The following is a 72,089-nucleotide window of genomic DNA, read 5'->3' on the forward strand; positions in this document are numbered from 1 at the left end:
AACTTCTTGACATCCTTCCCTTTATTCCAGGTGAAATTAGGGGTACCTTAATTTTACCTAAAAGCTCTAATCTACCATGACTGAGTAAATATTAAAACCATATATCACTCTGTTCTAAAACCTCAACTTAAAACATATTATATCAGACAGTCCTTAGGTAGACAAAGTCTATTTCCAAATTTATTATCCTTAATAGTATACCCCAAAACTTTAAAATCAAATACAGAAAGGAACAAATGGTTAGAGCAAACACATTCTATTCCACACAAAAAGTAAAACCATATACAAAAGAGAACCAACAATTAGTTCTATGTACTTTAACCCATGATATATATCTGAATTCACATAAGCCCTCCAAAAAATACTAATAGCTTCTTTAAAGCTCCTATGGTGGCTTATGGGACCCTGTGATCTCTAAGAGGCATTTCATTTATGTTTTCTTCAGCCTAACATCATCCTGTTCGAGGAAGAATTTACACAAGCCCACAGGCCAAGACTCTGTGCCACCCCTTGAAACCAGAAACACACTTGGGTCAGCACAGATTTCTTTCCCCAGATGACAAGAGGTATTACTTGGGAGGGGATCAGTCAGCAGGGCACCCCCTCCATTTGTCTCCTGGTTGGGCACCTCAGTCTTACCAGGTAGGCTGGTCAGATCTTTTCCCAGTTTTCCCAACCCCACACACAGTTGTTTAATACTCAAAGCTGGGTCAGGTTCCAGCATTCTCAAATCTCCTGGTTGCTGGCAAGCAGAAGACTTATCAAATGGTTGCTCCTTCGCTTCTGTTTCTGCTGAAACTATTCCAGGGGCAGGTACAGTTGCTACCTCCCCGGGGTGAAATTTCCTAAACAAGGGCTCATTATCAAGAAACAGGCGAAGGCATCTTTCTACAAAGCTCTCAGATTCACTGTCTGTTAGGTCGGCACCAGTCTGCTGCATTTTTATGGACCCAGCAGGATCATTTACCATTCCCAGGGGCGGCTTTGTTCCCCCTCCCCCATCAAGCACAACGTTTGCATCCACAAGGCAGGCTGCCATCTGTGACTCAAGTTTTACTGACAGCATTGAAATGAAATCTCCCCCCACCTTCTCCTGCTCCAAAGTTGGCTTAGCTGCTATATCCTGCTCTAAACATTGGGTGTCACAGCAGCAAGTTTGGCAACAATCAATCACAGCCATTTGCACAGCCCTGTGCCCCCCCTCTGTTGAGACAGGCTCAGTTTCACGCAGCTCTTCTCTTGAGTAGTCTGGCTGCTCTTGCCGGTTCGCTCTCAATTGCTCTGCATGCTTAGCAGCGCTTGCTAAAGTCAAAGGGTTCCCATCTCTCACCAAAGCTCCAAGTTCCCCTGGCAGCAGATGGAAAAACTGTTCCAGTAACAAAATATCCTTCAGATCCTGAAAAGTCTGCACCCCTTCTGCGGCCAGCCAACTGTCAAAGTTCCTAGATAACTGGGCTGCTGTTGCCGGGTAACTCTTACTTTCAGAGCAGTCCACCTTCCAAAATGCTCTGCTGTAGGACTCAGCTGACAAGCTGAAATGCTGTTTAGCCAACTGTTTAAACTCTACATAGTCCCTCATTTTACTTGGGGGCAAATTGCCCATAAGGTCCAGTAACCGTCCAGATATCTGGGCTCTCAGCACCCACATCCAGTACTTGGTAGGGATTGAAAAGTCCAAACAAGCCCTCTCAAAAAGCACAAAGTAGGCCACAATATCCATACCATCCTCATATGAGGGCAACAGATCTTTGTTAGCTCTCCAAGTGGCAAGGGAGTCCCTCTGGCTTCTGGCTCTGTATAGGGAGAAATCTTCCTCACCTTCATACACCAGGTCATTTCTCCATTGGACCCTCCTCGGCCTCAAATGTCTCATGGAATTATAATCCTCCCTGTCTGCCCACTCATCTCTCCGTCCAGCCCTGCTCCGCTCTGCTCGGGCCCAGGCATGGTACTGTTCCTCCTCAAGAGTCAGGCAGTCTCTGGACCGGGGCATTCTACTTTCTCCATAGTGTGGGGGGGCTCCACTCCCTTTCCCGTTGTCTGGCATAGTCTCTATAGCTGGGCTTTCCCCCCTCCACAAAACTCCAGTGCCGTTCTCCCGGGGAAATCTCTTGGGGAATCTCCTTCCTCCCCCTCCATTTCTCACCCGTGTAGGCTTCTTGGCTGTAGTCTTGATGTCTCAGTCTTTTGGGCAGGTCATAAAACCGGTCATCCAAATCAGTATAAGCTTCCAGCTCCTTTCGTCTCCTTTCAACAACTCTCTCCCATTCCTCCATCTCCTCCTGCTTGCATAAGAATTTCTTCGCTTGGGGAATGACCAGGGCGGCTGGAGACTGCTGGAGCTTATCTTTTCCTCTCAGGAATTCATCTCTCTCCCTCCTAGACCAAGCGTCCGGGAAGCCAGTCACATCCATCGTTACAAAACTGCTGCTGCCTTTCCATTCAAAAGACGGCCTTTCCTTTGCCATTGCCAAAGAAAATAATCCTAGCTAGCACCTCACAAAATTACAAACACGCTTGCCACTTCACGCTGTAAACCCAGCACAAAAGAAGTGTAAAATGACCTTTAGGATTCCAGTCCAGATCACACCACTGCCCACCATGTCAAAGAGCTCCAACCAGTCTCCACCAGTTGGGCTGCTTTGGTTGGGTCAAAAGTTTCCCAAAACATTAAACTCCAGGCTTTCACCCCAAGTTTAACGGTAGCTGCCACCAACTCTGGAACAAAAGTAAGCCTCCAGGCACAGGGTCCAGAGTAACCCCTGCCAAGCTTCAAAAGTTAAGTGTAACACTTACCCTGCAAGGTAGAAGCCTGCCAGGGAAAGATTACACTCCAAAAAATATCTTAGGTTTTTGGTAGGTGGTTTTTTACACTCAAACAAGGCACTAAGAATTTAGGCTTGGAATCCCAAAATCACAGACACAAGCCATTTAAAGGCTAACAATTTATTTATAAGATTCAAGCTGGTTTACAGGAAAGAAAAAGTCATGAAGTGTTAAGCAAGAAAATAATAAACTATTTAGCATAGCTAATTAATACATTCAAAAGCGTTTTTAATTCAAAAGGATTGGCAAAGGTTTCTTGCATCAGGTTTATAGTTACCAAGTTCCAAAGATGCTTCCAGCATTCAAAAGTTTCAGAAGGTTGTCCAAAAGGTTTCTCCAAGCAGGTCAAGTTGACCAGAGTTTCCCGTAGGGCCAAAATCAAATGGGTTGTGATGCAGCCAGAACAGCCTTCCTGCTGTGCACCCCAAAGCGTGCATAGTTTGTTCAAGACTTGGCTGTCTCTATATTCGTTTTCTCAATGGCATGAGCTCATAAAAGGCCAATCAGAAAACGAAAGTGATTTGTGGTTATTGCTTGGTCAGAGTATTGCATCACTAATTAATGCATTCAGGTGGTGGAACCTGCAGAAACCCCCTACACCTGAATGTCATTACAAACATTAAGATAATGGCTGACCGATTAATTACTATGGCAAGGCATGGCCTTGCAGTCCAGAAAGGGGAGAAAAGGCTTTTAACAGCACCAGCTGGGGCCCACCTCACTCCCTCCACAGAAGCAGTTTTCAAAGTGTAACTATTTTACTGCTCCAAAATCCTAACCGCACAAAACTCATAGGCCTCCCAGGCCTGAACCAAGGAAATAAGCCACTCCAAGAATTTGAGGGACCTCAACGTCTTGACAGTAAACATATACTTTGTATGGTCAGTTTCTGTTTTACCTGTTTTATCTGGCATACTAGCCACAAATAAATTTATTTATTTATTTATTTATTTGGCCAAAGGGACAGTCAATGATCTTAGTTTCCAGGCAGGAAGAAGAAGGGTTGGTTTTTATATGCCAACTTTCTCTACCACTTAAGGGAGGCTCAAACAGGCTTACAATCACCTTCCCTTCCCCTCCCCACAACAGACACCCTGTGAGGTAGGTGGAGCTGAGAGATCTCTTAATAGAACTGTATCTTGCCCAAGGTCACCCACCTGGCTTCGTGTGGAGGAGTGGGGAAACAAATCCAGTTCACCAGATTAACCTCCGCCGCTCATGTGGAGGAGTGGGGAATCAAACCCGGTTCTCCAGATCAGAGTCCACCGCTCCAAACCACCGCTCTTAATCACTACACCACGCTGGCTTTCTGAAGATCTCTTGCCTTGAAACCCCTACCAGAAGTTGCCATAAGTCAGATGTGACTTGACGGCAAAAAAACAACAGAAGAAGGGTTGCAAGCAGTTTTCCTCCAAGGGTTTATTTTATTCATATTGTCTAATGGTGATTCTCACACATTCGCAGACACCATTTTGTTTTCAGAAACTTTCTATCATTTTCTGTTTTTCTGTGGCGATCCTTGCACAAGAGCACAGACGAACGTACCTACAGAGAATCACCTTGTGAGAACCCTTCAGCCAATCGGGCATGAACTTAGCTATCCAGCTGTCAAGGGAAGACCTTTCCTCAAGTAAAATTCCATCTGTAAGATTCTTTTTTTTCCCCCAGCTCAGTGAATATCAGGTGTCAGCAACTGATGAGAGCAGCTCTCCCCGTACTGGTTATTATGAACCCAAGGCCATTTTACAGGTATCAAACAGCCCTGCGAATTAACTTACTGATCACAGCTGGAAGAGTTGGGAGTTCTCATAGTATCTTCACACAACAAATATTTTATTTATTACATCCCAATTAGCAACCTCCACTGCCTTCAGGATATCTTTCACTGGTACACTTGTAAGTAGCTTAACTCTCTTCTTAAATGGAAGGTTATTTAAATCTTAGAATGACTTATCTGTGGGCAGGAACGTCTTGTGGTTCTTTGTGACTGAAGGCAGTTGTGGCAGAAGCCTTTTGCAGACCCTGTTTTGAGTGTAATATATATATTTCTGCCTTTAAGGGACTACTTTATGTGTTTCATAATTCTGTGGCAACATGGTTTTCTTTTATCTTCACATTACAAACTAATTAAAACCTTATGTGTGAAAACATCCTCAGAAGAGTTGTACTAATAGTTCTCTAAATACACTTAAGCCCACTGATTTCATTGAGTTTAGGCACACCTAAACTCGGCATTGAATGGGGCTGTGAGCACAGCAGCAGAGGTGGAGCCTACTTCTAGTCCAGTTGGGAACGGAGACAGGTGTTAGGTACAAAATTGGGTCTGAGCATTCCTTGGAACTGTCCTGCCTTGCAGGGATGGCCTGCAGTGGGTGGACCCACTAGCTAACATGTTACCCAAGGGGAATTATGAGAAGACAAGAATCACTAGAAAAGACAGTCATGCTAGGAAAAGTTGAGGGCAGCAGAAAAAAAGGAAGACCCAACAAGAGATGGATTGACTCAATAAAGGAAGCCACAGCCCTCAAATTTGCAAGATCTGAACAAGGCTGTCAAATATAGGCCATTTTGGAGGACGTTGATTCATAGGGTCACCATGGGTCGGAAGCAACTTGACGGCACTTAACACACAGAGAGAGATGCCTCTGTCGTGGGGGCGGGGAGGGAATCAGGTTCCTCTCAGATAGCAGGAGCATCAAGCACTGTTAGGAAATTCCCACTTTCAGTGGATCCAAGAAGCAGGATCACAGTTAAGTACAGTTTATTCTGAAATAGAAGGACAGACAGAGTACTGCTAGCAGGTCCTCTGCCACCTCCCCTTGAGGCAAGAGACCAACACCTTCCCAAATGCATGTTCCCTTCCAACTCCTGAGGTGGGAGAACATCTGCTAAGGTATACCTCTCAGCATGCTATGATGCCCAGGGTTCCAATGGTAGGCCGGCAGCAGCTCCTCTACCAAGAGGAGGGTCAATCCCATCCTGCTGTAAAGACCTCTCTACTATAGGAGGGTTGTGCAACATGTACAGAAAGTATGAATGGGAAAGGCAGCCTAAACCCCAGAGGTTGTCAGGGCCAGCAACAGGAGAACGTAGTACAGAGCTGGAAGTAGAAGGGGACCTAACACCAGGACAATGCACCTACCATCTGGAGCCAAATTGGACTTGGAAGGAAGGCTGTAGTGTTTATGGGAAAGAGGAAAAGCAGGAGGCCGACAAAAAATGGAATATACAGCTGCACATATCCTTGCCTGCACATGTCTATCATTCACCTTACAAGCATACCCAACCATTGAGATTTGTATGCTTCAGTTGGCAAAAGGTTATCCCAGCCAGAAAGCTATCCTAGAAATTGTGGCTATGTTCTTAGTAAATTGGCTTGATCTTGTGTGTGATTGATAAAAGTAATGATTAAAATCTGTGTTTGTAGTAGATATTTTTTATTCATTTAGGTTCCATCACTCTCAGTCTCTTCTTTCGAAACAGCATAATCCTTTGTCATAGGTGTTCAGTAGTAAGCCCCACTGGCCATAAGCCAGTTGTGGCTTGACCACACAAGCCAGTGTGATTTAGTGGTTAAGAGCGGTAGACTCTAATCTGGAGAACTGGGTTTGATTCCCCAGTCCTCCACATGAAGCCTGCTGGGTGACCTTGGGCCAGTCACAGTTCTCTCAGAACTCTCTCAGCTCACGCATATGCAGGCAATGGCAAACCATCTTTGAACGTCTCTTGCCTTGATAACCCTACGGGGTCGCCTTTAGTCAGCTGTGACTTGACTGCACTTTACACACACACAGTTGTTATTTACCAAGCCCAGCCACAATGTGTAGACCCTGCTGAAGAGTTTCAGTTAAGAAATTTGCAAGATCTTACTGGGTCTACTTCACTTACTTGGTAAGCTTCAACAGCGGCAGCCCATGTCTCTTGGCAGTTCAGAATTCAAAGTAGCATCTGACCTGTCATTTCTAATGACTGAAATGTTTAATCGTTTTAAGCAGCTGAACTGAACAAAACACTTAAGTACAAAAATATAAATGATGTAGAGTAACTGGAAGGGACAGGCTAAACACTCGCAAGAAACCATATTAGGATACAAACATCAATTTTATTTAATTTCCTAAAATGTATAGGCTTCTTTTCAACAAGTGGCATACAAAAAAAATATGAATTAAAATTAATGTGAGTTGATTATATATCTAATTCTGAAGTAAGGAGCCCTGTGGCGCAGAGGGGTAAGCCGCAGTACTGCAGTCAAAAGCTCTGCAGTACCTGAAGAAGTGAACTGTGGCTCATGAAAGCTCATACCCTGCCAGAAATTTTGTTAGTCTTTAAGATGCTTCTGGACTCTTGCCCTTTTCTACTGCTACAAACAGGCTACCACGGCTACTCATCATGATTCAGCTGCACTGGTTGACACCAGTCATTAGAGAGGATTCATATACTTACCAATTGTGTGTGTGTGTGTGTGTGTGTGTGTGTGTGTGTGTGTGTGAAGTGCCGTCAAATCACAGACAACTTATGGTGACCCCTTTTTGGGGTTTTCATGGCAAGAGACTAACAGGTGGTTTGCCAGTGCCTTCCTCTGCACAGTAACCCTGGTATTCCTTGGTAGTCTCCCATCCAAATACTAACCAGGACTGACCCTGCTTAGCTTCTGAGATTTGATGAGATCAGGCTAGCCTGGGCCATCCAGGTCAGGGCACTTACCAACTACAACCTTTGAATCAACTAGGTAGGCATTCATCCAGTCTGAAGGTCGTTTGTAGCAAAGGTATTACATTTCAAAAGATGCTGAGGCTGCTAATTAGAGCAGTGAATTGGTCCAAAGAGCATGATGGGTGGGTTAAAAGAAAAAGGCAACCAACAATACAAAACAAAGTTAGCACACCCAGCTACGTAGAGAAAATTAAGGAGATGTGTTTTGATTACTAAGAGGACCTACATATGGAGAGGAAAGTAGGGAGACACTAAACAAAGAGGAGCGCTAAATATCGGGTGGAACTTAATCTTGAAAAGCAGACAAAGTAAAATGACAGCAAGCAAACAAAAGATGGATTAAAGCGTGACTGAATGAACACCCATAATTTCATGGAAAACCATCATTCCCGGCTAATAGATTTCTCGGGCATGATAGTACAAGCTCATGGCTAAGGTAAGGCTTAGTGTAAAGGTGCCAAGTCAAGTTTATTAATACGGTTGACTGACCAATCACGCGTGAACACATCTAAGTTTCCAGACACAATAGTTTTGCACCGCAGAATCACAGACTGCCCATAAATATAAAGGCGTAAGAGTGTAAAGGCAACCAACAATACAATACAATTCATTCATGCCATCGTATTCCCTATTACTATGTATGGGTGTGAAAGCTGGACAGTGAAGAAAGCTGAAAGGAAGAAAATAGATTCCTTTGAAATGTGGTGTTGGAGAAGAGTGTTACGCATACCGTGGACTGCCAAAAAAACAAACCGGTGGGTTATAGATCAAATCAAGCCTGAACTGACCCTAGACGCTAAAATGACTAAACTGCGGCTATCATATTTTGGTTATGCCATGAGACGACTGGAAAAGACAGTCATGCTAGGAAAGGTTGGCAGCAGGAAAAGAGGAAGACCCAACAAGAGATGGACGGACTCAATAAAGGAAGCCACAGCCTTCAATTTGCAAGATCTGAGCAAGGCTGTCAAAGCTGGACATTTTGGAGGACTTTCATTCGTAGGGTCGCCATGAGTCGGAAGCGACTTGACGGCACTTAACGCACACAAGAGTGTAAAGGTGTCTCTTTGGTGCTTGGAAACGGTCAATCCACTTCCAGGGGCCATTTGCGCCCGGGCGGTTGCGCCTTGGCTTTGCCGCTCTCTAGATGCTCCTTTTCCCCATCCAAATTCTTAAAACTCAAAAATAAGCCCCCGTGCAGAGTTTTGAGGATTCGGATGGGGAAAAGGCGCATTAGAGAGCGGCAGACCCGAGGCAAAACCTCCAGTGCATCAAGGGCCTCCAGCGCCTGGTCCCCAGTTCACATACTTCTGCCGAAGCCCAACCCGCAGACCCTCCCCCGGACCCTCCCCGTTGGCGAGCGAAGGGAACCCGGGACCGCCCCAGCTTTGTCTTTCCCACGGACTCCTGGGCGGTTTTAGGGGAGCGCCCGAAGCCCTTCAGGGAAGGGTGGGGGTGGGGGAAACACTTAATATTAATAAATTTTAATAACATTAAGAAATACACTTAATACACTTTTCCCTTCTGTATCCCATTTTCTATTAAAAACCAATAAAAAATATTTATTTAAAAAAATACACTTAATAAATAAGCCCAGTGCTAAATATTTTAATCTCGAAAAGAAGATAAAAGTCAAACAAAACAGAGGAGCGCAAAATATCGGGCGGAACTTCGTCCCGAAAAGCAGATCAAGTAAAACCGCAGCGAGCAAGCAAAAAGCAGATTAACGCGTGACTTCATGAGCACCCCTCGTTTCGTGAAAACCCATCATCCCGGGCATGACGGTGCAAGCCCGTGGCTAAGGCAAGGCTCAGCGCCAAAGGTGTCTTTCGGGGGCTTGGAAAGGGTCGATCCGCTTCCATGGCGACCCCCCCAGCGTCTGGTCCCCAGTTCGCATTCTTGGGGTGGGGGGTGGGGGGGCGACGGCTCCGCCTGCTCCCCTTGGTGGCGCAACGGGGCGGGGCGGGAGGGCAGGCGCCGCCGGCGGGGCTCTGTTGGCCCGAGGAGACGACGGGGCGCGGCGGGAGGCCGGCCGGCCCCCGGCGCCGCCCTCCACGTGGAGGGCAGCGCTGAAAAGGAGAGCGGCGCCCGGTCCCCGCCGGACAGTGGGGATGATGATGATGATGCTGCAGCAGCAGCAGCAGCAGCAGCAGCAGCAGCAGCAGCAGCAGCAGCAGCAGCAGCAGCAGCAGCAGCAGCAGCAGCAGCAGCAGCAGCAGCAGCAGCAGCAGGAGGAGGAGGAGGAGGAGGAGGAGGAGGAGGAGGAGGAGGAGGAGGAGGAGGAGGAGAAAGGTCGGGGGGGGCCCGACCCCGCCCGGCGCCTCCTCACCTGGGCGGAGGTGGGCCTCCGCGACGGCCGAGGGGATGCTCCTGGGGACCGGTGGCTGGTGATCGACAGGAAGGTCTACGACATCAGCCGCTTCCGCAAGCGGCACCCGGGGGGCTCCCGGGTCATTGGCAGCTACGCGGGCCAGGACGCCACGGTGAGGAGGGGGACGGGGGTCCGCCTGCCTCCTCGCAGGTTTCGTCATGTCCTGGCTTGCTTGTCTTGGGCTTGGGGGCTCTTCCCTCCCCGGCTCGAGTTTACTGAAAACTTCGATCAGTTCTTGCGGTCGCTGCCGCTTGAACTCGCACGAAGTGCTGAACCAGACCCTCGGTCCATCGCAGTCAGCCTTGACTATTCAGACTGGCAGCGGCTCTCCGGGGTCTCAGGCAGAGGTCTTTCCCATCACCTACTTGCCTGGTCCCTTTAACTCACTGGTTCCCAACCAGGGGTCCATGGACCCCCAGGGGTCCGCGAGAACTAAATTAAGGTCCGTGAAACAAAGTTATAAACCCATAATAAATTAATATTTTCAATTAAAAGTTCTCTATTGTAAAAATATATATTCAAATATTATTCTAAGTTTAATGTTTAACTAACAGTTATGATTAAAGTTTACTTTCAAATTCTCGGAATTTTTATTTTGAACCTTGGGGTCCCTGCACCGAACAAGAAAGTCCTAGTGGTCCCTGGTCAAAAAAAGGTTGGGAACCACTGCTTTAACTGGAGATGCCGGGGATTGAACCAGGGACCTTCTGCATTCCAAGCAGATGCGCTACCACCGAGCCACAGCCCCTCTCCAGGGTCTCAGGCGGAGGTCTTATGCATCACCTACTTGCCTGGTCCCTTTAACTGGAGATGCCGGGGATTAAACTGGGGACCTTCTGCATGCCAAGCAGATGCACTACCACCGAGCCACAGCCCCTCTCCAGGGTCTTAGGCAGAAGTCTTTCGCATCACCTACTTGCCTGGTCCCTTTAACTGGAGATGCTGGGGATTGAACCGGGGACCTTCTGCATGCCAAGCAGATGCTCTACCGTTGAGCCACAGCCCCACTTGCTTCATATCTTGATGAGGAGTCCAGTAATTCTGTGCCTGACCGCGCATAGATGATTCTAGCTAAAGCAAATATGATTTTCTCATAAAGTTGAGTGGATAATTTTGCATATCAAATTATTTTAATAACCCATTTTTTTCTTTTATATGTGTGTGCTTATGAAAGTTTATGTGAGAAAAATAGTGAAGTGTTATAAGTATGACTGCTTGATATTTATCTGTGTTACTTAAAGTTGCAGAACATTGTAAGATTGTGGGGAACCAATGCAAGCAAAAGTTGAAGCAATTGTGCACTGCAGATCTTAAATTGTGGGATGACTATCCAGAATCTGGACTTTGCTTACCAAGGCAGTGTTTCAAATGCTATTTGGAGGATCGACACATTTTCAATTGTAATCCTGAAAGAATAGAGCATTTTAGTATACCCTTTCCATTTCTACACACCAGTGGGAATGGGAACTGAGTGTGCAAATGTGTGGGACACGATATGGCTCCCAGGTGCATTCATGTTCCAATTGACATCATGCAGTGTAAAGTTTCAAGCATGGATGTGCAACACCAAGGGATTAATCTCCACAAGCCCGCTTTGACCATGAAGCCATCAATGGCTGGTGGGGCTGCTTCTCCCCAACTATGGGTGCCTCAGGGTGCCTGTCAATCTAATTAAATTGTGGAACACCCTGCTCCAGGATGTGGTCATGGCTGCCAACTTGGAAGGATGAAAGAGGGGAGTTGGACATGTTCATGGAGGAGAGGGCTATCCATGGCTACTAGTGAAAATGAATACTAATCATGATGCATATCTATTCTCTCTAGTATCAGATGAGCATGCCTATAATATTAGGTGCTGTGGAACACAGGCAGGATGGTGCTGCTGCAATCGTCTTGTTTGGGGGCTTCCTAGAGGCACCTGGTTGGCCACTGTGTGAACAGACTGCTGGACTTGATGGGCCTTGGTCTGATCCAGCATAGCTTTTCTTACGTTGCTTAACAACAATCACATCACCTACTCAAATCATGCCAACCCCAATTAGGGCTTCACCATCTCCTCAGGATTAGGCTGTTTATAAAACTCAGTCTCACAACCACAAATGTGAAACAGGTAGGGATGCCATAGTGGGAGACCTGGGTATCCCCTCCATTGCCTGCCCAGAGGGAACCCCAAAACAAGCTTGTGAGCTCTCCAGCGTTTTTGGCCCCAATCAGCAATAGATATATGTTAGCACCAGCAGAATACCTATCATTCCTGGAAACAAAGAAAGAAAGAAGGGCTTTTTTGTTAGCCAGAGGTTCTGCCCTACCTTTGGCGATTCGACAAGCCAGATTCAAGAGGTTATCAAGATCAGAATGGGAGTGTCCCTGTAAGTCGGGTGAAGTCGAGTCTATTGTGCCCGTTTTCTTCAGATGCTCTTTTTATGAGGAAGCAAGACTTAAGCTAATTTTCCCTCTCTGTGAGCACTTGGCCTAACAAGAACCACAGACCACAACAGGAGACGAAATTGTCCAAAGAAGCTGGTTTTACTGGTCATATAGGTTAGCAGAGCACAGAGAAACTAAGACCGCAATGGAACAAATTGGCCTGCACTGGCTAATATAAAAGCATTGAAAAAAAGCATTCACAGCACAGTACAGCTTCATAGATTACAGATTACAAACAGCACAAAGGCGCCGTGGTTCACGCGGGTTACTGTCGGCTTCAAAGAGCAAGAATGCAAAACAAACCTTGAAGGCTAGATGGTGGGAAAAAGAAACTAACTGGAACACAGACCTGACACTCTCCCTAATCTAACAAAGGACATCTCTGAGGAAGGGAAGTTGAGGAATCTCCTATGGGAAGGGTCAGCCCAGACGACGAAACAAGTAACTAAATTCTGTGCTACAATGTACAAGATTCATCAGACAAAGCTGGGGCTTGGCAATTTAACCTAAAATGGAGAATGTTGTATTAATCTGAGGTTTTTAGCTTATTTATTTAAGAATTATATATCCCATACTTTTAGATACTGTATCTTTTAATCCTTTTAATGTAATTGATATAAATATTTTAATGGCTTTGCCGTATTAATAAATCTGATTCCATTGCCTGCCAGAAACTCAAAGGCCAAATATCAATAGGGGAGTGGTACCCAAAGCACACATATATAAAGAGAGAAAATACCACTATACACCTGAATGTAATAAATTATATAATTTTCCAAAAAGGTGATTGATAATTTTAAATATCAACTTATAATTTCCAAAACACTTCTGTCAAAACAAAGCAAACTATACAAGGTTTCGTGATTTATCCTTGTTTCGCATATCAACTTATAATCAGAAGTCTGTTGCTCTATATCTTGCTATTGACCAAAGAACGGTGCACTCCTTCTATCTGGGATGGTCGTCCTCTTCCATCAAGCACACAGCTTCTGCAGGGACACACATGGAGCAGTGAGGGGGGTAGGGGACACCTGCCTAGCCAGCCAGATCAGCCAAATCAACCCTGGCGATCAATGGGGTGACAGATGTCTCAGCCAGAATCTTGACTGTTCCATTGAGTCTCTCTGATTCAAGTCCTGTTACCAAGCAGATGATTCTGTTTGAATTGGCAGAACACGCTGTCTGGGCTTCGCTTCTCTTTCACCAAGGTCTCTCTTTTGCCAAAGAGGAGGGCAACAAAGATGGTGAGGGGTCTGGAGACCAAGTCCTATGAGGAAAGGTTGAAGGAGCTGGGTATGTTTAGCCTGAAGAGGAGAAGGCTGAGAGGGGATATGGTAATCATCAAGTACTTGAAGGGCTGTCATATAGAGGGTGCCGAGTTGTTTTCTGTTGCTCCAGAAGGTTGGACCAGAGCCAGCAGGTTGAAATTAAATCAAAAGAGTTTCCGTCTAGACATTAGGAAGAATTTTCTAACAGTTAGAGCGGTTCCTCAGTGGAACAGACTTCCTCGAGAGGTGATAAGTGCTCCTTCCCTGGAGGTTTTAAGCAGAGGCTAGATGACCATCTGTCAGCAATGCTGATTCTATGACCTTGGGCAGTTCATGGGAGGGAGGGCATCTTGGCCATCTTCTAGGGGTCACTGGGTGTGTGGGGGGGAGGTAGTTGTAAGTTTCCTGCATTGTGCAGGGGGTTGGACTAGATGACCCTGATGGTCCCTTCCAACTCTATGATTCTAAGATTCTCCTGTAGAGCAAGATATAGAGCAACAGACTTCTGATGAAGCTGATAGGCGAAACAAGGATACATTGTGAAACCTTGTATAGTTTGCTTTGTTTTGACAGAAGTGTTTTGGAAATTATAAATTGATATTTTAAATTATCAATCACCTTTTTGGAAAATTATATAATTTATTACATTTAGGAGTAGTATTTTCTCTCTGTCAAAGATAGGACATTTTGGAGGACTTTCATTCATAGGGTCGCCATGAGTCGGAAGCGACTTGACGGCACTTAACACACACATTTTCTCTCTCTTTATATATAGAAACTCAAAGACTGGCAGGTGGGAGATGGGGGGAGAAATAAGGGGGACATGAGTGATGATGTCACTCATGTCCCCCTTATTTCTCCCACCAGCATGCAATGTCAGTCTGGCACAAAACCAGAAGTGATATCATGATGTTGGAGGTGCTCTAGGATATGTCAAAACCTCTACGGTTTAACCACAGAGGTTTGGCAAATCCTAGAGCATCACACCTGGCATCATGATATCACTTCTGGTTTTCTGCCACAAGTGATGTCACTTGCCAGCATAATGCTGGCACAACTGTCCCCACCCCCCAAATCCTGCCAGGGGTTCCAGGTGGTGGCCTGGCATCCCTGGAAGCAGACAAAAAGAAGTCCCCTTATCATGGCCAATCCGATAGGTATCCCAAACAAAATCCTGCTTTACCCCAAAGTGACCAACTAATACCACATTGTTGCCACTGGGAGGGAAGCATGGGGAACTCTGCAGCAAAAAAAGAAAGGGAAAAAAAAGCATGCAGCACAATGAGGGAATAGCTTTAAGTAGTGTTCTGTTCTTAGCCCTCTCATCGGCTGAACTGCACAAAGCAGCCTTTCCTCTTGCCCCACCCCCAAATATCGTTCCTCTAGTTCTCTGAGGGGGGTGGTTGCAAAACTGCTCCTGCCACCGTTTGGGCAGAAATGTGCTTTTCGAAGGACTTAGTTGGCTCTTGCTGAAGCTGCTGAATGCTTTGTTGGCTTCTGCCTAACTAGACTTTATAGGTGTTTTTTTCTGTTGATTGACTGACCATTGGTTGGAACCCTACCTTGGCTGAAAAGGTGACTTCTAAGTAAATGGACACATTTCTTGTTTGAATTACCACCTTTAGCATCACTTTGCTGAATTTGTGAACCCTTGTGTGTTCGTATAAGCACACATGTGCACTCACAGAAAATTGCCTGTGTGCACCCATAAGTAGAAGCAGAAAATAACTTTCCCATCTCTGAAATGATTGCCCGTGTTTTTCATGCACTAGCAAGCAGAATATTTGGCTACATTTCCCACACTTGAACAAATTTATAAGAGAGGAGGAGGGCTGAAGTCTTTCCTATGTCCTGGTGTAGAAACACCAGCATTAGAAATGCAGACATTTACTGCTGACACAGCCTATTACCACCCTTTTGAAAGGAAAAGGAAAATATGTACTTTATAGGTTTAACTCTAATTCTCAAGAGTTCTGTTTGTGTAGCTTCTTGCTCAGGGTTATGCCTAAAGACAAACGGAGCATCTGTATAATTATAGGTTAGAATTAATAATGATCCTTCAGGGGACTGTATGATTTCCTGCAAAAATGTAAATACTGCTTTAACTGGTCTAGAATAGAAGTTAAACAAGTTGAGGTAGGATAGAAAAATTATTAATTTCTTCTTCCATAATTTGGTATAATGAAAACAAATGTATCACTGCAGTTTAGGATAACAGATAATCAAGAGATGTCAACAAGTCTAAAGTACTTGAATTTTGAATTTGTGGGCAGAATTTCGCATTAGAAAAAAAAATTCAGCAAAATTAGGAATTACACTGAGTTTCTTTTTCAAAAATTGCATTTCAGAACTGTTATCAACAAAAAAAACAGGCTCACCAATTTGGTTGAGGGGAGGAGAGATGGCCCCTCCTCCTTCTAAATATCTTGACTCATTCCTGAGCCTAACTTAGGTTTTCTGCGGTGCTATCCTTGCATATTCTAATTACCCTTTTTGTTTTCTCTTCCCTTGTGTTTTGTTCCTGCATTGATTGTAATCCTTAGGAACTTGCTTTTTTAAGAAGGTCTTTGAAGATCTAGTCTACTTCAAGGGTTTATGATAAATAATATTCATATTAATAGCCATGTTGGTAGTATTGACTATATGATTGTATTTGTTAGATGATACGCTAGGTTTGGTGTTTGGTAATATTTGACACTTGGCTGCTTACGTTTGACTCCTGACAAAATCTCAACAACCAAGAGCTGTCAACAAGTCTACAGTCCTTGAATTTTGAATAAATTTCACATCCCACATTTGAAATTTTGTGTTAGAAAAAAATCCAGTGACATTAGAAATTGCACTCAGTTTCTGTTTCAAAAATTGCATTTCGGAACTGTTCTCAACCAAAAAAACAGGCTCACCAATTTGGGTTGAGGGGAGGAGAGATGGCCCCTTCTAGATAAATAGATAGTTTATTTGCAGCCCTTGGCCCCTCCTTCCATTTGCTTTCTCTCCACCTCTTCTTAAAACTGCCACTATCATACTCCATGGTGAGACCACACTCAGGATACTCACCACTCCAAAATGATCAAAGGACTAAATCCCTATGAGGAATGGTTAAAATGCTTAGGGCTGTTAAGCCTAGAAAAAAAGACAAGTAAGGAGATACATAATAGATGGCTATAAAATTATACATGGTGTAGAGAGAATGGACAGGAAGAAACTTTATTCCCTCTCCCATAATACTGGAACCCCGGGTCATCCGCTGAACCTGAACGGAGGGAGATTCAGTCCAGCCCCGCTCCTGTTACATGTTTCTTTGGATTTTTTTAAAAACCAACTGAAAATCTGGACCAATTAAGAAGTGACCTACTTTACATGTTCCTTAATGTTTTTGGCATACTTGTTTGTAAAGCTATTTTTATCCATTCAAGTGACAGTAGTAAAAGTATCTAACATTGTATTACAGTATCAATGTGTAGCTCGTCTTCAACATTGTCACTTTAGTATGCTGTCTTTGCATTGAATGTTATGATCTGATTTTATCTTCCATTTGTCATGTCTGAAGAAGTGAGCTGTGACATGAAAGCTCATACCCTGCCAGAAATTTTGTTAGTCTTTAAGGTGCTACTGTGTTCTTGCTCTTTTCTATTGCTACAGACAGACTAACATGACTACCCATAATGATTTGTCATGTCTGAGTCTTTGTTCCTTTTCTTGTTTGGCTTTCTTTGTTTTAGGATCCTTTCATAGCGTTTCACATTGATAAAACTCAAGTAAAGAAGTACATGAAACAACTTATGATTGGGGAACTGGCACCGGATCAGCCCAGCTTTGAGCCCAGCAAAAATGTAAGTGAGTCTTAAAATTCACAATTGGAATAAAAAATTATAACCAAGCAGAATTTCCAGTAACTTAATGTATTGCTGTACCAGTGGGTTCCCGAAGTAAGAATGAGAAGAGTATCATTCAGAGGCTTCCTCTAATGTGACAATGGCCTATATCAAGCTTCAGCAATCCTATCTAGGAGGGAGAGAGATTACAATACTTTTATTAAAAGGTCTAATCCCGCCTACAAACACTAATCTAGAAAGGAATATATGTCTGCTATAACTTTTCTGATTGCCAAGACAGCTACATTGCATGATCTGATCTGGAGAACTGGGTTTGATTCCCCACTCCTTCACATGAGCCGTGGATGCTACTCCAGTGAACTGGATTTGTTTCCCCACTCCTACACATGAAGCCAGCTGGGTGACCCTGGGCTAGTCAAAGCTCTTAGACCTCTCTCAGCCCCACCTACCTCACAGGTTGTCTGTTGTGGTGAGGGGAAGGGAAGATGATTCTTCCAGTTTGATTCTTTCTTAAGTGGTAGAGAAAGTCGGCATATAAAAACCAACTCTTCTTCTTCTTCAAAGCAAATAGAATAAAATAAACCTGCAAAATTGGATCTCTCCACAGAAATTATTAGTAGAGGACTTCCGAGAGCTCCGGTCCACTGTTGAGAAGATGGGACTCCTGAAACCAAACCCACTCTACTTCTTTGTGATTCTTCTCCACATCTTACTGCTAGATGCTGCAGGGTGGTTTGTCCTGTGGTACTTTGGGGCATCTGTGACTACTTTCATTATTGCTACAACTCTGCTGCTGATTGCTCAGGTAATTTTCTCAAGTGGCCTATGCCTATTTATTTAGAGGCAGATATATATCCTAATTGTCCTGACCTGGATAGTCCTGGCTATCCCAACTTCATCAGAGTATTTGGATGGGAAACCACCAAGGAATACTATGGTGGCTGTGCTGAGGCAGGCAATGGCAAACCACCTCTGAATGCCTCTTGCCTTGAAAACCCTATGGGTCGCCATAAATTGGCTGAAACTTTATGGCAAAATATGTGTGTATCTCCTTGTTACATTATCTTCAAGTTGTAGACAAGGGATATGTACAGTCCTCTCCTTATTTGGACGTAGCTAATAACCAGTTTTCTGAATTACCATTCTCCTTTTCAGTCCCAAGCAGGTTGGCTACAGCACGACTTGGGGCACCTTTCAGTCTTCAGCAATACAAAATTCAACCACATTGTTCATGAGTTTGTGATGTGCCATCTAAAGGTAAGTTTATTGGTAATCCGGTTGTGTTTTTTAACACTGGCCAAAGAGGAAGTATGAAATATACTTGAAAGGGATTCACAAGACTACAACTCTCACAAAAAGAACAGGTTTACAGTTTAGGTGCTGTTATGTCCACAACTCCAGGCCTCCTCTGAACGGTTTTAGTCAACTTCAGCAGGTTTGTAGCTGCCACCCTTCCTTGAGAAGTATGATTTGGCCACAACTATCCATGCTCAGATCAAGTCCAGGCTGGGTTAATATAATACACTTTACATGAGGCTGCCTTTGGAGATGGCCTGAAAGCTTCAGGTGGTATAAATAAAATGTGGCACCAGAATTGCTGGCTGGTACAAATCACAAGGAATATATATATCTTTAATATTAAAAAAACTAACTAGCTCCTGGTTTTAATATTAAAACAACTAACAATATTAAAACTAACAAATCCAGTCACGATTCAAATTGCTGGTCATGACTTGTAAAAGCCCTTAAAGAGCCTGAGACCACGATAATTGAAGGATGCCCTACTCTCGTGTGAAAGTCACTCATAAAGCAAGTCCATGGAGGCCCTGACCAGTGTGCTTCCACCCTCCGAAGTAAGAGGATGTGGCCAGGCCAGTAGATGGCCTTGAGCATGTATGAAACTGCCTTATCCTGAATCAGACCATTGGTTCATCAAGGTCAGTATTGTCTGCTCAGACTGACAGCAGCTCTTCAGGGTCTCAGGTAGAGGTCTTTCACATCACCTACTACCTTCTCCTTGTAGCTGGAGATGCCAGGGATGAAACCAGTGCAATGGTTGCAATGATATCATTCCATTTTTCTTGCTGAGTTTGCAAGTTGTATGAGAGAGTACACATGTGTTTATCTGTCCTTGATTCTGTTGCTTAGATCTACCTTCATCTTAGACAGTTAGTAGGAATAGTTCCAGGAAAAGGCTAGATTAATTGCTTTTTAAGGGTTGTGACTAGCCTTCTTATCTTGCTCCATCAGATGTATCTCATATGTAACTGCTGACTGGCTATTTGCACTTACATTGCTTATGTCTTATTTAGTTGAAACCAATCAGATATCTAGAAATAACTACATGATTGTCTTAAATCAAACTTAGAGAAAGATAAGAGTTATATTTTTCTGTTGCAGTGCCTCACTATGGAAATTGCTGTACACTGTATATGGTGCCTGTATGTTCATTTTTCCATGCTGGAAAATATTTTGGGTTTTTTGGCTGGGGTGGAGTTTATCATTTTATTTTTAAAACCTTTGACCCTGCCTCCTGTGTTGACCTTTCAAACTGTTTTTATGCTGCTACTGTTATCTTGGTTTTACTGTTTTAAAATGTTGTTGGCTTTTCCCCTAATAAATGAACAAGCAGATTTATTTCTTCAGAGCAAGCAGCAAGTGTAAAAATTCTTCTAAGAAGGCAGCTATGGCCTGGTTTCTCTTTCCCCAGCATAGTGTAGTGGTTAAGAGCAGCGGACTCTAATCTGGAGAACCGGGTTTGATTCCCCATTCCTCCACATGAAGCCTGCTGGGTAACCTTGGGCTAGTCACAGTTCTCTCTGAATTCTCAGCCCCACCTCCCTCACATGGTGTCTGTTCTGGTGAGGGGGCGGGAAGGTGATTGTAAGCCAGTTTGAGAATCTTTAAAGGTAGAGAAATGCAGAGTACAAAAACAAACTCTCCTTCTCCTCCTCTTCCTCCTCTACAGGGTCTTTCAGCCAACTGGTGGTGTTTTCACCATTCTCAGCACCATGCAAAACCCAACTGCTTCCTAAAGGACCCAGATCTTGAAATGCATCCCACAATTTTTTCTTTAGGAAAACCTCTTTCTGAAGAGGTAAGAAGTAATGGCATCTCTATGAATGTTTGGATGAGATTTCATTTGATTTGATCTATACCAATAAGTAGTCAGAGTGGAAAACTGCGTTAGTGTCTCTGGTTGACACAAGGAGTGACTCTGCTTATTATTCTCGATATATTTATCTGTATCAATACAGTAGAGCACCAGATTCCCAGGTGGGGCTTCAGTGGCATGGGGGGAGGGGTTCAGGCCCTTAGGGTGGTGAGCTGGTGGTGACTATCTCTCCCAGACAAGAATATGGCCTTGGTAATCCACACTGTGGTACCCTCTTGCATGGATTCTTGTAACCAGGCTTGCCAACTCCAAGTTGGAAATTCCTGGAGATTTGGGATGGAGCACAGAGCGGGTGGAGTTTGGGGAGGGGCAGGACACCAGTGGTAGCAATGGGAGGCTCCAGGTGGGGAGTTTGGGGATCTTTCGGAATTATAGCTCATCTCCAGACTAGAGAGATCAGTTCCCCTGGAGAAAATTGATGCTTTGGAGGGTGTACAATATGGCCTTGTACACCATGGAGGTCCCTGTCCTCTCTAGGCTCCATTTCTAAATTTCCATGAGTTTTCCAACCTGGATCTGGCAACCCTATCCCCCATTCCCGTCGATGGCCAGGGGGACCTGGTAACCTTTACTCAGCAGGGGTGTGATGCCATAGAGTCTACCCTCCAAAGCAGTTGTTTTCTCCAAGGAAATTGATACCTGTAGTCTTTGTAATTTGGAAAGATCTCGAAGCCCCACCTGGAGGTTAGCAACCCTAATTGCAATGCACACTACATGGGGCTGCCTTTGATGGTTTGGAGCTTCAGCTAATGTGGCTTGTCACTTGACCAGGTCTCATTTCAAGCTCAGCACTGTTAGCTTCCTATTAGTTTCTGGGCCCAGCTTCTTACCTTTAAAACCCTACATGCCTGGGGCTTGTGTACATTAAAGAGTGCCTCCTCCCACATGTACATCCTTGTGCCTTGAGATTGATGGGAAGCATTGTTCCATGCCATGTCCTGAAGGAGTTTGAGAACTGTCTGGACTCAAGCAGAGACATGCTCTAGTGGCACCCACTCTCTGAAATGCCTTCCTGGTGGAGGTACATTGGATGATATTACTGAATTTCCAGCAGTTGATGTGCCTTGTCCAGAAGACTTTAGATCAGGGGTGTCAAACTCATTTGCTATGAGGGCTGGATATGACATAAATGTCAATAAGTCGGGCCAGGCCATGTGCATTAAATAAATAAATACCATAAAATGTAATGCCAAAGACCAGAGATACAAACTGTACAGAGGACACAGGCAAAGCCAATTAACGGTATTATTTTTTACCTAAAATACAAACATGCTTAAAACAATAACAAAAATAATATCATTAATTGGCTTTGCCTGTGTCTTCTGTACAGTTTGTATCTCTGGTCCCTGGCATTACATTTGATCTAGACTTGGGGGGAGGCTGCCTAGGAACAGAATTTGTGCTCTGGGACTGGAATGACATGTCACACAGAGGAGTGACAGCCCCTGGGAGTAGCACAAGCATTCTCAGACTGTCATTCCAGTCCCAGAACTCTTCTGCTATTCCCAGGGGCTGTCATTTCACTCCTGACCTGTCATTCTAGTCACAGACCACTTCTGCTACTGCTAGGTGCTGTCATTCCACTCTGCGACCTGTCATTCCAGTCCTAGAGTAGTGTATTTGGGCCCAGAGACTTTAATGAAAAAATCCATCCCACATTTTCTTTGCAACGTTTTTGCGCTGCAATGTATTTCAATGTAGTCCATGCAAGTCAACTGGCATTCCTGGATCCCATTGGTCATTTATTCTTGGTGAATTGGCGCCTGCTTTGCTGCTCTCTTGGTGCACAGTTTGCAAATGCGAGGTTTCAAATCCTTATTCATGGGGGTACTTTGCCTGGCAAGATCTCACAGCATTCAGGAGTATTTCCATGCAATGAAGAAGTCACGGGCAAAATGCAGATCATCATGGTCCCTCCCCCACGGAACACCCGACTATTTCATTTCTGCCATGTTTTTTCACAGAATCACAACATCACTATTCCGACCTGCCTAAGCTGCTACCATATCAGGCAGCCACGCCCCTCCCTTTTTATTTTTAATTGAAAAGACAAACTCAGCGATATAACAAAAAATAATACCCTAAAGGCACAAAAGGCTCACCCCAGCGGCAGCCTTTCAGTGCGATAAAACAAAGCAGGCATTACTATCCGCACACCGGCAATTGCTAGTTGGAGCGGGGTGTTTTTCAACACTATTTAGCAATACAAATCCTCGTGTTTTCTCGCTGCCGCCGTTGTCTTGCTGTATGTCCTTCCCACTGCAATTCAAATGCCCCATTTCCTTTATTTTATTGAGCAATGTGTATTTATAGCAGCCCCGTGGCGCAGAGTGTTAAGCTGCAGCACTGCAGTCCAAAGCTCTGCTCACGACCTGAGTTCGATCCCATCGGAAGTTGGTTTCAGGTAGCCGGCTCCAGGTTGACTCCGCCTTCCATCCTTCCGAGGTCGGTGAAATGAGGACCCAGCTTGCTGGGGGTAAAGGGAAGATGACTGGGGAAGGCACTGGCAAACCACCCCACAAACAAAGTCTGCCTTGGAAACGTCGGGATGTGACGTCACCCCATGGGTCAGGAATGACCCGGTGCTTGCACAGGGGACCTTTACATTTACTATTTATAGCACGGAACTCAGCGGCTGCAGCTGGCCGGAGCTCCTGCGAGCACGCCGGGAGGGATGGGGGGGCCATCGCCGGCCTAGGGATGTGGCAGTTCAAGGTGCAAGGAGGTGGGCAGCTGGGTGCTGCGTCCCCGGAGGTGAAGCAGGAGCGCGCCTGCAGATACTTAGAAGTACATTGGCAAACCCAGCATGAGTGTAGGCGAGCAATGACGACTACTCCCTTAGAATCTCCCCCCCACAATATGTCCACACAATCTGTAGGGGTCCGAGCCTTATTATCATTTTAGCAATATGATTTCACAAGACAAAACAACAACAATGCTCATAATATGGTCAGAATGGAGATGGAGCTTTTTAAAAAAAATGGCGTTTGCTGGGTGCAAGAGGCGGGCGGGCGGAAGGGTGGTGGAAGTGGGAGGAGAGACCGGTACGGTGGGCGTGATGTTGAGATGGTCGCAGATCCGAAGTAAAGAGTTATTAATGATTTTTGGCGCAGGTTACGTCGGCTTGGGATCGAGGCAAACCTCAGATTCGCATTTAAAGAGGTTCCTAGAAATGCGGGAAAGCTCCTCACCAGCTGCGCATTGGGAGCTGAGGGACAGGGAAATCATGAAAAACTCAAAATTAGCTGTGGAGCAACCCTGCCGGGCTCGCGCTGCTAACAACCATGGATAAATGACCATTATCTCCAGTGGGCCTGCAAGCTTCTCCCATTGGGCGAAAACGCACGGGCGCTTGAGCCTCCTTTCTTCCCTGTTCCAGCCAGGATCCAGCCAGGATCGAACGCACATTCGTGCGTTCGATCCTGGCTGGATCCTGGCTGGAACAGGGAAGAAAGGAGGCTCAAGCGCCCGTGCGTTTTCACCCATTGTTTCCAATGGGCAATCCTGTCATTCCTTTTAGTACCTCCCCTTGTTTGTTTTAGGAATTGCACAGAGAATTAAAATTTGGGAAGTTCTTCCCGCCTATGGAGCAGCCGTGCAAGACTGCTGAGGCTTGAGGATAGGGATCAGCGTCTTGCTCACTTAGTCCTGACCCTCAGCAGTTGCCCCGGAGCTCCAGCCGCTGAGGTTTTACACTTGGTGAGCAGGAAGCGGCTCATCTTGCTCCATAATTTGAGCAGTGCAATGTAGGGAGGGAAATACATATTTAGAGTTGCCAGGTCCCTCTTGGCTGGGGCGGGGAGGGAGTGAAGAACCTCAGTCCCCCCGCCCCCCGTCAAGCTCCACCTAGGGCTGGGAAGGAGTGAAGGTGGTGCTGCCTCCCGGCTGGGAGGCAGAATGATCTTCAGTCCCCCGCCCCAGTCAGGCTCCACGTGGGGCTTGGCTTGGGCAGGGAGGGAGTGAAGATTGCGCTGTCTCCTGGTGGGGAGATAGCACAATCTTCAGATTCTGGGAAGCCCAGAATGGGCCTGATGCATTCGGTGCCTAATGCACTCTGGGAAACATTGTTCTTAGAATAATGAGATATCGAATGCACTAGATCACTGGTTCCCAACCAGGGGTCCGTGGACCCCCAGGGGTCCGCGAGAACTAAATTAAGGTCTGTGAAACAAAGTTATAAACCCATAATAAATTAATATTTTCAATTAAAAGTTCTCTATTATAAAAATATATATTCAAATATTATTCTAAGTTTAAGGTTTAACCAACAGTTATGATTCAAGTTTATTTTCAAATTCTCAGAATTTTTATTTTGAACCTTGGGGTCCCTGCACCGAACAAAAAAGTCCTAGTGGTCCCTGGTCAAAAAAAGGTTGGGAACCACTGCACTAGATGCTTGGCGGGGAGCTGCTGAGGGAATGGGAAGGCTGGAACAATCTAGTCTTGCCAGAAACGTCCAGGGGCATTATACAGAATGCAGCCCAGTTAAATTAACAATGTCTTAGTTGTTACTTCTGCATGACCTTTAATCCTCTTTTTTACAGCTAGGCAGGCAGAAGAAAAAGTACATGCCTTACAATCATCAGCACAAGTACTTCTTCTTCAGTAAGCATCTCCACTTTTCTCACACACCCTTTTGACCAACATCTGCTGCCAGCTTGCTGTTTGACCCCCTCAGATTCTTGATCTTATCAATAGGGTTGCCAGGTCCCTCTTCACCACCGGCGGGAGGTTTTGGGGGCAGAGCCTGAGGAGGGCAGGGTTTGGGGAGGGGAGGGACTTCAGTGCCATAGAGTCCAAATGCCAAAGCTGCCATTTTCTCCAGGGGAACTAATCTCTATTGGCTGGAGATCAGTTGTAATAGCAGGAGATCTCCAGCTAGTACCTGGAGAATGGCAACCATACTTATCAATAAGTCCTGTCATCCTTAGCTTCTGTCTTATTGTTATTATTTAATGTGTACATTGGTGATAGGGAGGGAGAAGGGCCATTTAGTGACTGTGTCTGGCACATAATCAGTTTTTAATAAATATGAAATAACGGTAGCATGAGCATAGGCCTCCTCTGTGTTCCCCACCTTCCGAGGTATGATAGGAAAGCAACAGAGACTGAATTTTGTCCTCATAGTCTGGCACCGAAGCTCATAACTATATAGAAATATTGTACAATGCCCACTGACGTAAGACAGAATCCCTGCAAAATTAAAAAGAGCACAGAGCCTTTCCCCAATTATGTGCTAGTTTTCTACTTGCAGAGGTTTTTTCATATGGGGAAAATAGCTTACTACTCTTTGCATTAGTAGATCTGACCTCAGAACCATTAAGTGCAATAAGGTGATAGAATTCTAAATTGCATGTGGGGGGATCATATGTTGGAATTTCCCCCTCATATAGCACATGATTCAGTCATGAATACTACCACCTCAGTCTACCAGCGCACTGTGTATTATGTAGATCAACACTTTAGAGTCAACTTCCTAGAATTTAGTGGAACTCATTAGTTCCAAGTAAACACCCACAGGATGAGGTCAGTTTTCAGATTGTGAGAAAAGACAGCATTTTCGACTGTTGCAGATTAAAGTGTGCAGGGATTTGCACAAGACTAGCTCATCTTCACAGGCCGACTGAATGGCACAATTCAGGTGGGGGCCATCATGCATGAAACAACAAGTCTTGGTTCTCACATTACTTATCTTCCCATTCACAGTATGGAGCATTCACAGTATGGAGTAATATGTTCCAGAATCCTCTGCAACATTTCAGGGGTGTTTGGAAAACTCAGTTTGGGTGAGGTTGCTTTCATTGTGCTTGTGCCCAACTTCAGTTGGCAAATCAAACAAAGTTTAAGCTGCTCTTGGCAAGTATGAAACTTGATGAAATCTTACTTGATTTATACCTTTCTCCCCAATGGGGACCAAAAGTGGCTTACAACATTCTTCTCCATTTTATCCTCACAAAAACTCTGTGATTTAGGTTAGGCTGAGAATGTGTGGCTGTCTCAATGTCACACAGCAAGCTTCCATGGCAGAGTGGGGACTCAAGCCTGGATTTCCCAGATTCTAACCCAACACTCTATTTACTGCACCACATAGCCTGTCTCATAAGTATAAAGTGGTGTACCTTGATTAGCTTCAACAAGCATAGGAAAATGAGGCAATCTGCATTTGTGCAACGGTGTATCAGTCACATCATATTTGACTGGTGGCCAAAACTCAAACAAAGTAGAGGAAGCATTAGAGGGAATAAAGATAGTCAATAACAGTTTCGCACTAGCGTGGTATGGTGTAGTGCTTTACAGCTTAAAGCATAGGTCTGTTTGTAAAGTTAAAATGAAGGAAGACTTCCAGAGAAGTAGCTTCCACTACATTATGATAAGAACATAAATAGCTCCTTAGCATCTTCTCTATCAGTGCAACATCGCTCATTAGGGATGCCATTCTCCCTCTGGGGGTGAGGGATGCCCTGCCAACGCTCAGCTGGCCAGGAGAGGGGAAATGGCAGGAAATTGGGAAGGGGGCACATTGCAGCATCACAATGCACTGGCATCACTCCCCATACACCCAGAAGTGACATCAACATGTCTCCAGGGGATGCTGGGGACACTTTGGAAAAACTCTGTGGTTAAAACCATAGAGTTTTGCTCAAATGCCTGAGCATCCCTGGTGGCCCCTTGGGAAGTGGCATCAGCGCATCACCAGCAAAGTCATTACTTCACGGGGCAAATGCCCCTGTTGCCAATATGTCCCCCTGCTGGTTGCCTGGCTCTCCCTGGCAACCTTATTCTGGCACTGCAGAAAGGTGGTACTGACAGTCTAGGAAAAAAGGCTGTAAAATCACATTATTTAAGGAAATAATCAGTTAACAGAAAATATCCATTTTAGTTCTGGTGTAATTTTTAATAAGGGAAAATTGCCATGTATGTTTTGTTTTTCAGGTGATTTAAAAAGAATGAGAATTGACTCTTTCCATTTTGTTTCCTTCTGTAGCAATGCCCCTGGCTGTAGTTCCAATATTTCAGATATACTCAATTTATTTCATATTCCAACGCAAACTATGGAGGGTAAGTGTTCTAATCCTTTCCAAGTATTATGATACAATTTTTGCTTTAAAATGATCTCAGGGAAAAGCCCTGAGAGATGGTCACATGATCCTATTTGGGGGCATGGTACCAATCTATGCTGGCCAAAGAATCTGCATGTAATGAATCAGCCCTTCTCCATAAGCAAGTATCACTGTCAGGTTTATGATGTCTTTCATGGAATATTTGCACACTGTTCCTCATGGGATCACTAGTTCCCTGTGTCAACATATGTCAAAGTTATGCCTAGTCTGCAGTTTGCTAAACAGATCATACTGATCAGAGTGACAGCTAAGTCATGTGATGATGCTGGTCTGATCCAGTTTGTACAGCCAGGAATGGGGATTTCCAGAATGACTCATCTCAGGTGAACTGTGATTGGTCATAAATGTGTATATAAGTCTGTGTAGTGAATGTAAGTTACTTCTTGCCTGAAATATACGTGCTGGCGGAGCATGCTGATGCTCAGAGCTGTGAATGTTAACAGCCAAAGGACTCTGTGTAGATATTGTAAATAAACTGTACATAGCAGAACTGCATGGTGTGAAGTTGCTACCAGGTAAACTCCTGAAGTCCAGACAAGCTGTGCGCGACACCCTGAACCTGGCAGCAATTGGTTTAATTGCTTCCATCAATTCACTTGAAAACAAACTTGGACTCAAGAAGTATGAATTGAGCATCAGTATAGTTATAGGAACTTGTCATGTGTCAAGTTTAATGCCTAATATAAAACAGGAATTGTGGTACACCAACTAAGTATGTACAAGTGGAGAACCTGAGCCAACACTGAGCCTACTGGAAATGTTGCCCGTGGGGCCAGTGGACATCACATCAATGCAGGTGGTTTTGAAGAATACTTCTGACCTATCCAACATGCTCACATAGTAGGTATGGGGATTCTAGAGAGACTTTGAGGTTGAGTATCTCAACAGTTAGCAATGTATATTCCATACAAAGGAAGACATGTGGGAATTGTGTTCAACCTGATTGAGGGCTGTATCTGCTTAAGGAATGGCAGTGCCACTGTAAAACCAGTCCTTTCTTTCTATTTCACAGGAGTTGGCATGGAGTGCTACATATTTCATCCGATTTTTTATTACCTTTGTGCCCTTACTGGGAATGAAAGTGGTTTTGGGACAACTTTTTCTGCTCAAGTACTGTTCATCATATTTCATTGTTCCTTTTGATTTCTTCTCTTCCTCTGTTGCTATGGTTCCATCTTTCTCTCTCCTTGGATTCCAATATTAAGCCTTTCCACTAAACCAAATATTAGTCTTAGGAAATGTTTCTCGTTTTCAAATGACTGCAGCATAAAATGATGGATTGTGTGTGTGAATGAGCCATTGCAGATGTAACTTTTGCATCATCTGATATCACCCCAAACACTCAGGGTTTTTTAGTGGAGTTGCTATGCACATTCAGCTGCAAGGATGTATCATAATCAAGTAAAACACATATATGTGTGAATCCACATCGAATCAGCTGCTACTTCCTATATTCAGGCTTTGCCTCACTCTTGGCTTACTCTTGATTTTCCTGGCAGTCAATCCACAAGCACTGGAATCAGTTTGGGCAGGGCTTTTCCACACATCTGCCTTCCCTCTGCATTTTCACAGTTGTGGAGTCAATTTATTTTCTTCCGCATGGATCTTAAATAATCAGGATGTTCAAGGGAAGTTGCTGTCATCATCAATGGTATCACAACAACCCCCTCTTTAATTTGTGTGCATGCTTATCTTGATATCTCAGTATCATGGCTAATTTTTTAAAAAAATGAACACAGGGACAAAAAGAAAGAGCTTGGGGCTCCTCTGACACATGTAAGGCTGCTGGGGGGAAGGGTAGCATTCGTGGGGCAGGGGGCTGCAGCTGGTGACTGGGGAGGATTGATGTGAGTCCCCGACCATGCCTTCCTGTCTTTGCAGGGGGAAGTCTAAAAGGGAAGCTGCTCCACCACCCATCTGAAGTGCTGAATCTCTTTCAAACTATGCCAGTTTTTCTGGTGCCAAAAGTTGCCACCCACCACAACAGGGCTTTTGCATTTTTTTTAAAAAAATCAGCACTAAATATTGTTATATCAATACACCATTGTTATGATAGGTTTAGCAGGTTCTCTGAATTCCCAGCTTTCATGTAAACAAAAAAAGTCTGTAGCCCCTTCCCTTCACAGAGATATAAGAAAAAATATCTCCACAAGTGAAGGACCTAGAGACTTACCTTCTGTTCTTAAGACCTGTCTCTTTTTAAAAGGAAGTTCCATGGATTTCATTGGACTCACTTCCAAGTTAAGGAGGCATAGCCTGAAAACAAAAAAGATTGGGTCACCTGAGCTGGATAGGCTTCCGGGTGCTCTTTTATATTGTAAGCCACCTTTAGTACCACAAGAGAGAAAGGTGGCTAATAAATGTCTTAAATAAATAAAAAAATTAAAATTAGGCCCTGACTTATTTCTCTCTCTCTCTCTCTCTCTCTCTCTCTCTCTCTCTCTCTCTCTCTCAGTATACTAGAGAGTATCGTGTTTACATGGATATCTCAACTGAACCATATTCCTATGCACATTGATTATGATGGAAACATGGACTGGTTCACTACACAGGTAAGTGATCCCTCTCCCATTCTTACCAGGAGCTGTGGGCAGGTGCCCATATGCCAGTGGTCTAAGGAGAATATTTGACCATGTTCTGTAATGAAGATGAAGTGTATCAAAGAGCCCAGAGGCTGAAAAGTCACAGGCAAAGAAGGATGATGGCAGCAGGAACCTATGGCAAGAGACTGAAGGGGGGAATTGGCACTGGATATGTGTGTAAACTGGTTAACCCATGCGTGAGGACTAGATTACAGTGACATCGGATTACAAATTGCTCCTGTGAAAGAGCTAACAGTTCTGACACTGAGGATAATAGTGGAGTCTGTGCACACAAGTAGCTGTCAATCTCCATGTTTTGATTAATCAGGTAATTTGAAATCAAGGAAGATACATGCATATGTGAACCAGCCCGGAGGGGGGAGATAGTGGCCATTTATTCATGGAAGGTTTTGCATTGGATTTGCCACTCTTTAGATGCACTTCCCCCCCCCCCATCCATATTCTCAAAACTCAACAATAAGCCGCCATGCAGAGTTTTGAGACTTCAGTTGGGGAAAATGTGCATCTATAGAGTGACAAATCCAATGCAAAACCTTCCATGAATAAATGGCCAGTGTGTGTGTCATGCTGGAGACTATGGTAATTCCTCCTTTAAGGCTGTGGTTGTAGACCTGAAAACAGTGCTAAACTCTATAACAAGTATGGCAACACTGGTTCTAATAGGGATATGTTCACACTGTTGCCATTTCTTACAAATGAGGCAGCAACTGGAGGAGGTGACAACCACCAGCTGACAGGCTCCTGTGATGAACCGTCCTGGGAAGTCTCTTTGGATCACCTCTGCCCGCTCTGCAGCTCTGCTTGAGGCCCCATTCCTTAACCATGAAGGTTGTTCACAGAGCTCCAACAGGCCATCTCACCTTCAGAGGGTGCCACATTCCTTTTGGCCTGGCCACGTTTTCTTCTGGCTGAAGATGCTGTGAAGCTGCCAGCCAGTCATCTCTGCGAATTAAAAACCAAAAACCAAATGTACACCCGGGATGAAAAGTGTTAAATGAAATTGCTTTACAAGAGGTATTACTGTACAATCTGAATAAGATAAGCAGAAAATATGGCTAACGGAAGGTACCCAGTCTAGATCTTCCAGATAGATCCTTTCCTGAAAATAAGAATTGACGTCCCTTTCTTGTTTTTCCTTTCTTGACCCGTTGTGTTTTCATTTCAGGTAACTAGCAGTGGACAATAATAAACCATTCAAGGCAGATATAAATGAATTATAAGGGTTAGGCATTAATGTTAAATAGAACTGCTGTAAAATTTCAACAGAAATACACTTTTAAGTATCATTTTCCAGCATGCTTTTTTCACCAAAGACAGGTCATAAAGCTTTAGGAAGAGACCTCTGCCACTCCCAGAAGAAAGCAACGCCATTCAGTGATAAAGAGGGAGAGAATTTGGAAATAGAGTTCATAAGCAACTGCTACACAAATTCAGAACTGGGCATAATTTCAGAAGTGATGTTGATTTTTTTGTATTTTGAAGACTTTTTGTGCATTTTCATCCTGCCCTTCAACTAAAGAGCTTAAGGTGGCATGCATGGTTCTCCCTTCCTCCATTTTTATCCTCACAATAACACTGTTAGCTAGGTTCACTGAGAGAAGAAGTAGGTTTTTATACCCCGCTTTTCTGTAACATATGGAGTCTCAAAACAGCTTACAAATGCCTTTCCTTCCCTCTCACCCCCACAACGGGCACCTTGCGAAGTAGGTGGGGCTGGGAGAGTTCTGAGAGAACTGTGACTGGCCCGAGGTCACCCAGCAGGCTTCAGGTGGAAGAGAGACTCTGCTGCTCTTAACCATGCTGGCTCTCAGAGAGAATAACTGACCCAAGGTTACCCAACCCATAGTGTTTATGGCAAAGTAGGGATTTGCACCTGGGTCTTCCCAGTCCTGGTCCAACATTTTAATGGTTTCACCAAAATTTAGTTTTGTTGTTGAAATTTTACTTTGTGGCTTGGACTATGTAATATTTTTGGATTATATAATATTTTTAAATATAATGCTTGTAGAAAAGTGATATAAATACGCTTTAAATAAAATTTCATCTATGACCATAACTTGAACACTGGAGAGAAAATTAACATTTTGCAAAGATATTTGACTTAGTAGATTTGCTCTTCCTCCCCCAAGAAATCAGAAAGCATAGCTGAAATTAATTTGATATGGATCTACACTCAATTGTATCTCTCCTTCTCTATCTTTTTTCCCCACCAGCTCCTGGCAACCTGTAATGTGAACCAATCATTCTTCAATGACTGGGTAACAGGGCATCTGAATTTTCAGATTGAGCATCAGTGAGTACAGATATAGGGAAATGGGGGGAGAAAGATTCCCAAAGGCAACATTGACAAATTGTCCTGTTATGGTAATTAGGCAATTGCTCCAGGGGAGCTGTGCGCTCAAGGAAAAAGACAGCAGTCTAACATAGCTTCCTTCTTTTCTCCCTCCAGCCTTTTCCCTACGATGCCTCGACACAACTTCTGGAAGGTGGCCCCTTTGGTGAAGTCTTTGTGTGCCAAGCATGGTATTGAATATCAGTCAAAGCCCCTGTTTTCTGGCTTTGCAGATATTATATAGTAAGTATGATGTGTGTGTGGGGGGGGGGAAACCAAGTAGGTAGAGTTGCTGAGGAATGGGACTGCAGAGAAACATGTGACGCTTGGGGAAGCACACTGATATAAAACACAGCTTACCAGGGCTGTTTCGGCACAGATATGATTCTCATTGCTGCTGCAAATGCATAGGAACGTCCACATGGACGGTTCCCCAACACCTCCTTTGCCTCAGCTCTCCATGGCTGCCATCTCCCCCTTCATTTTCAGGCCTTTAATAAATTGGTAATTGGCAGGTTGCTGTAGTGTTCTAGCAGTCAGCTGCAATAATATATATTTTCCCAGTATATATGTTTTTAAAATAATAAGTTTCTAGCCCTGACCTGGATGGCCCAGGCTAGCCTGAATTTGTCAGATCTCAGAAGCTAAGCGGGGTTGACGCTGGTTAATACTTGGATGTGGGACCACCAGAGAATACCAGGGTTGCTATGCAGAGGAAGGCAATAGCAAACCACCTCTGCTAGTCTCTTGCCTTGAAAATCTTACTGGATTGCCATAAGTCGACTGTGACTTGATGGCACTTTACAGACATACCGCCCTTCTGGTTGCGAAGTTACAAGAAAAAACGTGCAGCCAAAAAATGGTCCGAAAAACTCTCAAAATTTTTTGGGATTTACTGGGAATATCAGGAGCCAGCGTTTGCAGGCTCGCATGAACTGTTTTTTTTCCTTCTTTTTCTGTTCTCCCCACCCCCTTTGTTTTTGCATCTTGGGGGGAGGGGTTCTATGGAGGATGGCTGGGGGCACCCTGTTCAGGGGCCATAGAATTGGACCCCGTGGTCCAGTCTTCTTGAAATTTGGGGACTTTTTAAAGGGTAGACATCAACAGCTTTCCTGCAATTTTGGTGCCTGTACCTTTAAAAACATCCTCAGCCACCTAAAAAATTTCCCCATAGGGAATAATGGACCCCAAAATTCAGAAACCCAAACAAACTCTAATCCAAATACCATATCATATTGGAATTTGGAAATATTGGGAATGCCAATACTTTTCAGGTCCAATATACCAGAATAAAAATAATAACATTTTTTGCACACCCCTAGTTATAATACTATTGATATAGTTATTACTGATTTTTAAAATGCTCGGGGGGGTGGAGGGGAATGGCTGCTGCTGGGACTGAGGTAAGGAAAATGACATCACTGTGGGAAGGACCTGAAAAAATGTGAACCTTCCTGTTCACGTGGTGTCCAGAGACACCTTTGACTGTGATCTTTCCAAAAAGATGGTATCAAGCCAGGTTTGGCAAAGTTGGGAGGGAAACCCAGGAAAAGGACGAATAGAGGACTACGTCGTGTGGATGCTCCCCAAAATAGCACTGCAGTAACCACCTGAGGGGGTTAGTAGATCATAGAATCATAGAGTTGGAAGGGACCACCAGGGTCATCTAGTCCAATCCCCTGCACAATGCAGGAGATGAGATGACATCTTTCCCTTGGAAAAGGTAGTGTGCAAATTGGGTCACTTCCACAGAGGCAGGTAACGGCAAACCACCTCTGTTCGTCTCTTGCCTTGAAAACCCTACAGGGATCACCATAAGGTGTCTGCAACTTGAGGGCACTTTCCATGACCACCCTATGTTTGCAAAGGGCACTTGGAAAAATAAAGAAAAGAATCTAGGATTCTGGATTTGTTAGGGCTGCAATCCTAACAAATTGCAGGGCTATATATTCAAGACGATATAAGTAACCAGCATGGCATCAGAGTTAACAGCTTGTGTCTACAATTACCTGGGGGGAGGGAGAGCATAGCATTCCACATTAATATTAATATTAATATTTTGTTCAAATATAACATGTATGGACATATGAAAACCAAAAACTCCCTGTACTGAAATAAACCCCATATCCAGATCTGCTCCTTGGGTAGTGTGACTCAGGGTGATGTAAGATGCTGCAACCACTCAGGAAGATGCTGAAGGGTCTTATTAAGTAAACATAGGTTGTTTATGCATGAGAGTTTTACCTGAGGTTCGTTGCTTGCCGGACCCACACTTTCCTGTTGGGAGTCTATGCACCAATAGTCTCCAAGCTCAAATCAGAAAGTATTTGAATCCCCGCCCCTTGAAATGCTGCTTTGTAATTGGCTGTAGTGAGAGAAAAGTCCCCCGTGAAACCCAGTTGCCACATAAAAAAGCATTTTAAGAACAAAAACAAAAAACGGAGCTATTTGAAAGGAACAGCAGAGGGGGGAGGAGAGACGCAAGCCTCGTTTTTAAAAACACTTCTGCTCAGAAAGAACTCTGAGGAAGCAGGAAGCATTTGAATCTCCGCCCCTTGACATGCTGCTTTGTAATTGGCTGTCTGATTGCTGTGAGCGAAACCAAACTTCTGTGTCCCGTTCTTTTCCTTATGGGTGGAGATTTCAAGTGGGCTGAGCTCAGAGAAGAATCGGGTTAATAGATGGGAAGTCCCAGGATTTGTGAGGGCTGGCAGCGAGGTCATCTCTAATGGAGGGAAAACTCATGCACAACTCCAAGGAACAACGGAGACAGGCCAGGGGAGAACATAAGTTAAAGTCCCCATGCGTAAACAACCATAGTATAACTTTATTCACCATAAACAAAGAAAGGGACACAACAGAGGCCTTCATAGCAGTTTGCTTGTCCAGCTTGCCCTGAGTCCTAAGTAAAACTTGGTTTGCAATTGTTCCAGATTCTGGTACCCTGAAAGTATACAAAAACATGAGCTGGGCTTCTGAATATTACATCCCTCCTTTCCACTCACATAACAAAATCTTACTTAGGTATTGTAGCTAAAAAATAAAACAATTACCATACATTCACTGTTCCAGAAACCCAAATATTATCTTTACAAAATAATCTCCAGAATGCTGTGTCATAAAGTAATATCTGAAATATTCTGGTCATCTTTGATTTATCTGTTGCAGTTATCTTGAGGCCTTCCTTACCACCTGGAGAACTGGGCGGGGGGCAGAGACTGTTCATATGGGATATGGAGAAGCATTGTCTGGTTTGCTTAGCTCCAAATCATTTTGAGAGCCATCTGATACGGTTCCTTCAGGATTTTAAAATGAGGAATACTATGGGTAATTGTAGTCCTCATTGGACTGTAATCATGGTCCTTTGTATTCTTTGATTGTGTATGGGTGAAGTGTATATGAGGTGGCCATAGGTTTCTCATTAAAGCAAAGTCTCCTATTTCTATGACTGCCTGCTTTACAGTTATGTGCTTTTCTTTTTGTATTCCTTATTTTGCTGATTTGTCTCTTCTCATGGTTTTCTCATCATGATCTTGTACTCTTAGCAGTTCTGGTAATTTGGTACAGATTTTGGTGCAGTGCCGAAAGGAACCCCTGTAGCGCTATGTAGAGTTGCTCGGTAGTTTCTCCAGAATTTGTACAGTTCTTGCTTGATTTTTTCCCCCTTCTCCATCTGCGATTATTTGGCCTTTTTCAGATGTATGAGCCATCTCTAAAGTACTCTGCTCTGGCCATTTCAAACAGTGCTGCTTTCTCAAAAAAAACCCCCACACACACACACCTTTTTCACAGTGCCTTCTTTTTCGGCCCTTTTTTTTTCTTTTCACATTCTGAGATTTGCACTATAGCACCCTAGCAATCCAATACATCTCAGTGCTGGTGATATAGCAGTTCAGTGCTATATCTCCAGCATTGGGATCTGTTGGATTGCTATGGCACTATAGCGTAAATTTCAGAATGTTAAAGAAAAAAACCAAAAAAGAATGCGCCGTGGGAAAGGGTGGGGGGAAAGTGGTCCTTTTGGAACCAATCCAGACATTTTAAACAGCACACTGCAGCAATTCAAAACTGCAAGGAAAAACTGAAAACAGGAGGGGGGAAAAAACAGGAGAAATTAAAAAAAAATGGCTGAGCACCAGAATACCATCGGGACCCAAGCAACTTTGTCTGAAAAGCTTTTAAAAAATCCGTTAGCAGCCAGGAGCCAAAACGGTTGTGTCAGAAATGACACAAAAATCCATTAGCAACCAGCTGCTAAAATGGATTATAAGGGCAAAGGGCTTTAATGCGTTCTTTAACGTCCTCATGAACCTCTCAAATTCCCATTGGCCTGAGGCCAGTGTTGTTTTCCAATGATAGAAATCAAGATATTTAAAAAATTGTGCAAAGTACAGTTAAATCATAGCCTATCATCACTTCTCTCATCCTCTATAGTATTCCAAAAGTAGAAAATATTTTGGCCAGTTGTGGTATGAGAGCCATTGCTGAAGTAGTAGTGACTAGTTCAACAACAACGGGAAATCTGGAATAATTATGCATGACAACAAACAAATGTGAACCAGAAGGGGGGTCACAGAAGTCTACCCTGATTTCTGCCCAGAACTGACAAGCCCAAGTGGTCATTTGTAGGGGTAGACCTTATGCCTTAGTACTGCTGACTGACAAAGGAGACAAGATTGGACTCAGAATTCTATTCACGAGTCTATTGCTGGGAACCAGACCTTTTCCTCAAGAAGGTGCTTAGTTTTCCCCATTCCTTGATGTTCTTCATGAGCGAAATATATGGTCTGAGCCCACAGACTGCAAGGCCTAACAATCTTGGTTCCTCTCAGCAGCAGGTTCGCATCTGACAAAGGGAGCTATGTCTCTCAAAAGGGATCCGTGCATCTGTGACTTGAGATGAAATATATGAGTTTCTGCAAGATCTATGGCAGTATGAGTGGTTGAAGCCTAGGTGTAAGGATGTCTTGAAAAATAATCTGTAGGGCTGCTCTTACCAGGAGAATACGTCACTATGAAATCATGCTGCAGCATCCAGTGTTCAATAAGAGCTGGTGGCTGGACATAGGTTGCAGTGGCTTGTAATTAGTAACAATCACAAAGTGATGGCCATAGAGGTACAAGTGGAATAGCAATGCTCAACTGGTGAGAAAGCATTGTTGGCATATGCTATGGTTAATATATGGCCACTGGAGTCTGTTTGTGTCACTATAGCTCAGTGGTTCCCAACCTTTTTTTGACCAGGGACCACTAGGACTTTTTTGTTCGGTGCAGGGACCCCCAAGTTTCAAAATAAAAATTCCGGGAATTTGAAAATAAACTTTAATCATAACTGTTAGTTAAACATTAAACTTAGAATTATATTTGAATATATATATATATATATATATATATATATATATATATATATATATATATATATATATTATAATAGAGAACTTTTAATTGAAAATATTAATTTATTATGGGTTTATAACTTTGTTTCGTGGACCTTAATTTAGTTCTCTTGGACCCCTGGGGTTCCATGGACCCCTGGTTGGGAACCAGTGCTATAGCTCTAAGCTCTATTGGGTTAACATCCACTGTGAGTTCACTGTTTTTCCGGGTATCAAACTATGCCATTGTTTTATCACTAGAGGGCGAAATGCCATAAAGTAAGGTAAAGCTACCTGATGTCTAGCTGTCCATGCTTTATTCTTACTGCTGAGTTTCTTTAAGGGGTGAATTACGTCACAAGGTTATGAATGAAACATCCACAATATTTTATTTACTTAATTTATACCCTGCCTTTCTCCCTAAAGGGGGCCAAAAGTAGCTACATCATTCTCCTCTCCTCCATTTTATCCTCATAACAATCCTATGAGATCGGTTAGGCTGAGAGTGTCACTGGCCAAAGGTCACCCAGAAAGCTTCTATGGCAGATGGGCTCGCTTAGATCTCCCAGATCCTAATTCGACACACCATGCTGGCTTTCAATACATAGCAAGGCCAAGTAAACTTCTAAGTTCAGCTGAAGTATTTGGGGTCTGCAGTTTTTTGTATGGCCACCACTTTCTTTGGATTAGGAGAAACACAATTGGTAGAGAAAACATAAAAAACCTAGTTTGTTCTTATTATATTCACACTTATCAGAATTAAATGTGAGATTGCACTGTTGCAGCCGATCTAGCACAGCTTCAAGTCTGATGTCATGCTCCTTTTTGAGTTGCCCAAGCACAAGAATGTCATTACTGGGCACCCTCACTAGTGGAAACAAGGTTTCCCAATCAAGTTCTGCAAAATTTCAGCAGCAGAATAGATGCCTTTCGTAGTACTGAAAACCTATGTAAGTGGTAAATGTGGTGACACATCTGGAATCTGAATGAAGTTCTAGTAGGTGATATCCAACATTCAGATCAAGATTGGAAGATATGTTGCTCTGTTGAGGTCTGCAATGATGTTATCCACCCTGGTTGTGATGTGACATTCTCACTTTATGGCTTATTTGGGCAGAAACATATCCACACTGTCTAATATTTCCTGATTGTTTATGTTTAGGAGCAGCCATAATTGGTGAGACCCATGAGATAGGGAGTGCTACTTTCTTGAAGATATCAAGCTTTTCTAAACATTCTATTGATTTTCCTACATGGGAAAGGATACTTCTGTGTGGTAAAACCACAGGCTTCACAGTGTTATAAATGTGGAGCTTGACCTGATAGTTCTTTTGCTTACCTATGCTGCAAAGCATACCTATGTGAATTGAAGAATCAGATCCAAATGGGTTGGATGAATGCTGCAGACCAACTAAATTTCAGTGCAATAGCCAAAAAAGCCATTGGTGCCATCTACTGCAACATAAAAAGTAGATGTGAGTTGGAAGTCTTGAAACTGTAGCTATGTTTGGAATTGTCCATATATTGGTAATGGTTGACATGATCCATATGCATGAATCTTTATATTTGTCTTTGGTTATTGAGTATGTCATATGTTTGTTTAGCCATAATGTTTACTGAGGCACCTTTTGTCTAAGAGGATCTTATATTTCTTGCCCATGCAAGAATATCTTGTGTCATGGCTGAACGCAATTTTCATTGTTTGCCTTGTCCACTGAATAGGTTATCTTGTTCTTCAGTGTTATGGTGTTCACCACACAAAAGCATGGCTGGTCCAAATCTATCAGTTGGGGTCTGAATCAACTGCATTAATAGTCATAATGAAAAATCAAGTATACACATAAACAAGTTAACTTGTGAACAAGGCTACACTCTGTCTCCATAGCACAGAACAAGATTTCCAGCCTCTGGACCCATTCGTCCCAGAGAGGTCCTAAAGTAGCGTGGGAATCACAGGTATCAAAACAGGGGAATATGGGAAGGGCAGCCATAGTGGCCAAAACCCTGGGAAACATCCTCTTTCTGCAAGGGAGTAGTTGAGTCAATGCTTGCTTGTGATAAGAGGATTCTTTCTCTTAGGGAGGCCACAGCTTACAGCTTTTGTGTGTGTGTCAAACTCTAATTTTCATGAGGTCATAATTCCTCACCAGTGTAAGATGGTGCAATCACTCAAGGTCTTCTTAAATAAACATAGTTTAACTTTATGAACAATAAAAGGAAGGAACACAAGGCCTACCAGAGCCCTGCCTAGTAGTTTGCTCAGCCATCTTGCTGTAAGTAAAACTTGATCTGGAACTCCTCCAAATTCTGGTACTCAAGAACTACACTAAAACATGAACTGGACTTCTGAATATTACTGGTAATAATGAAGTCCCTGATCACTTGGGCAGCAGAGTCTGGACAGGGCCTGCCATATAGGACTGCCAGGATTCCTGGATTGGCAAGACACCCGCTGGATGCCCCCTTCCCCCACCACTGCATAATGGGATGTTGGGGGTGGGGATAGCTATTGCTGACAGTGCAGCAACATCACTTCCAGCATGACCTGGTAGAGACAACTCCAGGAGGGCAGATGCTCTAGCATTCACTCAAATGTTAGAGCATCACATCTTCATTGTGATGTCATTTCCAAGTCCCATTGGAAGTGACATTGCTGCATTGCCAGTGCTGTAATAACATTGCTGGAGACACACACACTGGGTGCTGTAAGTCTCTGGCTGGTTGCTAGACTCATGATCAGTAGGGTCTTAAGAAGGGAAGTCTCACAAGACTCAGATGTCTTGCAGGGCTGGGGGGAGAGCTTGTCCCAGACCCTGAACCCCTCCCCAAGGATGGCCCTGCCCATATCCCCAAGCTCTTTTGATAGGTAAAGATGAAAAGCAGGGAGCTTTACATTGTGACAGGAAGAGGGGAGAGAAAGTTAACTTAAGCACTAACATTCTCATCTCAGTGCCACTGACTGTTTCCCCTTAAACCTCTGACTAACAATCTTATTCTTGGGTAATACGGGATGTTTGTTTTAAAGGGACACATTCTTACGTTACGATGTATTTATTTACTATATTGATATCCCACCCTTCTATGAAGTATTCAATACAGAGATGAACCAAATAACAATTATGAAAAACGATTAATCAGGAGAGTCGTGCACACAGGATGTCTTACATTCGTTGAACATCAATAATATCCTCACAATTATTCTGTGCATTAAAGGCTTAAATGGACAGGGTAACCCCATGCTTCCCGTGGCAGACCCAAATCTTGCATTTTCACTGTTATTACATTGGTGGTTTCTGTAACGTGTGGATGACATACTTGAATCTTTAAGCCCCCTGTCTAAATGGTGCAATCAGAGTTCGTAAGTGTATGTACACAGGTGTTTAAAGGCATAGGAATGTGATCCCAGAAACACTCAGCAATCACATGAGCCATGTAAGGTGTGGAGCTACTCACCCTAGCATAGCTACCCACCATTAAGGCGGCCAGCAACCTGGAGAAAAATGTCCCTTGAAGGCTTAATGTGTGTAAGTGGGCAGATGAAGCTTTTCATGGTATGGAAATAAATAACATCACCTGTTAAGTCCCATTAGGCATCTATTAAATAGAGAGGACATTTTTTTCTTCCAGGAAGTTGGAAACCCTACCCTCAGCTTAAACCTGAGCTAGGTTTAAAGACTCAAAGCCAGTACCAAAGAACCAGAGAAGAAAACAAGGATACGACACAGACAGGAGGGTTTTTTTAACCTGGTGCCTAAAAGTGAAGAGATTTAGCGCCGGATGGTTTGCTATAGGGAGATAATTCTGAAGAAGAGGTGTCACAAAGCAAAGACCATGACTATAGTAGTAATTTTGCAGATGATTTTAACTATCAGATTCTTATGGGAGTATGTGCTCCATTAGTTCCTCCAGCCTCATGCTCTCCTAAAATTGCTTTCTTAGTAAAAAAAAAATAGCTCCAGTAAAAGATAGAGATTGCGATTACAAAATTTACACTGCAATCCTAAACACAGCTATACCCCTCTAGAATTTCACTGTTAAAAATGTGAAATTCCTCAAAGGAGTAGAGGCATTCAAAGGCAGCTGACATGATGAGTACTGTTTTTCTCACTGATTGGATTTATTTCTTTGCTTGAATCAGAGGAAATCCAATATACAATCTTTTTTTTCTCTCTCATCCTGCCTTGTACCAATTAATCTGGTTCTTATCTGTTCTTGGTAGTTCTTTGAAGGATTCAGGAGAGATCTGGCTCGAGGCATTTAATCATGCCTAAGAAGTGCATTCCCAGAATGATGAGTTATGAAGATACAGCAGATAGAACTGAAGGCCAAAATGCTCTTGTTCTGAAGATGGACCTAACCTGTGGAATAGGAACACTGAGGATACTTAATTGTGAATGTGGGGATTACAAAACTATATTTTGTGTTCTCTTTTGGCTGGGGGTTGGATACAATATTAAGGTGGGAATGGGGCAAAATCACCCTCCCTTTCACTAGTAGAGGAAGCGTCAGACCCAAGCTTCATCTGCTACTGTGAAGGGGTGAGCACTTCCTGTCCTGTTCACAGTTACTTGTGAATAAGCCCCATTGCACTTAGTGGGACTTATTTCTAAGTAAACATGCATAGGGTTGGACTGTAAATATAGCATTATTACCTCTTCTGTTCAACTTTCCTGGAATTTTTCTAAACTATTTATAATTTTGTTGCAATATAATACAAGCTTTATGCAATAAACCAAGCTAACAAAATATGAGACTCTGAGCTTACTGAAACAGAATCGGGTTGATTTTTTTTGCAATAATGGCTATTTTTTTCCTTTGCCCACAGATTTCATTTGCAGTAGTCTGAGTTCATTGATACAAATAGTTTAAGTCATCAAAAGTGACACCAAAAGCTTTGCTGGACATCCAAGTGACAGTGATGGCGCATAAGTAACACCTTTATGTAGTTACACTCCCATTGTCCAGGCATCTACAGGTATGCAGATTGGATCCTGTAGCTCAGAGGTGTCCAAAATATGGCCACAGACCCTTTTCATCTGCCCCCAAGAAATGGGTCTGTAGCTACTTAAGAGGTAGAGTTTGGTCTTTCAGCCCTGCCCCTTAAGCAGCTACAATTCTTCCTCTTTGTCAGGCCTTTGTAGTATGGGACAGATCCTATTGCAGCCTTGGCACAGCCCTTCAAATGCTTGTCTTAAGGTGGCCCTTGGACCAGAAAGTTTAGATGCCCCTGTTGTAGCTAGAAAAGAATGAAGTCTCATCTTTATGAGTATTCCAAATTGCTTCTTTATACTGCCTGAGACCATAGGTGATTCTTGTATAACTTAGTTCCACCCAGATAAAATTCCTATATCAGCCATGCTACCCGAGAGCCTTCTTTTAACTGGAAATTCTAGGAATTAATCTGGGACTTTCTGCATGCATGCAGAGCATGTGTATTCATGGGAATACTAGTGCAATATATTTTTATTAATTTCTATTGAATTTAACAGTATACAGAATTAATAAACTCCTTTGTACCAGTACAGACATATAAGACACCAGTATATGTGTTAACTAGTTTATTAACAGCTGACCTACCTCAATTAACCATCCCTGAATTAGTGTGAGTTGCTGCTAACAAGCAGTTTACTGTCACTCACAGAGTATTGGGCGCAACCACCCTGATTTCAAAATTAGGCAGTGGTACCAGTGCCTTTGTTTACCCTCACCAATGTGTGAGAAGGTGCTGAGAGGTGTCAGGCAGGGGTGTGCAAAACAAAATCCCCAAGTCAAAGAAATAGACAGAAATCACTGGTTCAGGTTGATACAGTGAGCTCCCGGAATGAGAATACAAATCTGGGATTCTTGGGAATTATGAACTTCCCCCCCCCCAAAAAAAAAAATTGGGGTGCTTACTAGCAATGAATCATGCACTCAAGTTTTTCTTTGAGTCTACTGATTTCCTGGGCAATGGCATTTCTCCCTTTCAATTGGACCCTTGCAAGGGAGCAGCTCAGAGCACTCCCAGCCAATCAGCTTCAGAGACAAACTGCAGAGGCCCTGCCATCCTTCTTTGCGTTCTCATTTGTGGGGAGTGGAGCCCTTTTTTCTTTGCAAGTATGATTGCTGGAGCCACCTTGTTCAGGGGCTGGTAGAATTGGTCCCCTTGGCCTAATTTGCTTGGAACTTGGGGAATATTTAGTGGACAGGCAGCATCAAAGCTGAAGCAATTCTGGTGTTATTTGGGTGAACAAGAGCCACTCCAGCCACTCCCCTTTGAAAAATTCCCCCATAGGGGATAATAGCAAAGTTAAGGTACTTGCTTGTTTGTTTCTTTTTTCTTCCCACCTTTGTGGGGGCAGAGCCCTTTTGTCAGTCAGTCACTGTAAAAGTAGGAAAATGAAATTAATTCAGACAAGGTTCTTTTTTTAAAGGCCAATAAATGCCCCCATTTTCCACTGATATCATTGGGGGGGGGTATTTATATTAGATGTAGGACTATTTTCTGTGCCAATTGGTGCCATTATCTTTATAAACAGCTGCCCAACCCTCCAATATCTTCCCCATTGAAAGCAATGATCTTGAAGCACCACAACCTGAAAAACCACACGGATTTTGCATGCTTAGCCAGCAATGTCCTACACAACCATAAGCAAGTATGGGGGGGGGGGGATTCACCTGAAGCCCAGATATGAAAATATGATGGCATTTTTCTTGACTCACACTCCATTTATTTCTCCAGCAACTAAAGTCTCAATTGATGCTGCTCAACCACCAAAGGTGTTCCCTCCACTGCTCACCAGACCCATTGAGCCAATGATGGTCTTGGGAACAACAGCCCCCACCCCATCCGTAGGTGACCCTGGGTGCTTGCCAATTAAGCCCTACCAATACTATACCAACTTTTAGTATTCCTGTCACAACTAGTGATAGTAAAAAACAACAACCCCCAAACCCAAAAAGGCCTAATAAGGTAATATCACTATTCCCCAGATCACTATAGAACAGGTGGAAAATGGCCTGCTTCCCAGCCAGTTTGAAGGAGGGCTCAAACATTTCTCAGCTATTCCAACATTATCCGGAGGGTGGATGGCCAGGCCAGCACACAGCAATAGCCTTCTGCAGAGAGCAGGGCTTGGGAACGCCACAGTTTCTCCAGTACTCTTCTGATTGGCTGCGCCGTAGAAGGCAGCAAATTGTTAATCAAGAGTCAAGAATGCTCTTATGACTTATTTAAAATTTAAAATTGGGACAGGCACAAAGAAATACTTGAACCTTATAGGCCAGGAACTGTACTGCATCCAGTCTATGTTCCTTACCAAAACTAATCTTGTAAACTTTTTGAGGAACATTAATCTGCAAGTATTCTCTTGTTTTATCTGGCTAAGGGCCGCAAATAAATTATCTATCTATCTATCTGTCGATCTAATCTGCAAGTGATATTTGTAGTGATGCTTTCTGGACTACATGATCACATCTTTAATTTATTTTCTTGGCTTTAAAGGACATTTCAGGACTTTTCATTCCATGCAGTTATCATTTTCGTAACATTTTTATAAATAAATGTGTTTATAAAAAAAGAGACCATTGAAGGTGCAGCAGCCCCAGACCCATTCCCAGAGCACCAAGATGCTGACATTGGTTTACCAATCTTGACAAGATATGGGGGATATCCATTAAAGGTATTGAGTGTAATAAGATGATACATGTATTTTTCATAGTGCATGAAACAAATACAAAACCGGTATTGAGTTGGATAAAACCATCTCCAGCTGCTTCCTAAAGGCTGGGCATGAGGCAGCCAGGAGTACCTCCCTGGGGAGGTTGTTCCATATCACAGAAAAGACATTACATACCCATAAATGTAAACACTACCCAAATGTTCGGCAGGAGCACTGCTACGTTTTCATACACTGACCAGGTATGATACTTCATCCTATACATCAAATAAAGCTCAATAGGATAGAAGGTCTTCAGAGAGAACCATCTCGTATGTGATAATTTGGGAGAAGTAGAGCTTGCAGATCAAAGCATTGAATCAGCCAAGAAGTCTGTAAGCAGATATAAAATGAGAACAAAACGGACTTTATTTAAATTGCATGATGTTGCTGGTTTTCTAAAACAGGGCTTCTTAAACTTTTTCCACTCGCGACCCCTTTTTGCCCGAAAAATATTTACGCAGCCCCGGGTATATAGGTATATAAAATAGGTTTACAAATCGAACATTTACTGATAATAAATCATAAGGAAATTTATCTTAAAATGATTGGTATGCATATAATTTAAACATTTATTAAAGACAAAAGCAAATTTGCATACTAATGAGATGGATGTGCTTGTTTTGCAACCCCCACATTCAGTTACCTCCATATCGGGTCGCAACCCACAGTTTAAGAAGCTTTGTTCTAAAAGAGAAAAAAACAGGAGAAGAAGAAGAAGAGTTGGTTTTTATATGCCAATTTTCTCTACCTTTTTAAGGAGTCTCAAAGTGGCTTACAATCTCCTTCCCTTCCTCTCCCCACAACAGGCACCTTGTGAGGTAGGTGGGGCTGAGAGCGCTCTAAGAGAATTGTGACTGGCTCAAGGTCACCCAGCTGGCTTCATGTGGAGGAGGGGGGAATCAAACCCTGTTCCCCAGATTACAGTCCACCACTCCTAACCACTACACCACACTGTGTTACCACCAACAACCAATGCTCTTCACTTTCACTTTATGTGGGTACAATGTCAAACCTTGATGTGCAGAAATGTTCATTATGCCATTCCAGAACTCCCACCAGCAACACACATGTGTTGGATGTAAATACACTCTCTTTTCTGGCCAGATTTTATTACCATGAAGCAGAGACGACGCCAGGTTTAAGAAGCAAGGGAAGAAAAATGCTTTTTATTTTGCCAGGCAAAAGAGGAGAGAATTTCAGCCCTTCGGCTTCAAAAAGTAAAAGTCTCCTAACAAACCCCGCCTATTTCCCATATTTTATACTTTTTCAGAGTTCTTTGTTTCCTCAAATTACAAGAGCCATTATAATATCTCCTCCTTCTAAGTCCATCCCAGTGATGATCTCATCTTCGTGATCACATGTTGTTTTCTTGTACCAGATCGTCTCAAGATACAGTTTTAAGATTAAGAAGCCTTAAACTTTTGTTAAACAATACTGCTCTCTACTGACTTATATAAATAACCACAGCTTACAAATATAACAGAAAAATAACATTTTTCTAATATGCTAAAATTAAATTAATTAAAATCTTACACACCCCACACATGGGTTGAAAGTGCTGGAAATCAGGTCTACAGCCTGGTCTGATATCTCTAAGTCCTATTCAAGCGGCCTATTGGGAAATAATCATTTGCTTATATCAAATGTAGTGTATAATTCCCTGATGCAAATGCTGAAAATCTGGACTACATTGTATGTCAGTGTGTTGGTTCAATGGACATATTGCTGACCAAAACCCATGCATGAATATAATATGTCAAAATTCCTGTCATGGCTAATGACTGTCAAAATAATTACTATGCAGTTTATTTAGCTGGTTCTATTAAAAAGTATTTGAAAGTTTCATGATTATGACCTGATTATATGTTGCATGTTTTTAATTTAAAATGTTTTTCACTGAATGCAGGTGCTATATTCACCTGCTCTGGGGGGACAGCTGTACATCCAAACTCCCTAGCTTGAGCATAACAAACATTACTGAAACAGGAGAGTTCAGTGTGCATTTTTAAAAAACTGCCATTTGCTTCTTCACAGCCAGGTAGTTAGCCAAATATGTACCTAAGTTCCCTCCAATTTAGGGTCTCTCAGGTAGCTTATGGGAAAGATGTTCTCCTGCCCTGACTGGCTCTTTCCCTACTGTCTTCTTGTAGAACAGTTTCTACCCATAATCACACTCTTTATCTCCTCTTCCACCTATTCCTTCTCCCCTTTCAGGCTCCTCTCTGCCTCTTTCCCACCCTTTGGTTCTCCTCTCCCACCTACCGCTCTTTTGCCACTCCTGTTTCTACTGTTTCCTTCCTCTTATGCTTCTTGCTTCTAGGGACCCTTCTCATCCTAACCGAATTCACTTCCAACCACTTCCTTTAGAATGTGCTCTTTGAACTGTCACCAGCTGATTATCTCATGATGTCAACCAGCTTCCAGCTTTCACCCTGCCAGTCAGGCTTGGGTCTATGGCTGAAGCCACCATTTGTTGTGTTTCTCATTCTGCCACTGGTCACCTCCAAGAACTCCTCCCTCCAGACTCCCCACCATAGTGCCCAGCTGCCTCCATCAGCCCATTCTCTTCCAATGCACTCTATAGGGGCTCATGACGCCACACTACGAAATACTGGTCGTTCTCCAAGATATAGTTAGATGATCAAACAATTTTACAACTAAACTTTTGAAATAAAAGTGTATATACATATGTGCATATGTAAAAATCAAAATAGTCTATTTAGTTGCTTTTTAATTTTTATTTTCAAATTTAGGAGGTTAAAAATTCAAAATTCAGTTGGGAATCATAATTTCCCAAATCACCATACCCAAAATGTGTTAGATGATTTGGTTTCTGATCCCCCCCAAATACCACTTGATGAGTCCCCCTCCCCCCCCCAAAAAAAACCCTTTCCAAAAATTCATCCAGACTCCACTGTAGAGTTTGAAAATGGTTTTGTTGAAATGTATTCATAAGCTGCCTTGAAGACCTAAATGGTGGAAAGGCAGGATATCAAGCTTTAGAATGGCTGAATGTACAGCACTATATAAATTACCAGTACAGCTCTGATAATTATGTCTAATTTAAAACACACTAATGTTGCTGCACTCTGACCTGGATAGCCCAGGCTAGCCCCATCTCATCAGATCCTGGAAGCTAAGCAGGGTTGACCCTGGTCAATAGTTAGATGGGGGAGCACCAGGGAAGTCCAGGGTCACGACCCAAAGGCAAACCAGCTCTGAGCATCTCTTGCTTGGAAAACTCCACAGGGTTGCCATAAGTAGGCTGCAACTTGATGGCAAAAAAAACTTGATGGTAAAAGAAAAGTTTTTGCAGGTAAACTGAAGTCTTTTGGTTAAAATATTTGAGGAGCCAACCTGTAGATGAGCATCCTGTCATGTCCGACTCCTGACTGCTTACCTCAGGCCAGAAGGTCTCGTTTTCCTTGTATTTCTTCCTGTGAAAATTTGATTAATTATTATTATCTATTAATGTTTGCAAGTTAATTAGAAAGTTAAAAGGTACAACTATGAAGGTGACCTGTAATCTTTTACAGTTTTAGTTAATAAAGTTGTTCCAGATGAGTCTATCAGTCTATCTAGAGCATTTTTATCCCTCCCTTTCCTAAGGAGTTCAGAGCTGTGTCTCTGGTTGTCTCTTCTTCGAGCTTATGACATTCTAAGAAGCAGAGTCTGTGACACATCATTTCAGACCATGGGAAGTGGTTCACTCCTGTTTATAAGGGGGGGAAACCTGTCCACATGTCAAAAAGAAATGTTGCATCTAGTCTTCTCCCTATATTGCTAAGTGTCTACATTTATCGAATTCCATACTGATGGAATCTTTTTTTCTATGGAGCAATGCTCAGTGGTGTGAGGCCCTACCTCCAATGTGAAATGGCAACACTCCCAATTTGCTACCTTATTGAACAACAGGCCTATGTCTTGACCTGATACAAGCAGAGAACAAATCTGGACATTTTTTACAAGCAATGTAAGTTGTTTTGTTCACAGCAAATTGTGTTATCTAATGTTAAACCCTATGAAGATTATTTCAGTTTTCTGCTAAAAGTGAATTAGATGCATTTGGCATCCCTATAGGGACATTTTCCACTCTGCAGCCAAATTGTTTAGTAGAACGTGCAGATTTTGCCCATTTCACCACAAGTTTCTTATCCCTGCCAACTCCCTGTTGATCACAGTTGCTGATGGGGTTGGGACACTTCGCACCGTGAATGGCAGGATTTACATTTTGAGTTCTACTAAATAATAGCGAAGGGTTGAGGAATATCCTGTGGCATTGTTTTGTCACAGGCTTCAGCAATAGAAGTAAGAGATAAAGCCTGAACATGTGATTTTCCTATGAATCTATATGAGTAAAAGCATATAGAGTGAGGCTTCTCTGAACAGAAATAAAGTGGGGTAAAGTTCATGCTGACTACAGCTGTTTTAAGATAAATGCAATTGCACGGCTACAAGATAAGTAATGCTGCTCGCTTGATGGTTGAGTCTGGAATAATATTGGAATTACTTATCCGGTGCTTGGCTTCTTTCTCGGCATTAACAAGAAGGTCATCTCAGCCTGGGGATTTGATCTCTCTGATAGATACAGTGTAAGAAAGAAATAATTCCACCATCCAATGACTCAAACCTAGTCTTTAAACAGTACAATAGATGGTGACCTTGCACTTGTGAACTTGGTGACTTAATGCCACATACATAGTAAAGCTTTCTTCACAGACCAAGTGGAAGTGACAATGCCACTACCAAGAGTAGGGCTGTTGAATTAAAAAAAAAATTGGTATAGTTCGGATTCGGCTGAATTCGGCCGTGGGGGAGCTGATATTTCTGCCCCCACTGAACCCATCTTTACAAAGCTTGGGTGGTATCTTAAGAAGGATTGTCTGAAGCTATGCTGAAAGTTTGGGGGCTGTATCCCAAAAAAAGCGCCCCCTGCAGCCATGGAAATGGAAAAGGGGGGAGGTAAAAGGGGTGGAGCCCATATCTCGAGACCCCCTGACCCAATGTTTACAAAACTTGGGTGGTATCTTAAGAAGGATTGTCTGAAGCTATGCTGAAAGTTTGGGGTCTGTACCCCCAAAAATGCGCCCCCTGCAGCCATGGAAAGAAAAAAGGGGGAGCCCATATCTCGGGACCCCCTGACCCAATGTTTACAAAACTTGGGTGGTCTCTTAAGAAGGCTTGTCTGAATCTCTGCTGAAATTTTGGGGTCTGTACTCAAAAAAATACGCCCCCTGCAGCCACAGAAAGGAGTGAATGTGCACAAGCACCCCCACACACACACACGAGGATTTCCCTCTCTCTCTCTCTCTCTCTCTCCCTGGCCGGGCCGCACATCAGCTGATTCCTTCAGTACTCAATCCTGACTGATTGGCCAGAAGAAGACCCAGCTTGGCCACTGATTGGCCGAGGGAGGAGAATGCTGCTTACTGGCGGTTATGCTGCTTACTGACTGCCCGAATTTGCCGGATTTATTCGTGAACTCCTGAACTCGCTGAATTCGGCTCCCCCGGTTGCCCGCCATTTTTGAGTTCGGTTCGTCCTGAACTAAAAACCACCGAATCAGGGGAAATTCGGCTGTTTTTCAGTTCGGGCCGAACCGAATCAACAGCCCTAACCAAGAGTGACCAGTTCAGCCACCCAAGACAGAAGCTTTTAGCCTCTCAGCTCAGCTCAGATAACCACTGCTCTGAGAGAATAAAAGCCAGCACCAAACTGCTAGAAGGCAGAGAGTACTAGGAGGACAGCTGAAAGCTGTCTGGCCTGGCTCTCTCCATCTTGAAAGATGTAAAACCTAGGATTGTTAGTGAAGGACAACACTGATGTCTGGTCATTAGCTTTCCTCATCTCTTGCGTGAGATGTAAGAACTGAGTAAGTTCTTGGCCATGGCTCATTCTATTATTTCATTTCTTGCATGATTTGAAACTCTACCATTTCACAAGCTCTTTGTGAGAATGGGAAAGACTCTTTGAGAGAGATTCATTTCAAGATGACCTGCTAAGGCTGGATGTCTGAAATGACTGCTTGCAGACTATTCCATATGATGGAGGCTCTTAGTATTCCTACTAACCTTACTGTGGGATCTAAGAGTATTGGATCAGTTCCATATTTGGAAACACTGACATCTCATTAATCCTAGTAAAGATTGATGAGTTCTCACTGAATGATCTAAATGGTCTGACTTGGCTTTCCTTGAGAAACATGGAAGTTGTGAAACCCAAGTTACAGAACTGGTCTCTTCAGTTCTCAGAATCAGAAACAGAATTCTTAGATACTCTAAGAGATTCCTCTAAACAACCAGAGATATCTCTCAGGGTAAAGAGTCAGAGGTTTCCCCAACATAACAGGGGAAGCTTCTACACTCAGTGACAATAAGTGACGTACACAGCACACAGAACCTATAAGGCTTACTTATGGAGACTCTTAGTCAATTAAACATATTCTCTGAAATTGGCAAAGACAGAGAATAACTGAGTCTTCCATAAGAATATTAATACAGCCTTAAGCTTACACATAATGAATTATACAATACACATAAGCTCTGCATTGCTGACTGTTAAAACACACACATACCTTCAGTATTTCTGATCTTAACAATGATCAGAAGTCCATAAACATAAAATAGATTAGAATATAAAGCTTATAATATTCTTTTTAAAAAATATATTTTTATTATTTTTCAATAATAACCAACATTACATTTAGACATACACCCTCTATATCCATAAAAATAATCATTAAAAATTCATAAAATTATTAGATGTATGTCTTCAAAATACAATCAACAACAATTGACTTCCCCACCGTCTTCCTCCCTCTCTAAAATATCCAAGATCTCCTTTGCATCCATGCATTCTAATTCATCTATAAGTCACCCTATTATATTTGTACTTTCCCCTTATCCAATATATTCAATATTAATAATACCAAGGAGAGAAGAAGAGAAAAAACAAAAAAGGAATAAAAGAAAAAAAGAAAATCCCATTTCCCTCCTTATATTCATCTCAAAATACATGTGTAAATACATGTGTAAATCTAAAAAGGGAAGAAAAAAAAAGGGGGATTAAAGAAAAAAAATCATCTTATATAAAGTCAATGATTATAGTATTTTCCCTCTACCCTCCACCTTTCCCATGTTAAAAATCAAGTTGGTGTTCTTCCTGCTTTCTCAGCCTTTCTTCTTCTTCTTCTTCTTCTTCTGTCGGGAGTTTCTGTCGCTAATCACTTTTTTGCTTGAAGTGGTCTCCTGTCTGGAGCAGTCAGTGCTTTGTGTTTCATGAGCTATAGAATTTTCTTCTTGTTTTCCAGCAATCTGAGTTGATAGCTCACTGTTTCTTGTCAAAAAAATTTCCACATCTGCCAATGAGTTAATAGCATGTTTAGATTGTTTATAGGTAAAAGTAAGACCTTGTGGTAGTAACCAGCTATATTTTATTCCTTTGTTTCTGAGTAGTTCAGTAAAGTCTTTATATACAGCCCTCTTTTCCATCAGATGACGTGGAATATCTTTGAGAATTATCAATAGTATATTATCAAATCTCAGTTGATTCTCCAGTTGAAATTTTATGATAATATTTTTCATCCTGATGTCAAAGAAAGAGATCAAAATTTCTCTGGCTTTTGTTTGTACCCGTGTTGATAAAGGAATTCTATATACCTTATGTATTGCTGCATTCAATTCTTGAACATTTAGGTGAAATATTTCAGCCAGTGATTTGATGATGTCATCTCTGGTCGCCCCCAGTCTTTCCGGCAGATTGCGTATGCGTAAATTATATTCTCTTTGCTGTAGATCCAAGATAGCAAGTTGGTCTTTCATTTGCTGTTCCTGAAGTTGTATAGCATCAATTAATTGTGCCTGGGATTTCATATCTTTCTTAAGCCTTTTGACATCTTCCATGTTGTTATTAATTGAAAATTGCATCTTGTTCATACTCTCTTTCATTTGTGTAACTTGGGCTTTTATTTCCTTGATCTCATTTATAACATCAGCAAACTGTTGAGTAATAATTAAAGTCATTTGTGTTACTGATTGCTCTTGTTGCTTGGAGACCTGTTCAAACTTTTTCTTTACTGGTCCATTTATTAATTCATTTTGCTCAGCCAATATTTCCTGTATCATCATTATTTCCATGATTGTCTGTGGCTTTTCTCCTTTTCCCCGACCAGCGATAAATACAAACAGGCAAACCAGTTCAGTAAAGTTGTGAAAAGAATGTATTTGCCTTAGTGCTGTTACTAGGCAGAACTGGAAGATACAAGGATATGAGCCTTCCGTGACTCTCACTCTGATTCAGGAAATAGGATCTATTTTGATGTTGCACAAAGTGAGGCATACCGGCACGACCCTCCTCTTTGATTTCCAAGTCCTAGAGAAATCTCTTCCTGAGTGTGTGCCTGGAGGACTCTTCCAGACGGGGAAAACGAAAGCTAAAAATATTCCTCCTCCCCTTCAGCCTGCAGCCGTCGATTGGAAGCTATCGATGCCACTCAAGTCTTCCAGGTTGTTTTTGTTTGCCTGCTAAATCAATTTGTATTATTTTAAACAGACTTTTTAGCCGGATATTCATTTAAAAGTCTGGGTGGTGGGGTGTAAAGTCTTAAGTTGTATTTTAAACAGTTCCAGTTGTTCAAATCCTTGGTAGTAAGCAAAAGGAATTCAAGTGACTTACATGGAGCTTGAAAGACGGGGTTTCTCTCTCATTTGCTTGTAGAATTTTTAGTATAATGTGAAGGGGACGAAAGCTTATAATATTCTATCCTCTGCACACAGCATTGGATAAAGCTAACACATACTAAAAATATATAAATATCCTAAACGTGAGTTGGGACTTTTACAAATTTACCTAAGCTAAGCATGTGAGCTGGAGAAATTTGGAATTGGTATAAGGTTGTGCTTGGTTTAATACAACTTATGTTTTATATTCTAGGTACTCTGAATTAAGATGCTTTTAACCATAACTTTCTCTCCTTATACTAATCATGTTTTGACAGGCTTTCTGTAAACTGATTTATTCCTGAATGAAATACATTACAGGTTTAAGGTTAGGAAACCTTACATAGAGAAATTGCTTTAAAAAGATTATTTGAAACTGCTTGCATAAATGAACATGTAAAAGAATCATAATGTTTGTACTTTATGACATGTTTTGAGAGTGTGTAAATATTCACATGCATATATATATATGTATATGTATATATATGTATATATATATATATATATATATATATATAGTGAAATAAATGTTATTTAAAGGAAGTTCCTTGTTTATAAATTTTCTGGCACACTTCAATAGAAAGCCTATGGTAGTAGGAATTATCATTGACTCCTGTCTGTGAGGTCTCGCTGAATAGATAATTTCACTTCTCAGTAAGTGATACATTCTAGGAGTGTAGACCCCTTAACGACATGAGCCGTGACAGTTTGAAGCTAGTAGCACTCATCAGATAATTTCATGTGAAATGCTAGCACCCCAGACAGAAAGCTATGCTACACCGAGCAAATTCTACACTGATGGAATCTTTTTTCTATGGAGCAATGCTCAGTTGGTGTGAGGTCCTACCTCCAATGTGAAATGACAACACTCACCATGATAGTAACCACATAACAATTTTGAAGCCTTTAAAAAATTAAAAGGAATTTAAAAAGCACTTCTGGCATAAGGATTTTTTGGGTGGGGGGAGGGGTATAGTGACATTTCCACTCATTCAATTTCGGCATCTGTGCCATTTAGTTCTCAAAAGGGGGAAAATCAATTCTATGTACTGAACACAAGAGGGCAGCAAAGGATCCCCTGGCTGTGTAACAACTGAACATTTTTTTTATTTTGTGTATGAATGTTTTTATATTGAGCAGACAGTGGGAGAGAGATCCAACCAAACATTATTGCATTGTTTCACAAGCATTTTATCACATCAAAACATAATACATAGTCATATGCCCTTCAGAAAAACATAAACAAGTTTTGTCACCTTACCTGATATCAATATGTCATCAATTTTTGGCTCTCACCCCATGGACTACCACACCTACTGAAGTATACTGTTCCATAACATCATTCAGCAGGTGTTGCTGACACATTTGTCACTTATTACACAGGCTTACATTTTGCTATTGAGAACAGAAAGGGAAGTGTTCTTTCAAAATAACCTCATCAAAGTTCAGACGGAGTTTTTCAACCAGAGAATCATTTCAGAAGAATCTCAATTAACGACTTTAAAAAAAACTCTAAAAACAAAACAAGAAAGCATGGGGGAGATAGCCAACTAGATGAATTAAAAAATCTTGTACTCTGACAGATTCTTGTTTTCTTTTTTAATGTTACAGTGTACTAAGACAGCATACAGATATATTCTACAAAGAAATGTATCATTCCAAAATTCTATAAACAAAAAAAAAACAGCACTCCGTGAACTTATGTGCATCAGCATTTAAATTTCTCAGTTATCTGCAGACCCAAATAAATCTATTCCTTGGTACTTAGGACTGCCATTCTTTTCCACTATACTGTGAGCCATATTCTTGCACAGATGGAAAAAATGCCCAGCCAGATGATCCATAATTCAGATGACAGATCATGTGGCCTGGTGTTATATCTCTCTGGCCTGCTGCTGTATACTAGAACTAGGTTTGCCAGATCCCTCCTCGCCACTGGTGGGAGGTTTTTGGGGTGGATCCTTAGGAGGGAGGGTTTGGGGAGGGGGGGGACTTCAATGCCGTAGAGTCCAATTGCCATTGGATATAAACTACAACAAAGGAGGTTTCGTCTAAATACAAGGAAGAATTTCCTGATGGTGAGATGTGATTGACAGCGGATCAATCTCTCTTGTGAGGTGGTAGATTCTTCATTGTTGGAGGTTTTTAAGTATCGACTGGATGCTTACTTGTCGGGGATAGTATACTTGTAGTTCCTGCACTGGTAGGGGGTTGGACTAGATGATCCTGGTGGTCCCTTCTAAGACTAGTTATTTATTTAATCTTAGAAGGGACCACCGGGGTCATCTAGTCCAGTTCCCTGCCAAGTGAGCATTGCAGGCATGGTAGGGGAATGGAGGCTATTCCCAAGCCACTTGCAAGCTGCTGCCATTGTGAGGACACATTTTTGCATACCACTCCCCCTATCACCTTGAAGCAGCCTAAGCTAAGCTACAACCTTAACAGAGGTCCTTAAAAACGTACATCACTTTACATTGGCTGTTACCGCACTAGGTATTCCCAGCGATGTATTAAGAGATTGGAAATGTTATAAAAAATATTGTTCGCACTTTCTATGTATTCCCACTGATGTATTAAGAGTTTGAAACTGTTATAAAAAATACTGTTCACACTTTGTTTGGCCCCTTTAGCTGTGAAGACATTTTCCAACCATTTTGTAGCCTTAGTATCCCAAAACCCTTTTAAAGCGATTTTTTTTATAACATTTCCAAACTCTTGATACATCGCTGGGGATACCCAGTGCGGTAACAGCCTAAGACATAAAGGGAAATGTGAAATTTTCCAGAGTGTTCTTGCAGTCATTTTCACTAAAATGTCTATGTTTTACAGTAAAAAAGCAAATCATCTATTTCTACTTAGCAAGTAAAACAAACAACAAATTTACACATGCAATGTCTGCATGCAGGTAACATTCTACATTAATCTTTCATCTCCTAAATAAAAACTAGAAGCTGCTGTGATTAATATTTGTTGCAGTCAAAAGCTCTCTTGAGGGAGCTACTACGGAACACTGATTTCCACTTTCCTATTTAATATCTAGCATAGTATTTGCCTTGGATTTTTTCTTTTAGGTAGTTAACGGAAAGCTAAAGGTTATTCACTGCCACACAAAAGCAAGGTTTCCTTACAGTTTTCTGCATTCCAACTACTCCCAGTCAAATCCATTAACTCCGGGCTCAATATGTAAATATTCTACGGATGTAAATTCCAGCGGTATTTCAGTGGGTGAAATAAGCAGATGCTGGGAAGCCTATTCCTGGGGGGGGGGGGATTTAGGTGGTGCCCGAGGATGGTGTGCCACCTCCTAAATGGCTTCCAGCCCTGCACTGAAGCCAAAAACCTGCCGTTTCCTCCAAGCCACATGGAACGGCTCCATAGCATTCCACGGGGCTATGCCACCATTTTCGGTGGCATAAAGTGGAGTACCGGCAGAGGGGGCAGTCCCAGCCCAAAAGTGCATAGGAAGCTGCGTTAATGCAGCTCCTCCCCTGGAAATGCCCCAGGAACACCTCCATTAACACCAGCGCAAGGCCCCACACTGGAAAAATGCAGCAGCAGTGGCTGCACAGGTGCCTGTGCAGGGTGCAGCTGCATGGCTCCCATGCAGCAGCAGCGTAAGTACCCCTACACTGGCAGGTTTGCCCATCTGGATGGCATAAGTGGCACTTATGGTGCTGCAGGGGTCACTCCACTTCCTCACCCCTTTCAGCCCCCCCTTTCAGGATTGCACGGTTAACTCTTTTGTTGAAAGCAGTGGAAGTAAAATGATTGACTTTTATAGGGTTGGGTATTCCATTCCCAACTGAGTTATGTAGATAAAGTGATAGAAAATTGTGTGCTTTTGCAGGAATAGTTCTTATTTTCAACAGAAGCCAGGCACCGAAACCTGTGGCATGCCCCTGCTCATCTCTATCAATATGTTTCTTTCCCCAAACCTGTTAGTATTCAAATGTATGAGTAAAAATGCTATAAAAATCTCCCTATTGTCACTTCTAGATGAAAAATCTGTACCTTATTGTTAGGGAGAGTGTAATTGTATGCAAGACATGACTATTTGTTTTTCACAGAAAAGCTATACATTTAGAATAATTGTATGCATGATGAAAGAGCTACAAAGACGGCCCAGTGACATGCCATCACACTGGAAGCCACCACAGAATGACATCCCTTGTTCTGGGTTTTTGAAGAAGGGAGAAAGAGCAATGCTGAAAGTATCATGCTATGACACACAGTCAATGAAATCCAGATTTCCAGCAAAAGAAACCCACCCCCTACTATACAAAAGGACAACTATCAGACAAAGCATTAACCTTTTATAAGGAACAGAAGACCCTAATACCTTACCTTCCAATCATGAGGCCCACAGGTTAGATTTAATACGAGTTCTGAAAAACAAAAAGCCTTCATTGACTAAGATGATATGGAGAGGGACTTACTCCACAGCATGGTTCTTAGGGCTGGGATCATGTAGAAAGACCTTCACTGTAGGTACAGACAAAGAAAATGGTTGTACATTTATTAGAAAGCTTGTAACACATGGTTGTCGGGGAAAGTGTTTAACTATTTCCAAGCACTTCTTATTAAGCATTGGACAAAAACTGTCTCAGACACATTCACTGCTGGCATGTTGTGGCAAGCCTACATCTATTTGCCTATCTGTTCCTTCTCATAGGAGTTCCTGCCAATTATTAAAAATAAGAAAAGTCCTTCAGGTGCTCAGTTCACATCTCATAAAAGCTGCATTATGGTTTCTATCTAAAGCATCATTCACAAGTGGAGTTTGCAAACCTGCTTTTTTCTCATTACTCGTCCAATTATTCACTCATTAAAATGTCTCTGCTGTCTTCCAGGGAGATCAAAGTTACACAAGAGGCAAGACACAAGCAAAATTGTACCTCATACTCAGTCAGGGTTTGAGGGCATTCAGACTCACCTTTACCCAACAAGGAGAGGCAGTATTGGGTGTACTTGGTTAATATAGCAGAGTTTTCCCAGTCATGGAAGCATGATATTGAGTGCAGTAAAAACAATCCTCCAAAAAGTAAATTGCAAAAAAGTAAAATATACATTTATTGAAGTAGATTCTGTTCACATTCTTGTTGCAGTTGATAGAAAGATTAAAAGCCTAATCTAAAGAATACATTTCCCTAAACAAGTGGCCAGCGTTAGGTGCCCTCCTAAGCCATTATGGCTCGGGAACGCCCCCTTTTTTTCCCAATGAGATACGCCACCTTTTAGGTGGCGTATCTCCCGTGCAACCCTCATAGGGTTGCACCCTCATAGGGTTGCACAGATTTTTTTGTGCCGGGCAGAGGTTTCTGCAGGGTCGAAACCTCCTTAGGAGGCAGTACCACTGCTTTGTCTCCTAAGCCCAGCACAGGCATTCCCTTCAGGAATGTGCGGTTAATGTCTAAGTGTTAGTTTACATGTTTCTGGATGCTGTGATGCTTAGGAGCATCATAATTGTGGAGTATTCCTGAGGTGCAAACGTTTGGTCATAGTCGGATCCATAAATCTGAGAGAATCCTTTTGCCACAAGTCTGGCTTTGTATCTCTCAATTTCATCTTTTTCATCCTGCTTAGCCTTAAAAAAAACCTTACACCCAATGGTATTCTTACCCTTAAGTAGTTCAGGGAGAGTCCATGTCTTGTTCTTATGCAGTGCATCCATTTCATCTTGTTGTCAAGATCATAAGCCCATCTCTGGTTCTTTCCCAAGGATCCACTCAGACATCTCGAAGTCTGAAGTAAAACTCTTTATTAGAAAGACTAACAGGTACAGACTAAAGGCATGACAGCTCAGAGTAGGGCTGTTTAAAAAAAATTCGGTAAAATTCGGCCCCAAACGGGGAAAAAACCAAGGAGGAGGAGGCGCAGGTGCCGAGCGACGCCAGGGAGAGACTCATGCAAGCTGCACCGTCACACTCAACCCCAGGCTAGGGGCAAAAAACAAAAGCAGAGCACACCACACATTCCCGCAGAGGCGAGCGGGCACACACCCTCTGCAGAACGGGCGAAGCCCCCCCTCAAACCAGTACGGCTCGGCTCAACCCCAAACGGGAAAAAAACCAAGGAGGAGGAGGCGCGGCCTGGGTGTCGAGCGGAGAGAGACTCGCTAGCCGCCGCACAGACTCAACTTTAAACTTTAAAACTTTAAAAGCAGAACACACACTATCACAGAGGCGAGCGGGCACACCCCCCTCAGTAGAATGGACAAAAGCCCCCTTTGGCTTCCCCCCCACCCACAGCAACTGCTCCCCTCACACACAAACACACAGACTCTGCTTTCCCCCACACACACACACCCCAGAGAAAAGGTATAGAGAAAAAACCCCAAAATCAAACTGTGTGGATGTCTTCCAGCAGGAGCACGGAGGAGAAGTAAATCCAATCCTATTCCGGCACCAGCAGCTCAGCCCAGTCAGGAATCGGATCTCTCAGCAGCAGCAGCACCAAATTGGAAGGCAATGAATGCAGTCGGGATGGGAGGGGAGGGACAGGAGTTTTTAGACTCTTCTCCTGGCCATTTCAAAAGTGAGAATCCCTGGTCTGATTGGCCTGAAGACCCAGCTTGTCCACCATTGGCCGCGGGAGAATGCTGCTTACTAACTGATGGTTATGCTGCTGATTCTGAGCCCCCGAATTTGCTGAATTTATTCGGCACGCCCCAAACTCGCCGAATTTGGCTCGTTGTTTTCCCGTTTGAATTCAGTTCCATCCAAACTGAAAACCGCCGAATCAGGGGAAATGCTGCTGTTTTTCGGTTCAGGACAAACCAAATCGACAGCCCGAGCTCAGAGGTTTGGAAAGTTGGCAATGTCCCTCAAGAGGAGCTGTAGGGTTTAAAAGCATAAGTCCAGGATAGTCGCCTGACGTTGCCAGGCAACTCTGATAAGGTTCTCACAGGCAAATACACGGGCAAAGACATAACAATAACCAGGTGCTGAAACAGCATAACATTCTGGGAAAACACTCTGAGAAATGGAATCAGGCCAAGACCTGACACTTGTGCTGCTTTCCTCACTTGCTTGCCTCTGGTTCAGGCATGCACTGTAATTCAGCCCATGATGCTGGTTCATGTGGTAATGACATCCTTGCTAGGTAGGTTAGTTTCTCAGCTGGAACTCCCTTATTGGCCCATGATGAGCGTCTGAGGTCCAGGCCACTAGTAGATCTGCCTCATCTGCATCCACAGTGGTCTCTGGTTCACCTGCCAGTTCAGGAATTTCTGCCTTCACATCCTCTTCTGGTTGAGCATCCGGTTGTGTCTGCACAGTGACTGCATCCATTGGCTCTGGGCAATACACCAGCAGCTGGTTGTTGTCACCATCTCCCTCTTGACGGTCGCAGCAGTCTGGCTGCAGTCTGGTTGCTCCTTGGTCGCTCATGAAACTGCACCACTCTGCTTATAATAATTTGGTTAGTAGGTGGGTCTAGAATTCTGTATCCCTTACTCTCTGAAGAATAGCCCACAAAGATGCCTTCTTTGACTCTGAGTTCTAGTTTGGATCTCTTTTCTTTTGGTATATGATCATAGGCCTTAGATCCAAATACCGTAATGTTTTCTATACTTGGCTTTCTATTTTGCCATAACTCATAAGGAGTTATATCTGTGGCTTTGGTTAGCAATCTGTTCTGCAAGTATCGTATATACCCGTGTATAAGCCGACCCGTGTATAAGCCGAGGTGCCTAATTTCTCCCCAAAAATGGGAAAAAATTAGGCATCCGCTTATAAGCCGAGGGTCGGCTTATAACCCCTCCCCCCCCTGCAGGCTTAACTGGGCTCCCGGCAGCAAACAGCGCGGGCCTGGCGGCGGCGACACAACCGGGCGAGGGCTGGGGCAGCCTCCCTGCAGCTACAGGAGGCCGCCCCAGGCCGCTCTCGGCCGCCAGAAGCGGCGGCGCGGCCAGGCGAGGGCCGGGGCAGCTGCCCCAGGCCGCCCCAGGCCGCTCTCGGCTGCGAGAAGCGTCGGCGCGGCCGGGCGAGGGCCGGGGCCACCGCCCCAGGCCACCCTCGGCCGCCAGAAGCGGCGGCGCGGCCAGGCCAGGGCCGGGGCAGCCACCCCAGGCCGCCCTCGGCCGCCAGAAGCGGCGGCGCGGCCAGGCCAGGGCCGGGGCAGCCGCCCCAGGCCGCCCCAGGCCGCTCTCGGCTGCGAGAAGCGGCGGCGCGGCCGGGCGAGGACCGGGGCGGCCTCCCTGCAGCTGCAGCTTAGGAATGCCTGCACTGATCTAGATGTGTGCTCACCACCATGGTCAGACTGGATGGCTTGGGGTTTTCTGTTGAACTTGTTAGAAGGCATGGCAACATAGTCTCTCAGCTTCTGCTCATTTTGTGATTTTTCTTTCAGTAAATAACATACAGTGTATCTCAAAAAATCATCAATAAAAGATAACAGATAAGTGTTATTTCTATTTGATGCTGGTTTGATAGGCCCACATAAGCCAGTGTAAATTAGCTCAAGGGGTTGCTTAGAGCATCTCTAATTTTGTTTGGGAACAGAAGACTGAGTTGCCTTTCTTTCTATACAATTCACACAATTGATCATTTGGAACATTCTTTGATATTAATACCTGATACCAAGTCCTTTGTTTGTAGTTTTAAGATGGCTTCTGCATCTTGATGAGCAAATATTCTGTGCCAAAGCTCCCAAGACTTCTGATCAGTGATTGACTTGGCTGTACAGGACTTTGGTTCTTGGCAGTCCAGTTCAAAGACCATTTCTCACCATTTCTGAGAGCACCTGTGGAATATAGCTCATCTTGACATGAGACAGTACATACATTATTCTCAAAGTGTATAGTAAATCCTTTTTCTGAACGTATGGGCACACTTAGCAAATTTGCCTTTAAATCTGGAATATATAAGACATTATCTGCAGCAATTTCAATTCCAGTATCACATATCTGGCAATGTAAAGTAATTTCCCCCTTTTTTATCTCTACTTGGTCTCCATTTGCTAAATGCTCTCTTTCTGCAGCATTTGTGTCCAATTCATTAAATAAATTGATATCTGATGATGTATAGAAGCACTACTATCAATCAGCCAAGGCTTATTGATTTTTATGTGTTTGTGTTAAGTTTCTCAAGGATGGCCTGTCTGAGCCATATTTGCATTCCAAAAAGAAGAGGAAGAGGGGGGGGAGTTCTTTTTGCACTCAGAGCTTGGGAGTAACAGGAAAATTCCAATCTTCTTTTATTTTCTTGCAGACAGGTGGTAAAGCAAGAGAAAAAAACAATTAGAAAAAATCTTTTAAACTTTAAAATTCACTCTGGGCCCATAACCCTATTGGGTATGTTGGGTTAATACAGAAGAGTTTGCACAGTCATGGAAGCGTGATATTGATTGCAATTTTAAAAATCCTCCCAAGAAGTAAATTGCAAAAAAAAGTAAAACTTACATTTATTCAAGTAGATTTTGTTCACATTCTTGTTGGAATTGAGTCACTCTCACTTCAACAGGCAGAGCTGAGAAAGCCAATATAAACCACCTGCTAGAATTCTAGTCTATGTGCAGGGAGGTTGGTTTCTTGGCCACAGTGGGTGAGAGGTAAGTCTTGAGCCTCGGTTCTTTAATAGCTGGAGAGCGCTAAGCAAAATCCAAGCTGCTTTTACACACCAAATGAATTGGGGGGAGGGGGAACAGAACTTGCCCTAGGATCTGAAACGTGAGAAACGTAACTTGTGCCACCTGAGGAGTTCAGTGATAAAACAGCAATGCATGGAATAGAGGTTGGCAACCCTAGCCATCACATAATAGGCCCTCCATCTGGTGTGTGTGTAAAGTGCCTGGGCCATCCAGGTCAGGGCCCTCCATCTGGTAGTCATCTGTTTTATTTCAGAAGATGTTGGCACACAGAAAAGGGCCTTGGTTACAGTGCTGCATCCTTCTAAGTCTATTAAAATCAATGGGTATAATTCTGTTTAGGATTGCACTGTAAATTGAAGGGCATATAGGAATTTAGAAAAAAGTTAGTCTAAAAGGGAAGGCTAAGATTGTCAAAAAATTGTTAGAGGAAGCAAAATATGAAAAATACAAAGCCTCCCTCACAATGACTGATCTATAGGTTGGATCCTCTGATTACCCTTTTAGTTTTAGTGGTAAATTGTGAAGAGCTGTGCTGGTCTATGACTGTTTTTAACAAAGATTGATTGATTATCCTTTTAATATTGATAGCATAAAAAAAAGGAGGCCTGAACTCTATTCAAGGTACAGTCCGTGTGTTTTATAAATCACAGACCAATAAATCACCAGAAAACAATTCTTAGGGCAAGATCTTTATATTATTCAAAATAATGTGTAAGTAAAATTTGAGCCACTTCCTTTATGCATGGAACAAATTGGCATAATTCACCTTACTTGCAATTCTTTCATTTCACTGTATTGACACAACTGAATCCTACCAGAGTGGTACATTTTGGTAACTGTGAATTAAGATGCTAGCTCATGCACTGGTAAGCACCAAACATACTCTATACAGCTGAAAGCGTCACCTAGGAAAGTGACAGTTCTGCCATAACAAGGAGAGAGTCAAATGTGGCTCTTGCAGTGGCAAAATATCTGTCTATGGCATTCAATATTAACAATAATGTCTCATATTGTAACTGTATCATTTATAATTATGTAACATGTTTTTTCCTACATTTGCTTATGACCAATTGGTCTGTGAGCATAAATAAAGAAGTGAAGTGAGGAGAGAATCAACTTGTGAAGGCCATCTTAGGCATGGATGATGATACTGGCATTAACACTATTATTAAAGAATAGACAAGTTGGATCAGGCGAATGATCCACCTAGTCCAGGGGTCTGCAAACTGCGGCTACCGAGCCGCATGCGGCTCTTTGGCCCGTTGAGGGACTTACAATTTAATTTTTATCAATAAACTAGTGGTACCCGACCACACGTTGCTGTGGCCCAGTCTGGTGAAATGGAAAAGAGAGAAAAGAGAAAGCGCAAGTTTCTAATATGTTTAATTTCACAATGCTTGTGGGTATACAATATTTTTTGTTGTTCCATTGTCTGTGCAGATATAGAGATTTTCTGGTTTGCTGACTCTAGAACACGCAACATATAATTGTCCATGTGAGAAGCAATCCGTGTCTAGATCTAAACCGCATAATTCTAAAGATTGGCCTTGAGCTTTGTTGATGGTGACTGCAAAAGCCAATCGAATTGGGAATTGCAATCTCTTAAATTGAAATGGCATATCCATTGGAATCATAGGAATGCGAGGAATGAGGATATCTTCACCTTTGAAAGGCCCTGTCAAGATTGTTGCTTCTATGACATTGCCCATAAATTTTTTTAGTGCAAGCCTCATGCTGTTGCAAAGCTTTGGCTGGTTGATATCTCGCAACATGATAATTGGCACGCCGATTTTCAATTGCAGTACATGCGGTGGCATCCCTGGCAGATCGAGTTAATTCAAAAATTCTGTTGGATAATTAACTGCTTCATCTGCTTCCACAACAGTGTCGACGGACTTGTCTGTGACTGGCTCGCTTTGAATGTAACACTGAATAATATTGTTAAGTTCGTAGACGTCTTTGTTGTTGGCCACAAGAATAACTCGTTCACTCAGCCAATCGTGATTCTTATAACTGGTTTGAATAGTGGGAAATACTTTTTCAACCAATTCTTCTTTTGACGTCACTAAATTGCAGAAGTTATGAGGCAATGAAATTTGTCCTGAGGTCAGATCAACCGGTACCTTTCCGTTCCCAATTTCCAGCAGTTGATGTGAGAATATCTCAGCTGATCGATTGTTTTGCAGCTGGACACTCATATTTGTAGTTAATTTTAACGTCTTTATGTGTCGCCACAAAGTAGAGTATTTCAGGCAAACATTTATTTCATCCGCTGGTGTAGATCGAGGAATTACAGGTAATGTTTGCCTGAAATCTCCTGCAAGCAATATTAATGCGTTCCCAAATGGTCTGATGTTTCCACGCAAATCTTGCAATGATCAATCCAGAGCCTTGAGCGATTTCTTGTGCGCCATTGTGCATTCATCCCAAACAATAAGTTTGCATTTCTGCAATACTTTTCCCATGCCGGATGCTTTGGAAATGTTGCACGTGGGAGTTTCAATGAATTGCATGTTCAATGGCAATTTCAAAGCGGAATGAGCAGTGCTTCCACCTGGTAGCAATGTCGCAGCTATTCCGGACGACACAAGAGCTAAGGCTATGTCATTTTGGGATCGAATTGCTGCCAAAATCAGTCTAATTAGGAACGTTTTACCAGTTCCTCCTGGTGCATCTAAGAAGATAGCGTGTGTTGCTTTGACGTCCAACAGATGGCCTGTTTTTTCAAAAAAGCATGTTTTTACCTGTCACAGGTGTGACATCTATATAATATAGGTATATAAAAACACGTGCGTATTCAAATGCAACGTGTCAAAATTTCAAAGCAATCGGTGAAAAACTTTCGGAGATTTAAGATTTTGAACAAACGAACATTTACATTTTTATTTATATATAGAGATAGAGATATAGAGAAGATAAGATCACTATTAAGTATATCAAGTTTTATTCAGTGTACCTATAGTTTAATTAAGACTTAAAACGTTAATTAAAGTTTATTAAGTTAATAAACAGTGTACCTAACTATATAGTTTAAGTTTAAGAAATTTGGCTCTCAAAAGAAATCTCAATCATTGTACTGTTGATATTTGGCTCTTTTGACTAATGAGTTTGCCGACCCCTGACTTAGTCCAACGTTGAGCTTCCAACAGTTGCCAGTTGTCTACTACATGGAAGCCCACAAGCAGGGCCTACTGCTGACTGCTCCCCTTTATCTGATAAACAGAGATATTATGAGGCTGAACCTGTAGGTCCCATTCAGCGATCATGGCCAATAACCAACCAATGACCCATCTCCATAAATCTGCCCAACCCTCTCTTAGGTCTATCTTAGACATCTCCACATCTCATCAAGTTGACATAAGAATGTAGGTTTATTGGCTCTTTCGCATCAAAGTTATAGTTGATTGACCAGGAGAAGAGAAACATCACTGTTGTCAACATGGTGATCATCAGCAACACACCCATCAAAAATTGGTTTTCTCCTTGTGTTGAAACCACCCTGCCCTTGACATGTTTAACTTGACACATTTTCCCTACTTTATCCAAGAGGATGTGTTTTTCTTGATATTTGTTAGGGCAGATAAGAGCAGTTTAAGGGTATAAAGCGAAGCCAGACTTATGACAGTTATCAGCCATAGAAACTTGGCTTTTTGAAGTTTTTGAGACAGGTTTTGCCCAGTTTCTATGGAAATCTACAGAGAATACTCTAGAGAATACAGTTTCATGAATATTCCATAACACCTAGCTCTATTGTGAGTTCCTACAAATAGTAATTATCTGTCACTTAGTGTTAAGCAGCTTATCTCTTAGTTATCACTTGACTTGAAAGTGCCTAGGCCTATCTCTATCTCTGGCCTTGTTGCCTACTAGTAATTTAATCCAGATAATTTAAATTAATGATTTACATAGGACAACTCTGCCCTCACAATGTGTTTATTTTGGCCAAGGTAACTCTATCATTCATCAGTGCCAGGTTGCTGCTATGTCAGAGCAACCTAGCAGCATGTACTCCTAGCAGCAAAATCAGCAATATTACAATAGCTGTGATATATACATACGTGTTTTTTTTGCCATCAAGTCGCAGCTGACTTATCGTGACCTCATAGGGTTTTTCAAAGCAAGAGATGTTCAGAAGTGGTTTGCCATTGCCTGCCTCCGCATCACAACTCTGGTATTCCCTTGGTGGCCTCCCTTCCAAATACTAGCCAGGGCCGACCCTGCTTAGCTTCCAAGATTTGAAAAATTGGGCTAGCCTGGGCTATCCAGGTCAGGGCATATACATACATTCATACACACACACACACACACACACACATAAAAGGCTGGAAGACATGGAAAGATAACTTGGAACTGCATTAAATTCTGGAAGAAGTCCCCAGTCACAAACTCACTGTCTCCTCTGAGGAAAATATTTGAGCTTTTCCAGACTATAGCTGCTTTCACAGGGAATCCCAGGAGGAATACAGCATGCCTTAATTCTTTGGCAAGCTTCCACATGATGTAATGCTTTTTCCAAGAATGTCCCCTTTAAGCCAGAACAAAGGAAAAGCCTTCTTTGCTTCAGTTTAAAGGAGTAATGGTGGAGTGGCTGCAGACAGAGCCTCCATTAGGGTTGCCACTTGCCAGGTCCCTCTTGCCAGGTCCCTCCCGAGCAACCCTATGAGGCCAAAACCTCCTTGGGAGGCAGCGCCGCTGTGTTGCCTGCTAAGCCCGGCACAGGCATTCCGGTCAGGAATGCACTGTAGAGGATTATGTTTTGGAACTTGGCAAGACAAGCTATAAACTTCACAGTATTGGAGAAGGCATTAATTCCAGGTATTTAAAAAAAAACTCAGTTGAAGAGAAGAATCTTGGTAGGTGACCTGCATCTCTGAGATTAGCAAGAGAGAAGAAACATAGCTTTCAATCGTAAATGGGATATACCCACACGAAATCATTGCCAGAAGACTGTTTGGCTTTTGAAACACTGTATTTCCTTTAGGTGCTGTAGCACAATGGACTATTGAGCAAATCAGGCCAGCCAGGGTCCAAAAGCAAGCCACCAAATACCAGTAGAATTCATTGTGGAACCTGTGGCTGAAACAAAGGCACAAAAGTTTGGCGTTGTGTAGAATTACCCCATGGGCATTAGATAGTATGTCTACCACCAAAGATACACTTCAGCCGTTTGCAAGAATAAACAATTGGGCCATATGAGGAATCACTGTATTTGTTATAGAGTCTGAGAGGATAGCGGTAGGTATTTTATTTTGGTTACCTTGGTTGATGACCTCTACAGAGAACTGGACAGGAGGGATGTGTGACCCTGCTAGTTCTGCTGGATCTCTCAGTATCCTACTGAGCCGCCTCTCAGCGATGGAACTGGGGGGGCACCGTGTTACTGTGGTTCGAGTCCTATCTGGGGGGTTGGTCTCGGAGGGTGGTTTTTTCTCTGCCTCATGGCCATTGGTCTGTGGGGTTCTGCAGGGTTCAATCTTACCTCCCATGCTATTTAATATCTATGTGAAGCTGCTAGAGAGGCCATCAGGAGGTTTGTTGTCACCAATATGTAGACGATACCCAGCTCTACCTTTCTTTCCCTCCTCATTCCAAGGATGCTGGTTGGCTGCTGTGTGAAACTGGATGCTGGAATAAATGGATCATTGGTCTGATCCAGCAGCAATCTTCTTGTGTTGTGTTCTGTTCTTCGGGTAGTGCTAAATAGACTCATTCTATGCTACAGTATACACTGATATTTCCCAAAGCTAGTAAAACTTTTTGTCTGAAAGAAAGCTTTGAACACCACTGGAATTTGATCACAAAGAAAGAGGAAGCCTTAAAATCAGAGCTGATCTATTTACAAACTGTTTCCAAACACACGAAGATAACAAGGTTGTAGTAACCACCAGCCTAACTACAACAAATTATTGTGATGTGAGGAATTATCTCTGATGATGTTCTCCATGGAAAAATACTATCTCTTCCTTTTTAAAAAGATTTTATTTTTATAAATATAAACAGAACAAAAAAAAGAGAAAAATAAAGGCCGTATCCAAGCAACAACTACAATTATATCACAATCACATTATATGTATTTTTTCTTTTCTTTTGATATAATTGTTATTGGAAGAATGCTATCTGTTCCTAACGTTTTTCCCAGCAAAGGACTTGCATTGTGTCTAGATTAGAACACCTATTATATTCCTGGACCAGTTTCTGTGCTTCAGGATAGGAGAATGGATACAATCCTGCAAACGAAAATGAGTTATCAAGAGGTTTGATATGCCTGAAGCTGCAGGTGTGTATCATGCATACACATTTTGCTCTTAGGACAGCAGCTCTTTTATCATTGCAACATTCTGTTTCTTTCCTGGGAACTATGTGGGAGCTGGAAGACATTCAAATGAACAGGTGAGATCAGAAGACTAGTCAGCACAGCAAGACATTACAAGAATATCATGGGCATAAATCCAGATCAAATTAATACTCCATTGCTTTGGCAGAGTTGTGTTCTTTCTCGTTACCTAGAAAATCATCAGACATGTGGGAGAAACAGAGCTTTCTAACAGGGAAGACTTTGAGGGTACAGAGGATACCATAGGAGCTGTAATGGGCAGCATATTGTAGTGACTTTGCAGGTGATAAAAATATGTGTCTCATATATCTACCCCCTCTCCTCAAGAAAACTCTGAAGCCCAATGGGCTGCCTTCACATTCCTAATAGTTCCAGTTTGTTTGTGTTTTTGGCATTTAATGGTAGGTCTTTTTTTAAAAAAAATCTGAAAAAAACTTAGAAACCACAGTGAAGATATTAATATATAAACAACAATAGATATTTGGTGATGGAAAGTGCTGTCAAGTCACAGCTGTCTTATGGAGACCCGGCAGGGTTTTCAAGACAAGAGACTAACAGAAAAGAAACTAACAGAGATGGTTTGCCAAATGCATGCTTCTGCATAGCAACATTGGACTTGCTTGGTGGTCTCCCATCCAAGTATTAACTAGGGCTGACCCTAGATCCCACAAGATCAGACTAGTCTGGGCCATCCAGTTCAACAATACCTATTTACAGTACATTAAATATATGCTGTAGAAGATTATTTTAAATTCTTTTTCCAAAGTGCATTATCTTCACCTGTATTTGAGAAAACAAATCCTCTTCCCTTCCACACATCATTGGATATTGCACTATCTCTATACTATAGCAAACATTCACAACTGGTTTAATCATGTGGACAAGCCACATACATGACAGCACAATATGCAATAATCTGTGGGTGTAGTCTATATTTTTCATTTCAGCTACTGATAAAAGCTTTCCCCATAGGTTTTCTATTCTGGAGCTCTTTGTGACCCACACAAGGAATTTACTCACAATCACAAAAATGGCTAACAAATATTCTATCTTTTCTACAAAGGCCAGATAGAAGATACAATAAAATACATAATAAAATTTGCTTTTTAACATTCCTAATTCTCACTGGGGTTATTTTTAAAATACAACTAACCACCATATCCCAGTAATCAAAAGCTTTGGAGTATGACCATTACATAGGTTATGTGTTGGACCCTACTATACATGAAAAATGACACATGCTAGATTTAATTTTCTGCACTGGGCAGTTTTCTCATGATCTGGAAGGGCTGGTAAGTCAGCCTGTGCCTTAGATATTATTTTTGAAGATCTGACTGAGAATCTCCCCCCTCCAGATGCCCTGAGGGATTTTAGAAGCCTGAGTAGTGAATCTCTGGTAGAGGCTCTTGCAGACAGTAGAAAGGGTCACTTCCTATTTGCGGCCCCAGCCCTATGGGGGGAAAGGGGGGCACTCATTACCCCAGGGGAAAACCCATACCCTGGTGACTGACCCGCATGGTCCTATCCAAGAATGACTAGTACACCTTACCTGGAGGGGAAAAGGCCACAACTTTATTGATTACAGCATTAGGCATTGGCAAGCATGAAGGGCAGGATCCAGGGATCAGCTGACCCGTCTGCCAGCTGATATCACCCTGCGCCCAACCCGTCTGCTGGGCGCAGCCTGAGATAGCAGTATGCCG

The 72,089-nt window shown here is 42.8% G+C and overlaps 1 protein-coding gene across 1 annotated transcript; it reads left to right on the plus strand.

Moving 5' to 3' along the window:
• Positions 1 to 9,935: 9,935 nt before the first annotated feature.
• Positions 9,936 to 42,318, plus strand: LOC130479317 (acyl-CoA (8-3)-desaturase-like). Its single transcript, XM_056851703.1, has 12 exons — positions 9,936 to 10,022; positions 17,328 to 17,438; positions 18,049 to 18,246; positions 18,597 to 18,698; positions 20,410 to 20,538; positions 25,161 to 25,221; positions 27,602 to 27,675; positions 28,750 to 28,847; positions 30,193 to 30,289; positions 32,554 to 32,633; positions 32,790 to 32,915; positions 42,267 to 42,318. The coding sequence occupies exons 2-12, from the start codon at positions 17,376 to 17,378 to the stop codon at positions 42,316 to 42,318; spliced, it is 1,080 nt and encodes a 359-aa protein (XP_056707681.1). The 5' UTR covers positions 9,936 to 10,022; positions 17,328 to 17,375.
• The last annotated feature ends 29,771 nt before the right edge of the window (positions 42,319 to 72,089 follow it).

This window comes from Euleptes europaea, chromosome 6, assembly GCF_029931775.1.
Source record: "Euleptes europaea isolate rEulEur1 chromosome 6, rEulEur1.hap1, whole genome shotgun sequence".
NCBI lineage: Eukaryota > Metazoa > Chordata > Lepidosauria > Squamata > Sphaerodactylidae > Euleptes > Euleptes europaea.

What these genes read in the sequence shown, in the direction of transcription:
- LOC130479317 (XM_056851703.1), top strand. Translation starts at nt 17,376, where the DNA reads ATGAAACAACTTATGATTGGGGAACTGGCACCGGATCAGCCCAGCTTT. An exon ending in GAAAACCTCTTTCTGAAGAG is followed by an intron (nt 20,539 to 25,160) that starts GTAAGAAGTAAT and finishes TCTTTTTTACAG; the next exon opens with CTAGGCAGGCAGAAGAAAAA. An exon ending in AATTTTCAGATTGAGCATCA is followed by an intron (nt 32,634 to 32,789) that starts GTGAGTACAGAT and finishes TTCTCCCTCCAG; the next exon opens with CCTTTTCCCTACGATGCCTC.